Source organism: Acipenser ruthenus, unplaced genomic scaffold, assembly GCF_902713425.1.
Source record: "Acipenser ruthenus unplaced genomic scaffold, fAciRut3.2 maternal haplotype, whole genome shotgun sequence".
Classification (NCBI taxonomy): Eukaryota; Metazoa; Chordata; class Actinopteri; order Acipenseriformes; family Acipenseridae; genus Acipenser; species Acipenser ruthenus.
In genome coordinates, this window is record NW_026708376.1 from 1 (window position 1) to 63,586 (window position 63,586).

Here is a 63,586-nt window from a genome sequence, read left to right on the forward strand (position 1 = left end):
TAATGAGATTCCCATTGAGGAGCAGATTGGGCCAGATTTCTTTCTTTTTCACGATACAGATAGCTCTGGAAAATGTTTGATGTGAGTAGAGAGGCGGAGAGAGGCACAGATAGGTAGGTACCCCCCCCCCCCCCACACACACACACAGAATGAAAGTTAGTAACTGTTCTCCACACTTGGCTACAGACACACAGATGCACTTTCAACTTCAAAGGCTCCTTTTTTCAGGGTTTGGTTCTCCAAGGAAAGTCCTGGAGTTGTTTTATGTGATACTGTGCCAGAATGTGAAGGGGGGGGGGGGGGGGGGGTAATGAATGGGAACATGCTTCTCTACTGAGAATACAAGCTCACTGTCTGAGATACTTTCACCCTATCAAAGCATTATATAGCTATATTAATATAGTCTGCAGCTGTTCAAGAAATGACTTCTAAGTTATTGTATTGTTTATAACATTTAAAATATATATTCAACATTGGGAAAGGGTGAATTAAACTACAAAAATATGTAAATATGCCCATAAAGCACATTCAATATAAAAACAAACTACAATGTATTGCACAATAGCTCAGAACAGATGCCAAGCTCGTATCTCTGAGGACAAAGAGTTATAAGTCACTTCTTCATATATATATACACAGTACTGTGCAAAAGTTTTAGGCAGGTGTGAAAAAATGCTGTAAAGAATGCTTTCAAAAATAGACATGTTAATAGTTTATATTTATCAATTAACTAAATGCAAAGTGAGTGAACAGAAGAAAAATCTACATCAAATCAATATTTGGTGTGACCACCCTTTGCCTTCAAAATAGCATCAATTCTTCTAGGTACACTTGCACACAGTTTTTGAAGGAACTCGGCAGGTAGGTTGGCCCAAACATCTTGGAGAACTAACCACAGTTCTTCTGTGGATTTAGGCAGCCTCAGTTGCTTCTCTCTCTTCATGTAATCCCAGACAGACTCGATGATGTTGAGATCAGGGCTCTGTGGGGGCCATAACATCACTTCCAGGACTCCTTGTTCTTCTTTACGCTGAAGATAGTTCTTAATGACTTTCGCTGTATGTTTGGGGTCGTTGTCATGCTGCAGAATAAATTTGGGGCCAATCAGATGCCTCCCTGATGGTATTGCATGATGGATAAGTATCTGCCTGTACTTCTCAGCATTGAGGAGACCATTAATTCTGACCAAATCCCCAGCTCCATTTGCAGAAATGCAGCCCCAAACTTGCAAGGAACCTCCACCATGCTTCACTGTTGCCTGCAGACACTCATTTGTGTACTGCTCTCCAGCCCTTCGGCGAACAAACTGCCTTCTGCTACAGCCAAATATTTCAAATTTTGACTCATCAGTCCAGAGCACCTGCTGCCATTTTTCTGCACCCCAGTTCCTGTGTTTTCGTGCATAGTTGAGTCGCTTGGCCTTGTTTCCACGTCGGAGGTATGGCTTTTTGGCCGCAAGTCTTCCATGAAGGCCACTTCTGACCAGACTTCTCCGTACAGTAGATGGGTGTACCAGGGTCCCACTGTTTTCTGCCAATTCTGAGCTGATGGCACTGCTGGACATCTTCCGATTGCGAAGGGAAGTAAGCATGATGTGTCTTTCATCTGCTGCAGTAAATTTCCTTGGCCGACCACTGCGTCTACGGTCCTCAACGTTGCCCATTTCTTTGTGCTTTTTCAAAAGAACTTGGACAGCACATCTGGAAACCCCTGTCTGCCTTGAAATTTCTGCCTGGGAGAGACCTTGCTGATGCAGTATAACTACCTGTGTCTTGTTGCTGTGCTCAGTCTTGCCATGGTGTATGACTTTTGACAGTAAACTGTCTTCAGCAACCTCACCTTGTTAGCTGAGTTTGGCTGTTCCTCACCCAGTTTTATTCCTCCTACACAGCTGTTTCTGTTTCAGTTAATGATTGTGTTTCAACCTACATATAGAATTGATGATCATTAGCACCTGTTTGGTATAATTGTTTAATCATACACCTGACTATATGCCTACAAAATCCCTGACTTTGTGCAAGTGTACGTAGAAGAATTGATGCTGTTTTGAAGGCGAAGGGTGGTCACACCAAATATTGATTTGATGTAGATTTTTCTTCTGTTCACTCACTTTGCATTTAGTTAATTGATAAATATAATCTATTAACATGTCTATTTTTGAAAGCATTCTTACTTTACAGCATTTTTTCACACCTGCCTAAAACTTTCGCTCAGTACTGTATATATATATATATATATATATATATATATATATATATATATATACACGCCCAAATTAGTTAGCAGAATTTGTAATCTCTGGGAGATAGGTTGCATTAGGAATAGAGGAGAACAAACTGCTGCTTTGCCTATGCCTGTCTAATGTTTTTTATGTACGTAACTTGGGCACAACAAATGTATTGATAACTGTTGATCCATCTATAGTTCTAACGGTTTTCTCCTGTCTGTAATTGCAGACAAAATATTAAAAACTAGAAGAAACTAAAGACAACCAAGCAGGCAAACGTTTGGGATGATGCCTTCATCACTGTAATGTGAAATATTGAAAATAGTTAATTAATGAAGGGCCTTTAAATAGCAAACTATAGGACTACAAATGATTGTCGACACAGCGAATTAATCAACATCGAGGGAACACCATATCTGTATTCTGAAAGCTGCATCTCCCTGTGGCAAGTCAGTTACAGACGGACACTGATAGGAGGATGGCTCAGTTGGCAGGTGCTTCCTTCCTTCCCTATCCCAGACTGCACTAATAATTCCTGCTGATTCACGACAAACAGCAGCCTCCAAAGAGAAGTGATGATATGACTCTAGGCTGTGTGGTCCAGTGGTTAAAGAAAAGGGGCTTGTAACCATGAGGTCCCCAATTCAAATCCTGGCTCAGCCACTGACCCATTGTGTGACCCTGAGCAAGTCACTTAACCTCCTTGTGCTCCATCTTTCGGGTGAGACGTATTTGTAAGTGACTCTGTAGCCGATGCATAGTTCACACACCCTAGTCTCTGTAAGTCGCCTTGGATAAAGGTGTCTGCTAAATAAACTAATAAGAATAATACTGTGAGCCATTCTGTACTGGAGAACAGACTTGCAGTTTTAAGAACCAAGGTCTGTTTTATATTTGATTGTCAAACTGAACAGGATTGTGTGGCTCTGTGTGTCTGTCTGTCTGCAGCTTTAATATAATGTAGTAAACTAACACAGACACCAAGCAAGAATTGTAAAGTACACTATTTGTCTGTCGGTCCTTAAATTTGTAAACTTTTCAACAAGTTGATTTGCTGGCAATAAGGGGTTAAGTCCACTGTGGAGAATTGCTGACAAACACAGAGGCACAAAGCAGACGCTACCTCAACAAGCCTCCTGTAGAAAACGTGAGCTGTAATTAGAACTAGACGCTAGCAGATCATTTAGACTTTACCCGGGTGAGTGGGAAGAGGTTAGGGTTATTAACTACTTACAGAACCTGCCTTTACAAGTGAAAGTGTCTCTGTCTAAAATGTAGCTCACAGTTTCCCAATTAAAGATGTGCTAACCAAGGGTTCCATATTCTTACCTCATATTAGCACTAGCAACATTCATAGCCCCCCTTCTTTAAATGAGTGCTTAGCTTTTAAAATCAATTTTCTTACTTATTAGCATTTATCACTGGCCATCTATTAATCAATCGCTTATATGTTTAACTTCAATTTGGAATAAGTAGCTGTCTCAAAGACAATGCTATTGAACTAAACACTCCAGCTGCTCCCTGGTATGACATCACTTCCTGTGCTGTAGCTCAGTTCCACTCCAGTGGCTTTAGCTGCAACCAGACCGTGTGATCTACCATAGAGGAAGTGATTATTTTACCAGGAAGAAACTTTTATCTAGGGTTATAAAAAGCTAAGGAAATTGATTTCACAAAAGCCTTCGTAAGCCCTCCTTTAAATGGGGGACAAGTGATAATGTTGCAAGTGCTAATAACAGGTATGAAATGCTTGTTATACTGTTGAACATGTGCGCACGTGTGTGTTTTCAAAGAGGTTTGCACCTACTACAGAAGTGTTGTTGTGTAAATGGTTAATTGTAAATGCCAGAGGGAGGGTTGAGGAGGGGGGGAGAGAGAGGAGACAGTCTGGTCTAGTGTAGGAATGATTTTAGTCTAATAGAGGTTTGGAATGAGTTTTGAAAAAGCAGTTCTTGTTAGTTTTTTGTGGTAAACGAGTCGGCAGACAGAGCAATGAATGTGGTAGCTGTAATATGTGGCTCAGCTTCAAGTCTTACACACAGACACACAAGGACTTTGCATTGACTCCAATGAAGATCTTTTGACCGTGTAAGCATTACAAACAGAACAGACTGATGGACACACAGACATACACTATCAAAATATTAATTTCTAAAGCTAGAAAAGAGAAAGGAGCTGATTTCCTTGAACTATACACTGGATTACATCAACAATTTATTTTTAACCCCAGGAAATAGGTGGAAATCCAGCTGTGGTTTCTCAGGGTGTACAGCTATGGCAAAATGTTTTGCATCACCTAGAATTTTAGGATTCATACATCACTTAAAAAAAATATATATATATATATACAGGAAAATAATTTCATCGAGAGTTTCTGTGACGTCATAAATTACGAGAACGAAGGTCGAGTAATTTATAAACTGTCACAGAAACCCGAGATTTTATAATACCCTTGTGATGCTAATATTAAAGAGGTTCATCAGTACAGTTGGGTTGTTTTAAACGTCGTGTTTCAGTGCTGTACAGACGTTCTATGTCATTATCCGTTTCTCTGAGATATGAATGTACCAGATTTACTTTTTTTTTTACATATTCTCATTTTGTTGATCATTAATGAACATTTCTGTTCTGTGGGTGTTGTCGAGTGATTGAAATCGAGACATTTTGTGTTTGAATTGAAAGTGATGGTCTGGAGGAGTCGAATAGGCCAAAGTTCAAGTATATTTTCCTCTAGAGGAATTATCACTTTTTGACGTCACTACTGTGGTATTATGCCTTTTTTTTTTAGAATGGCTCAGGATGCATATATAGCCTTCATCCATGTATTATATATGAACATAATTTAGCTCTTTTATAAAAAGTCTACCGGAAGCCATAACAGTAGCACAGTATTTCATGTTAGATTTCGAAATGTCACATTTGTCATTGTATAGTGAAATATCACAAATAAAACGAAATACAAATATTAAATGAAAAATCATTATAAAGCAAATATAGAATGACATTTTTAAATTAGGAGGTTTATACAAAAAATACTTAAAAAATACTTGCAATCGTAGTTGTCAAGGCTCAGCCGTTACCATAGACGTGATCTGAAGTCGAGCCTTGCTACCCTACCCGAGCCCGACGGGACTCGGCAATAAGTGTCAGGTTTGGGTCGGGTGTAGTTTGTATAGTATAGTTCGGGCTTGGGTCGGGTCAGTGTGTTGTCAGAGAGTAATTATGTACCGGTAATTATGTACGTGTTCACTCAGGGTCGATCATATACTGCCGCATAAGGTATAAGAAAAATGCTACTGCATAAAAAAAAAACTAGTAGCAAATTAAGAGATTTGGGAAGCAAAATGCTACCAAATATACGTTAACTTCAAGCCTTGATGATATATACAATCTGTATAAAAATCACTACACAACATTTTCAGGAAGTTGGGTACTGTTTAAGCGAGGCATTTCAGAATGACGTGCATGCCTTTTTTTCTGTTCCATGAGATTCTAGCACGCTCTAAAGCAGCACAACACGTTTTTGTCCCAGATGGCTATCCATAGAGATCACTAGGAGTGTGTGTGCGTAATATGGTTTGTTTACTTTTTGCTGTCTAAAACTTTTAAATAGAGGCTCAAGAGCTGCTGGGGTGATCCTATGTTTTTTTTATATCTAAATCTCACATATCACACAGAGCTCTTTTTCATTTGCCATGTTTTTAAACTGTCGCGCAAATTCTGGTGAGGCGGTAAATAAGCGCAAGGTATTTTTGTCATTTTGTAGCGAATACAAACATCTGATTTTTGTATCCGATATTCACTCGGATATTTGTCCCAGCACTAGTCAGAGGCAAACGTGTAACCCGGTTTATATCACAAATTATGCCTGCATGGCAATCATGATTTAAAGCGGGTTCATCTGTATATAGGCTTATCAGCTGCTGGAAAGAGTACGCTGCTGGAAACATTGTTGTATTTAGCGATAATAAAAGTCCATGTGGTTTTGTACAATGCGAATCTTGCAAAATATTACTGAAATATGATAGCAAAAAAATGGGAGATTCATCTCTGCAGTGCCACACTGACAATGCTTGATGGTTCGATGATGTCGGTGGCCTGCATCTCTTTCACATCTGGTTGGCTACCTCTTGTTGGGCTATGGCGAGATGCCGTGGGGGTTGGCAAATGGGGTGGGTGTCCCCCCTGTCAATGGAGTGCTGCATTAAGTGGGTGCGCCCCTTCTCTCTCGGCTATGGTGCGAAGAGGTCAGGGAACTCGGAAAGCAGCTGTCGCAGCCGGTCACGTTTATCGCGGTCCAACCCTTCACAGTTCTGTTCCAGGACACTCTTTACAGCGGTCTGGCTTCCTGCCGGGGGCAGTGTTGTTGGGGTCAGCAGTGTGGGAGGTGTTGGTGGATGAGATGACGTGCAGATGCTGGTCAGGTGCTGTTTGGCAGACGAAGGACGAAGTGGTGACGGTAGCGGCTTTGGAAGATGGGGGTCACCATGTGGTGGCGTGTGTCGCCCGATGCAGCCGTGGTTCAACTCCAGGAGCAAGCCCGCACACTGTAGAAAGTCCAGGCCTAGAATGCAGAGGTCTTGAATGACGGCTATCCAGTCTTTATGGTGAATGACGGCAATCCAGTCTTCATAGCCTCCATGTTTGAGCCTCAACCAGCCTCGCGCTTCTGTGGGGGCTAGTTCACCAGTTACGGTCCGTAGAGGTGACAGTCTGTGAACTATATGAACTGATGTCAGCCTCCAACTCCCTCCTGAAGAAATTCCCTGCTTCACAGACTGCCTCGATCAAATAAAACTTTTTTGTGTTTTACCAACATGCTTTCACGTACCTGACAAAATGGTTTGATTTCTGTGATGAGAATCACTTGAAGCAATTGGCATGCCTAGCACTGAAGAAACAGTTCAACTTTTCTAAGCTCTGTGAAGCAGTGGAAGCTCTTTGGATGTCTACCAAACCGGACATGGATGCTCTGGATGACGAGTTTTGTGTTGTTCTGCCATGTCTGAAAGAAATCGCACCCTCAAAGATCCCGTGGGAAAGAAATGGTGCACTTTATTGAGGATCACGAAAACGCCAAACATGACTGTCCTGGTCTCATTTGTTTTGAGCATTCCTGTCACCAACGCCTTCGTCGCGAGACTGTTTTCAGTAATGACAGTTGCATGGAATGACCAGCGGAACCGCAGCAGTGTGGACCTCAGCAAGAATGAGATTCAGGGGACTCCCGAGTGGCGCATCCAGTAAAAGCACTCGCTAGAGTGCAGGATGCGCTCTATAACCTGGACGTCGCCGGTTCGAGTCCAGGCTATTGCACAGCCGACCGTGGACGGGAGCTCCCAGGGGGTGGCGCTCAATTGGCCGAGCGTCGTCCGGGGGGGAGGGAGGGTTAGGTTGGCCAGGGTGTCCTCGGCTCACCGCGCACCAGCGACCCCTGTAGTCTGGCCGGGCGCCTGCGGGCTTGCCTGTAAGCTGCCCAGTCCTCCGACGCTGTAGCTCTGAGGCGGCTGCATGGTGAGTCTTCAGAGTGTAAAGAAGCGGGCGGCTGACAGCACATGCTTCGGAGGACAGCGTGTGTTCATCTTCGCCCCTCCCGAGTCAGCGCAGGGGTGGTAGCGGTGAGCTGAGCCTAAAAATAATTGGGCATTTCAAATTGGGGAGAAAATAATAAAAAACTAATTGGCAACGACTAAATTTTTTTAAAAAAAAGAATGAGATTCAGGTCAAAGTGAACTATGAGCAAGACTCCCAGCAGTTTTACTCCTATGTACTGAAGGAGAAGGCTCTACTGGAAGCTGCTCGGTCTGAGAGGAAATACAAATATAAAGTTAGGAGATTGATGTAAGTAGCAAGCTAGCTAACTAACTCAAGTGTCTGTTCCTTTTGGCATTGTGTGAATATAGTTTTGTCACATAATAAAACACGTTTTGCAATGTTTTAGCTAATTGTAGTTACAATTTAAATCTCCAAAAAGCTGTTGTTCAGTTGTAATTGTTGATAAGGGTTTACCTAGCTAGCTAGCTAGCTAACTATAGCTTCAGTCTGCGAATTAATTAATTAAATGTTGAGAAATAGTGACATCTAGGAGAGGAAACCTATGAAAGTGTTTAAGCACCACTACCACTGTTTAGCTCACTGTTATTTACCTTGCTGCTAGCTAAATATTGATAGCTAAAAGCTACTGAATGCAGAATTGTGTAACATTAGCTAAACATGTTGTTGTTTTAACTGTTTACAGCTTGTCGAAACGTCAGGCTATTTTGCTAGGGGTTGAAAATGTAGTGTGCTCTTGGTTTCATTAAAGTAAGGGATTTTTTTTTTAAATTTCGTAGTGTCTCGCAATGTCCTGCAAACGGGGCAGCAGTGTAGAGTAGTGGTTAGGGCTCTGGACTCTTGACCGGAGGGTTGTGGGTTCAATCCCAGGTGGGTGACACTGCTGCTGTACCCTGAGCAAGGTACTTTACCTAGATTGCTCCAGTTAAAACCCAACTGTATAAATGGGTAATTGTATATAAAAAAATAATGTGATATCTTGAAACAATTGTAAGTCGCCCCGGGATAAGGGCGTCTGCTAAGAAATAAACAATAATAATAATAATAATAATAATAATAATAATAATAATAATAATAATAATAATAATAATAATAATAATAATAAACAAGATTATGCTGTCCTGAAATTGGACTCGTGTCAGAACTTCAAACACTCAATCCTAAACTTGATGATCCAGTTTATTTACAATCCCAATGATTTGTGTTTTAGGTCAAGTTAGTTTCATTTTGTACTTTTTCATTAGATGGCTCATGCTGACATATTTGATGTTAAATACATCAAAAAAATTCAACTGTACGAGGCACTGCACTTTTGAATATTAACTGTTTTTATTACTGACAACCCTTCCCCTTCTTAGTCTGTGGTATTGGATTTGTTCCACTTCTTAATAGCACTTTTGGGGAAATGGTATCCATCTGTCAAGGCACAAAGTTTTTGTGTCAATATAGCTTTTTTTGTTGGCTTGAAAAATAATTCCATACCTTAGGCAACCTGTTTTTTTTAAATACAAAAAAAAGGATAACTTTGAACTGAGGTTTGTCATAATTTTTTCCCATGTAAAAGCCAAGCTTCAAGTACATGGTACAGTAACAACCTGCAGACAGCTTGCACCAAATTATTATTCTCAATGAAGGGAATATTGTTACCCATCTATTGCCATAAAATCACTATAAAACCTGCTAGAACTACAGCAAATATATTTAAAGTTATATAAACTATACAGTTGTAATCTATTGTATATATACAGTGCCGTGAAAAAGTATTTGCCCCCTGTCTGATTTTCTGCATTTTTGCACATTTTTCACATTGTATTTGGTCAGATTTTTTGTGGGTTGTAGTAGTATATAGAGGGAGTCTGAGAGAAAAAATGACACCAAAGTTTGGTGCTTCTTTCATTTGTTTGGTGTGCAAGGTAATCAAACATGCAATCTTCAGGTGTGAAAAAGTTATTGCCCCCCCTAGTTAACTGAACCCAATTAAATGGATAATTAGGGTCAGCTGTTTGAGTACTTTGGTTAACAACCAGGCCTGATTTGGGCCAGCCCTGTCCAATATAAATCTGACTAACCTTACCATCAGAGTAAAGTTGTCAGCACACAGGTTCTAGAGCAGGGGTGGGCAATTCCAATCTTGGAGGGCCTGTGTCCCTCCTGGCTTTTGTTCCAACTGTGCTCTAAATTACTTAATTAGACTAATAATTGGTCCAATTAAGTAATTTAGGGCAAAGTTGGAACAAAAGCCAGGAGGGCCACAGGCCCTCCAGGACCGGAATTGCCCACCCCTGTTCTAGAGGCACATCATGCCAAGAACAAAAGAAATTCCTGAAGACCTCCGGAAAAAAGTTATTGATGCCTATCAGTCTGGAAAGGGTTACAAAGCCATTTCTAAGGCTCTGGGGCGCCACCGAACCACAGTCAGAGCCATATTGTCCAAATGGAGACAGTTTGGGACAGTAGTCAATCTTCCCAGGAGTGGCCGTCCTGCCAAAATCTCTTCAAGAGCATGGCGTAAAAACGTCCAGGAAGTCACAAAGAACCCTAGAACAACATCCAGGGATCTGCAGGCCTCTCTCGCCTCGGCTAAGGTCAGTGTTCATGACTCCACCATCAGAAAGACACTGGGCAAAAATGGGATTCATGGCAGAGTAGCAAAGCGGAAACCATTGCTCACTAAGAAGAACATGAATGCTCATTTCAAGTTTTCCAAAAGCACCTGGATGATCCTCAAGAGTTCTGGAACAATGTTCTATGGACAGATGAGTCAAAAGTGGAACTTTTTGGCTGACATCTGTCTGTCGAAAACCAAACACTGCATTCCACAGTAAGAACCTCATACCAACGGTCAAGTATGGTGGTGGTAGTGTCATGGTTTGGGGATGCTTTGCTGCATCAGGACCTGGATGCCTTGCCATCATTGAAGGAACCATGAATTCTGCTCTGTATCAGAGAATTCTACAGGAGAATGTCAGGACATCCGTCCGTGAGCTGAAGCTGAAGCACAGCTGGGTCATGCAGCAAGACAATGATCCGAAACACACAAGCAAGTCTACATCCGAATGGTTGAAGAACAAGAAATTTAAAGTTTTGGAATGGCCTAGTCAAAGTCCAGACCTAAACCCCATTGAGATGTTGTGGCAGGACCTGAAACGAGCAGTTCATGCTCGAAAACCCACAAATGTCACTGAGTTGAAGCAGTTCTGCATGGTGTAGTGTGAGAGACTAATCAATAACTACAGGAAGTGTTTGGTTGCATTTATTGCTGCTAAAGGTGGCGTAACCAGTTATTGAGTCTAAGGGGGTGATTACTTTTTCACACGGAGGCATTGGGTGTTGCATAACTTTCTTTAATAAATAAATGAAATACGTATCAAATTTTTGTGTTATTTGTTCACTCTTATCTAATATTAGGTTTTGTTTGAAGATCTGATAACATTCAGTGTCAAAAATATGCAAAAATGCAGAAAATCAGACGGGGCAAATACTTTTTCATGGCACTGTATATATATATATATATATATATATATATATATATATATATATAAACTTATTTTTTTATTTACATCATGTTATCACAGAAACTACAAAATGATATTGAAAAAAGTTATTTGACTTTATGAAACTAAATTTGTTAATTCTATAGGGTGATGCAAAACATTTGGCCACAGCTATCTATAAAGTTCTTATCCAGCACATAGTGCCTTATGCTGGTATTGCCTGCTGTGTTCTGGGTCATTTTTTCAAGAAATTTGAACGCATTGTTCAGACCCCTTGCTATCCCTGAATAGATGTCTGTCTGTTTCTCTGTCTACCTGTTTGACTGCCAAACGAACTGCCCACCAGCTTAAGTATGTAGTACCTAATAAAGTGGCCACATCCTTCCTGTGTATGTGTGTTTTTTATTTTGCAATGTTTGTACTAAAAAGTTTGTTTCTAACATTGTATATGTAATGTCTGCCTCTCGTTTGGACAGACTCCATTCCAAACACACCTTCCCACATTGAAAACCATTGTCTGTGACTCCTACAGTACATCTGCTTTCAAAGCAAGGGCCCTTCCTTTTATAAGTGAATTAGAAATACATACACTGAAATCCCTCATAATTTCCCACCCCCAAGCAGTGTTTGCTCCAGGACTTGCAGACTGGGGGTCAATGTGGCCCCCACTCTAAATTTTAGGGGGACATTTTCTTCAGAGAGGGAGTCAATATGTTTGATTCAGAACCAACCACCATTTCTTATTTTTGTTTGTTTTAAATATGCCAGCAGAGTTTACTGACCTTTTGTTTCTGAAGAACAAAAAATAAAACACTAAAGCTGTAGATACAACCAAGGTGTCTCTACAATACTCACTGTCACTTTTGGGGAAAGTATTGGGAAATGTGTCACAGTGACGCTGGTGTATCACTGAGTAGAGGACATTCATTGTACCAAATCACATTAGAACAGGGGTTTTCAATCTTTTTAAGCTACATACCCCTTTCCAAAAAAAGTAGTCCACCGCATACCCCCATCTTTTTAATAAAATTAAAACAGAAAAAAAGGTTTGTACAATAACATGATACAACAAAATGCACAAGCCTTGGCTTGGTTGTGTGATGGATAAAATTATAAAATGTACAGTATTATAATGGAAAAAATATATATTATATTTACTTTTGGATAACAAAAGTCCCTCAAACATGTTTCTAGTTGTTGGAAACATCAACATCATGTTATTGTAATTACTAATTAATTAAAATCAACGAAGCCTCCGTGCTAAACTCAGTCACTCAGAAATGACATAGGACTATTCCGTGAGAGCAAATGGCAATCATGTATTTTTATTGATAATAAAATTACAGAAAAGGCGGCAAAGAAAAGTTCACTATCCACGGCTCTCTACAGCTGACCTCATTACGAAAACATATTGGCATTTTTTAATGATTGGTGACTAATACGTTGAGTACTGATGCTAATTAAAAAACAATAATAAAGCGCTTACCTAGTATCCGTGTGATGGATGTCACTTTTTGTTACCACACAAATCAACGATGATGGCAGGGAAATTGGAGAGAGTTCCAGTCGCAAGACATTTTTGGCGTTTTTAATCTCTGACGGTATTTCATCTTGATCGCCCTTTGCTAGTATTGTCGTAGTATTGAGCCAACAATCCATATTTGTTCACTGGATTAAAAAGCTAAAAACTCACACCAGACGTAATGGCTTGTCAAACTAGACCGCATGCAGTATTTCGGTTTCTGATTGGCCATACATTATGTATTTTGAAATGAACCAATAGTACTTAAGTTACAATAAACTTTAATCGGGTCATTGAAAAAAAAAAAAAAAAAAATCGACTCGCAGGCATGAACGCACACAGGAAATAAAATGAGTTAAAGACTAGGCTTTTAGTTTGTTTATATATATATATATATATATATATATATATCCCAAAGACAGACTGCTCTAACTGCTCAACTGTTTATATGACATTTAAACAACAGGGTTTATTTATAACGTACATATATAATGTGTAAATTAGCCATGTGTGCACTGAACGCTCTGCTACAGCACAGCAGTCTGGTGTGATTAAACGTTGATTACATGATAAAAATTTGCAATAGATTGGGAAGTGGTACTAAGTAAAATGCGTTGTCTGCCATTTCAGAATTTTTCTCGCGTACCCCAGTTTAAAAACCGCTGCATTAGAAGAAACCAAATTACCAACAGATACAGTTTAATAGTCGTATTTAAATGCCATTGTCCCGACTGGTAAATTCTTACCTTCCAGCTGCCCCTTTATTTTGACAATTGCCATATCAAAAATTGCATTTTTTTTGACATTTTTCTTAGCCCCCAAGTAAATATTTTGGACAGTTTTCAAAGCAATTTTTGCTTCAATTTTACAACACACGTTGATGTTGATGATATGATAAACGCATATCTGCTTCCAGGTACTGTATTTAATTTTTTTCAAGGTTAAACGATGGCCCGTGTTACACAGAACACTAAAAATAAAATGTCAGATATACAATATGTATTTCGTTGGTTTTGTGGATTTGCTATATTTTAATACTGCAGCATCCACGGCTCGGGCAGTTTTTTTTTTTTCCCTGAACTTCAACTACTACGGGTTTCTTTAAAACTCAGCACAATACATTCCCACAATCCCCCAGTGAACTAATGATGCAGGACAAGAACTTCAGAATTTGGCCACATTAGGAAAAGACACAAAAACGCGTGTCTGTTTTCCTGGGCTGGCCACAGCCGGCCAGCACCAGCCTCGGCCCGCAGTAGAAACAAGGTATCTATCTCGCTGATCTTGGCATGTTAATCATTACCCTGCCCCAAGAAAGAATGTGCAGCCTGGAGGCTGAGATAAAGGTTGCTGGCAGGACCAGTGGAAAACAAAAAAACAACACAAAACAACATCCTCCGATTTGATGCGCTAACAGAGGGACAAACAGGAAGCCAGCTTCACCGTTCCCCTCTGGAGGCCTGGCTTCCCATTGCACTCCACTTCACCAGCCATTTCACTGCTTGACTGACTAGTTTCTTAAAATGCTTAACCTGTGCAGAGTTTATGATTGAAGTTATGTTGTGGTGAACTACCTAGATACAGAAACGCAAGATTCACACAAGAAACAGCCACTTCCAATATCTCCCCCACACACATTACACTCATGAAGGCATTAGAAGAAACGCTTGTCTGCTGTTTGACTTTCTTCGTTTCTTCTAGTTTTTAACCTGTGCAGAGTTTCAGATTGAAGTTGTGTTTTGAAGTTCTTGTTGAACTATTAATAATATCGCAAGATCCAGTTAACAAGAAACAGATGCTTCCAATATCTCTCCGACACACATTACACTGACACAGGCATTGGCTGAAACTCAGATTGAAGTTGAACTACCCCTCAACAAACAAACACAAGAAGAAACAGATGCTTGCTAGAGTTGTATGCTTCCTTGTTAAATTTACTTTGTTTTTCTCCACACTTCATGTCCAGACAGGAAGCAGAATGTCAATAAAGGTTTCCCCTTTCCCATGAGGCTATTTAATGACTGACACAAACGTGTAAGGAAGAGCTGACTAAACTTTCTCAACAGGATGACATCACAGATACAGACCACCCAAGTGACCCGCATGTCGCAAATTTACATTAAAACTCACAAACCCGTGACAGTCCTTGTACAGCCTGCAAAATAAATCGTATATGTAGACCACTGTTTGGGTCATGTAAAAATAGAAACATCATATGATTGTATGTACATTCATTGAAGGGTTCATTTTAAATTAACCAATCTTTTACCGAGTTGAAATATGGTTTTAATCATTTAGGTCAGATTATCATCATCCCAAATTTTCTTGTGGAAGGGTGGTTGTTTTGCCATGGTTATACAATGACATGTTATTTAATATGCTTTACCAGACCTCTCTGTGCTTTACAATGCTTCTCTATGCTTTACCAGACCTCTCTGTGCTTTACAATGCTTCCCTATGCTTTACCAGACCTCTCTGTGCTTTACAATGCTTCCCTATGCTTTACCAGACCTCTCTGTGCTTTACAATGCTTCCCTATGCTTTACCAGACCTCTCTGTGCTTTACAATGCTTCCCTATGCTTTACCATACCTCTCTGTGCTTTACAATGCTTCCCTATGCTTTACCACACCTCTCTGTGCTTTACACTGCTTCCTTATGCTTTACCGTGTCTCTCTGTGCTTTACAATGCTTTCCTATGCTTTAACACACCTCTCTGTGCTTTGCAATGCTTCCCCATGCTTTACCCTGCTTTCTCTGTGCTTTATTACACTTTGCTGTGCTTTTACTGTGGGACACTTTTATAAGCTACCTACAGTAGGTATATGTAATCTGAAACAAAAACACATTGGAAATGTGAAAAAACGCCAAGTTATCAAAAGTGACCAGCCCTTAAAGTAGAGAGATCAAAAACGCAAGCCAAGTTTCAAGAAACCATTGGGGCAACCTTGCCCAGCACAAAGCAAATAGGCACAACTGTAAAACTGATGGGGGCCAAGGTTGCCCCAATTGTTTCTACTAACTTGGCTTGTGTTTTTCATGCATTTGATCTGCTTTTATTGTGCCTGAAAAACAAGCCAAGTTAATAGAAACAATTATGGCAACCTTGGCACATTTCCAATGCGTTTTTGTTTCAGATAGACCATAAGTGTGTTCCCTAGCATATTTCCATGTTGACAAAACAAGTTAATTGTCATTAAAATCGGATGTCCTGTAATGTACATATGCGTGGATAAAAGTGCCTGGGGTCTTCAAAATGTTTTATTTATTTTGTTGCCTGCGATGCGTGCAACTAGCCCATTTTAAAATATCAATAAATAGTTTAAATAAATTATACAGATGTCAAAATAAGTGCGTCCCAGTATATTTCCATGTTGACAGAATACGTTAATTGTCATTAAACTCGGATGTCCTGTAATATACACATATGTGGATAAAAGTGCCTGGGGTCTGCAAAAAAATACGCTGGGAGAAAAAGTGTAATGGTGCTTTTGGCTGACTTACTTTTGCTGCGCCAATACCCTGAAAACACGTAAACTATCCGTGCTGTATAGAGAGTCACTGGCAGTTCTCGTGCTTCGCTGTAACTTGGCACAAGGAACTACCATCCCTCTCGAAAGAATGCCTCCATACTCTAGAAACTCCAAACAAGATACGAGATGGTAGAGACTACCATCTAGAGGGCCATTCTGCAGCAGGTTTAACAGGTAAAAAGAAGCAGCTCAGCTTTGAGGTTTAATTGATTCAATTAAACAGGAGGCTGTGTGGTCCAGTGGTTAAAGAAAGGGGCTTGTAACTAGGAGGTCCCCGGTTCAAATCCCACCTCAGCCACTGACTCATTGTGTGACCCTGAGCATGTCACTTAACCTCTTTGTGCTCCGTCTTTCGGGTGAAATGTAATTGTAAGTGACTTTGCAGCTGATGCACAGTTCATACACCCTAGTCTCTAAGTCGCCTTGGATAAAGGTGTCTGCTAAATAAACAAATAATAATAATTCAGTGCATGGCTGTTGTAAACACTGTTTTCCATTTTGCAATTCATAGGCAATAAGGCCTATGTCACTCTCAGAATAGATAATTATAGATCGATAAGTAGAGAGACAAACACAATTGTGCACCACTTCTATCTTTTCAATACAAATTGCTCCAACACATGAAATTCATAGTCAAGGTGCTTGTACGTCTAGAGTTTAACATATCTATAGAACCACTTTAAAAGGTAATGAAACTTAATTGGTAATCACACACACACACACACACACACACACACACACACACACACACACTAGCCATGCTAGGGTAGTAGTAGTAAATAGGAAAGCTCAAGGCTGCAACAGTGGAAAATCCCCTGGTAAAATGTGTTTACCTGATACTGTGCTTTATTTAACCTGCCTTCTTGGGTCACTAATCTTGCTAATTTGTAGACCCTCCCTAACCTGGAATGTGGAGCTTTCTCAAAAGACGAGAACATGAACCAACCTGAGATCTTTCTAAGATTTAGTAAGAATTGCACTGATGTTGTTCTACTTGGTTTTATAGTTTTGTCCTGCCAGCCTTGCCCTGTGTACAGCACAGCACAGCGAGGTTCTGCCCAGCACACAGCGGGCAATGCCAGCGCACTAGATTACAACTTTATATAGACACCATGTTGGGTAGCTGCTGTATTTTTTTTCTATAGTTGTTTTCACAGAAAGCAGAAAGTGGTAGTCTTGAATCTTTGTGACCACAGTGATGCGCTTTAGTTCCATCTGTTCTACTCACTCAACACACACTGTATACACGTGGGCACTTTTGGACAGAATGAAATTAGAAGCACATATTTTTTTGTTGTTTTCACTGTTCTGTGTCATTGTAGTTCCAGGAAGATGTGTTTTAAAAGTTGTAGTGAAATAGAGGGTGCATTGTATATGTGTGTGTGTGTGTGTACAGTATAGATAGAGATGTACAGATATAGTAACAGCATTGTTGTTTCGCATTGTATTCAATTATACATAAAAGTGGACATTATGGAACAGCCCTCTGGCGGCTAGACGTTATGTCAGTGTCTCTGTCGCAGCCGTGATCATCCTCCATGCACGCTCCAGTTTTCTTGATGCTCCGACAATATTGTGCAAATTATGAATTTATCACGTTTAGACACAATTGTTTGGGTAAGGTTTAAATATGTATATGGTTACGCTCCCTCTCTCTCTCTCTGCAGGGCTGGCTGCAGCAGTATGGCTACCTGCCTCCGGGTGACCTGCGCACCCACACTGTGCGCTCTGAGCAGACCATCTCCTCGGCCATCGCAGACATGCAGCGCTTCTACGGGCTCCGAGTCACCGGCACGATTGACCCCAAGACCATCCAGTGAGCCTTCCAACATACCTATGAAAACTTCATGAATTCAACTGCAAACATTTCGACTGAGATATTGAAAAAGACTGCGAGTCGAACCGTTTGTCATTGAAATCAAATTTCTTTCATTTCTAAAGAAAAGGCTACAACCAGCTGCAACCTTATATTTTGCCAGGACTAGAAAGAAACTGAAGGTATAGATGAAACACAAATAAAGGTGTTTTATTAGAAATACACAAACATTTAATATGTGACATTTATTACATTGCAAATAAGTAGTAAGCATAGACAAATACTGTATAACATATTCAGTTTTATATGCTGTTAATAATGAATGTACTGGGGGCTCCCGAGTGGCGCATCGAGTAAAGGCGCTCCACGTGGAGTCCAGGCTATTCCACAGCCAACCGTGGACGGGAGCTCCCAGGGGGCGGCATACAATTGGCAGAGCGTCGCCCGGGGAGAGGGAGGGTTAGGTCGGCCAGGGTGTCCTCGGCTCACCGCGCACCAGCGACCCCTGTAGATGGTAGGGCGCCTGCGGGCCTCCCTGTAAGTTGCCCGGAGCTGCGTGGTCCTCCGATGCTGTAGCTCTTAGGTGGCTACATAGCGGGCCTGCAGAGTGAAAAGAAGTGGATGGCTGACAGCATGCGCTTCGGAGGACAGTGTGTGTTCGTCTTCGCCCTCCCGAGTCAGCACAGGGGTGGTAGCGCTGAGCTGAGCTTAAAAAATAATTGGCTTTTCTAAATTGGGAGAAAATAATAAAAATAATTGGCAACGACTAAATTTATAAAAAAAATAATAATAAAAATAATGAATGCACTATATCAGGAGATGGAACTGACAATCTTGCTTTTTTTCAGAGCAATGCAGCGCCCGCGGTGCGGCGTTCCTGATAAATTCGGCTCAGAATTGAAAACCAACTTGCGGCGGAAACGCTACGCCATCCAGGGGCTGAAGTGGAACCACAATGAAATCACCTTCTGGTGAGTGCCTCCTTTCCCAGGGATTTAAACAACACTTTTTGAAATGGATAACTTTATACCTTTGCCTTTTTCAAAGAAGTGGTAGCCAAGGTTTTCAAGCGAATTTCCTCTTTTTTTTATAGCACAAGCAACACTATCACTGCCCCTTTAAAGATATTTAAGGGATACAACATGAATGTTATTCAGTGAATGTGGATGAGGCCTAATAACTGAGCTGTCTATGGATGTCCATGGGTGAAATAACCACTGCACTGTTTATATGAATGGAAACGTATGGAAAATAACATTTAACCCTCAATTAAACAGCTGCATTTTGAGTATTACTTTCCTTAGATCAAGCTCTGCATCTGCTTTAGGCAGCACAACGTAATTTGGAACAGTGCAGTTCACCCGGGCACATTGGATTTCAAAATCAGATCCGGTAAAAACTATTCACTCGGCAGCAGCATCAGATATGACAAAAGTTATTCAACGCTAGATACTCTCAACAGTTTTCATTCATAACTTCAAAACACTTAATCCGATTTACTAAAGTAAAACTAGAAGAAACTTAAGTCAAGTAGACAAATGTTTTGGCTGGTGCCTTCTAGAAGTTTATTTAATTTAAAAATGTTCTCTCAAGGGCTCCCGAGTGCCGCATCCGGTAAAGGCACTCTGTGTGGAGTGGAGGATGCGCCCTATAGCCTGGAGGTCGCTGGTTTGAGTCCAGGCTATTCCACAGCCGACCGTGGACGGGAGTTCCCAGGGAGCGGCCACAATTGGTCGAGCGCCGCCCGGGTGGGGAGGGCTTAGGTCAGCCAGGGTGTCCTCGGCTCACCTCGCACCAGCGACCCCTGTAGATGGTAGGGCGCCTGCGGGCCTCCCTGTAAGTTGCCCGGAGCTGCGTGGTCCTCCGATGCTGTAGCTCTTAGGTGGCTACATAGCGGGCCTGCAGAGTGAAAAGAAGTGGATGGCTGACGGCACACGTTTCGGAGGACGCGTGTGTCTGTCTTCGTCTCTCAGCGTGAGTCAGCGCGTGAGTCAGCGCGTGAATCAGCGTGGGAGTGGCAGCGGTGAGCCGGGTTGAAACAAAATAATTGGGCTTTCCAAATTGGGGACAAAAATGAGAAAAAATAATTGCTGATTACAAATTAAAAAAAAAAAAAAACATTCTCTCTCTCTCTCTCTCTCTCTCTCTCTCTCTCTCTCTCTCTCTCTCAGTATTCAGAACTATACTCCCAAGGTAGGGGAGTATGAGACGTTTGAAGCAATCCGCCGTGCGTTCAAAGTGTGGGAGCGTGTGATCCCGCTGCGCTTCAGAGAGATCCCCTATCACCTGATCAGGGACAAGCACGAGACGTTTGCTGACATCATGCTGATGTTCGCCGACGGTTTCCATGGGGACAGCACCCCCTTCGACGGTGAGGGGGGTTTCCTGGCACACGCTTACTTCCCTGGCCAGGGCATAGGGGGCGACACTCACTTTGACGCCTCCGAACCGTGGACTGTCGGGAACTCGGACCTTTCTGGTGAGTGTCACAACTGCTAATGCTGTAGTACAGTCTGTAAGGTAACCAATGCTTTAAAATCCAACTCTTGCCTCTTATTAGCACAAAACAAGAGGAGTTTTGAAGCCCAGACTAGGTGCAGCAGGGCTAGTGTGGGTTTCTAACCTTGCTTAAACTGCTGGTTCCAATGAATTATATTTAAATAAATCAGAAGTTAGTTCTGAAACCCAGGGAGTTTTAAGTCATGTGAGTGGATGAATAGACACTGTTAAAGCCACGCTGTGTTCTGGTCTCCTAGGTAACGACGTGTTCCTGGTAGCGGTTCATGAGCTAGGCCACGCCCTCGGCCTAGAACATTCCAATGACCCCTCTGCGATCATGGCGCCTTTCTACCAGTGGATGGATACGGAGAACTTCGAACTGCCTGATGATGACCGCAGAGGCATCCAACAGCTGTACAGTAAGTAGATCTGGACGGTTAAAAAATAAACATTTAGACAAAGCATATTCTAGTAATTTTGCTGTGATACATACGACATGGGATACAGCAAAGGTAAAATAATGTTAATGAAATTTACAGGACTTTTGTGTCATTTATTTATTTAATAAAGTTTTCCAAACTTTTTATGATGATTCCGATCATTTTGAATAGTTCTGAGTTGCTCCAATATTAAATTGAAATAATTTGTTTGTATCACAATGCACCTGGTAGTGATTCCCTGACATTTGAACTCTGCGGCCCCACTTACTTTTTGCTATTGCTATGGCCAGCAGAGTTGAAAGGTTTCTTGTGGTTTCTTTTGGAATCCGGAAGTACTCAAAAGGAACCGGGGACTGGGATTCTACAGCCTCACGTAATGCCAGGTGGATTCAGATAAAGAAAAGAATGCTAAAAGTTTCTTCCTTCTTTTCTTATTGTGTTGCTGACCTGCTTTTGTTTTATGTTTCTCTTCACAGGTAACTCAGCGTTCCCAGCACCCACCGTCCCCCCGAGGAAGCCTGACACCACCACCACCACCCGGCGCCCCCATGTCCCCAGGACCCCCGGCAAACCCAACGGACCCCCATACGGACCCAGCGTGTGCGAGGGTGGCTTCGATACCATCGCTGTGCTGCGCGGGGAAATGTTCGTCTTCAAGGTAAACCGCGAGCCAAGCGGGAGTAGGGGGGATAGTGCCTTTTATTTAACAGATAAATTCACATTTAAACTGCCTTCGCAATGTTGTACTTTTATTCCTATATACTGTATATGTTACTTATATATTGATACATAATACATAAAAAGATAGTGATGTATGTCTAACTGTGGTTATTGCAGTCTGTGTTCCAGAACGCCCTGCAGTGTGTATGAGAAACACACTACTTTACCTTTGCTGTATCTCTGTTGTCCATATTGCAGCAATTCATTTTTTTCAACATATTCCAGCTTGTTTTTATATTTTTTTTAACGATAGATAGATCAACTAGGGAATGATTTTTGTTTCTTCAGCATTCACCAGGAGAGATCATTTTTCTTCCAAACATTGCAGTGTGTCCAGTTCAAGCTCCTCCTGCATCATAAGAACATAAGAACATAAGAAAGTTTACAAACGAGAGGAGGCCATTCAGCTCATCTTGCTCGTTTGGTTGTTAGTAACTTATTGATCCCAGAATCTCATCAAGCATCTTCTTGAATGATCTCAGGGTGTCAGCTTCAACAACATTACTGAGGAGTTGGTTCCAGACCCTCACAATTCTCTGTGTAAAAAAGTGCCTCCTATTTTCTGTTCTCAATGCCCCTTTGTCTAATCTCCATTTGTGACCCCTGGTCCTTGCTTCTTTTTTCAGGTCGAAAAAGTCCCCTGGGTTGACATTGTCTATACCTTTTAGAATTTTGAATGTTTGAATCAGATCGCTGCATAGTCTTCTTTGTTCAAGACTGAATAGATTAAATTATTTTAGCCTGTCTGCATATTACATGCCTTTTAAACCTGGAATAATTCTGGTCGCTCTTCTTTGCACTCTTTCTAGAGCAGCAATATCCTTTTTGTAACGAGGTGATCAGAACTGAACACAATATTCTAGATAAGGTCTTACTAATGCATTGTAAAGTTTTAACATTACTTCCCTTGATTTAAATGCAACACTTTTCACTATATATCCGAGCATCTTGTTGGCCTTTTTTTTTATAGCTTCCCCACACTAGATGAAGACATTTCTGAGTCAACATAAACTCCTAGATTTTTTTCATAGATTCCTTCTTCAATTTCAGTATCTCCCATATGGTATTTGTAATTAGGGTTTCTGTTTTTTGGTTTTTATTATTTGTATTTTTCAGTGCTTATTTTTAGCTATTTTCAAGTTTTATGTAAATCGTTTTTTTGGGGGGCTTTCGTTTTTGATATACTGTATGAAATTAGTGTTTTTGGTTACTTTCCAAAATTATTGAGCATTTTTTTGCTGTCAAAATATGATTAGTTGTAACTCGACAGTACTTGCACACTTAAGTTGTAGCTTCTTTCCTTTGCTGTCTTCCACAACGAAATCCCTACGGTCATGGGCACATTCTTCAGGGGTTTTTGTGTGTAGCCATTTTTGTATATTTCACCACAATTCTGTTTTAAATCCTCCGTGTCTTAACTGTAATACAGTTTAAACCCTGCTAACAAGCCTCCATTCCTGATTGTAATCTCGTTTTAAATCTCATAAGCGGAGTCTCCAATAGAAATGTAGGAATGTGCTGTCACTCATAGTTGGGGCGGGTTTAAAGTATTCACAACGAATCAATGATAGATACAAGTCAGGAAGGCGGGACATTGCCCAGCAGCACTGGGAAATGTATTTATTATTATTTTTGTAGTAGGTTTTATTTTTTAATGGGAAAAGGGTAAAGTCAACGTGAATTGATTAACCATTTCCACAGTTTTTCTGGTGTTTTCCGGTGTTTATTGGCTATCCACCGATTTCATTTTTTTGTATTGGGGGTGTTTTATCAGGTTTTATCAGTTAAAACCGAAAATCAGAAGCCCTATTTATAATGTACATTTGTATTGCCTGCGTGCAGTACCTTAAACATTTCTCTATTAAATGTAATTTGCCATGTGTCTGCCCAATTCTGAATGCTGTCTAGATCATTTTGAATGACCTTTGCTGCTGCAACAGTGTTTGCTACTCCTCCTATTTTTGTGTCGTCTGCAAATTTAACAAGTTTGCTTACTATACCAGAATCTAAATCATTAATGTAGATTAGGAAGAGCAGAGGACCTAATACTGATCCCTGTGGTACACCACTGGTTACCTCGCTCCATTTTGAGGTTTCTTCTCTAATCAGTACTTTCTGTTCTCTACATGTTAACCACTCCCTAATCCATGTGCATGCATTTCCTTGAATCCCTACTGTGTTCAGTTTGAGAATTAATCTTTTATGCGGGACTTTGTCAAAAGCTTTCTGAAAATCTAAATAAACCATGTCATATGCTTTGCAATTATCCATTGTCGATGTTGCATCCTCAAAAAAATCAAGCAGGTTAGTTAGACACAATCTCCCTTTCCTAAAACCATGCTGGCTGTCTCCCAGGATATTGTTACCATATAGGTAATTTTCCATTTTGAATCTTATTATAGTTTCCATAAGTTTACATATAGTAGAAGTCAGGCTTATTGGTCTGTAGTTACCTGGTTCGGTTTTGTCTCCCTTTTTGTGGATCGGTATTACATTTGCTATTTTCCAGTCTGTCGGTACAACCCCTGTGTCAGGAGCCTGTTGCATGATCTTGGTTAGCTGTTTGTAAATAACTTCTTTCATTTCTTTGAGTACTATTGGGAGGATCTCATCCGGCCCAGGGGATTTGTTTATTTTAAGAGCTCCTAGTCCCTTTAACATTTCTGCCTCTGTTATGCTAAAGTTATTTAAAACTGGATCGGAACAGATCGACATGTGGGGCATGTTGTCCGTATCCTCCTTTATAAAAACTTGTGAAAAGTAATCATTTAATATATTTGCTATTTTTTTCTCTTCGTCTATGATTTTGCCATTTATATCTCTTAGACATTTTACTTCCTCCTTGAATGTTCTTCTGCTGTTGTAATATTGGAAAAACTTTTTGGAATTGGTTTTAGCCCCTTTAGCAATGTTCATTTCTAGCTCTGTCTTGGCCTTTCTAACTTCCTTTTTGACTTGTGTTTGCAGTTCTAAGTACTCTTTCTGTGTACTTTGTTCTTGGTCCCTTTTAATCACTCTGCAAAGTGCCTCGTTTCAATCAATGCTGAGGCTCATTGAAATGAGTGGCGTATTATGGGAACAGAAAAGCTGCATTGTTGCAGGAGGGAGCGTTTTGCATGTAGATTAAAAATGTCAAGAGAGTTGGCAATGTTTCAAAATATAACGACATGGACAACACGGGACACAGCAAAGAAAATGTGTGTTATGTTTGTGCTAAACACTGCAGTGAGGAGGGGAAGCCAGTAAATGAGGTTCTGAAGTTGAGAATGTCAGTGTGATAGAAACTTAGAAATATCAAGAGAAACTTCATTTCAGTGACAAATGTTTAGACTAGAAGTCTTTATGCATTGAAGACATTGAAAAAGAGTGGAAACGTTTGTCATTGCATTGCAGTTTCCCCATAGTATTTCTGCATTCAGCAATATTGAGTGTTTAATAGTTATTAATGTTTTACAAACATTGACACCACAGCTCGGTGACAGGGGTGTGGTGCTGAATTTAACTCTTTCTTTTAGAACAAATGGTTTTGGCGTGTTCGTAATAACCGCGTGATGGACGGCTACCCCCTGCCAATCGGTCACTTCTGGAGAGGCCTACCCGCCTCCATTGACAGTGCCTATGAGAGGAAGGATGGCAAGTTTGTCTTCTTCAAGGGTCAGTGTCAGAGATCAAAGACCAACAACAGAGAACTACGGGAAAGACTCCCAAAGCAATCATTAACACACTATGAAGATTCAAAACCAGAAATAACTGGGGCATTTCATTTAGAGGATTAGAAGTAGAATTAACTTGTTTCTTATTTGGTTTTGAATTGTAATTGCTTTTTTATGAGAAAAAAAATTGTGCTACTGTCGATTTGTAGTAAATAGCTTTCAGAATCAAACCCTTTTTTTAAAATCTGAATTTCATTGCAGCTATTCTTGTAGTTCCAAAATATGATAATAATGTAAACTGTATGTTTATGCCACAGATATTTAGAATACTGTAGCTCCCCAATCTCATCTGAAGGTCCTGCATGGTAATCTATTACTGTTTACAAGGCAGGCGAGCTGGGCGTGAAGTGCATTCTTCACACTTGGCTTTATTTATTTTTTAAATTCCTCTAATGAAATATGCTAATGGGAGTACAAATTGTAGCATTTTGTAAATAGTTTGTTTTAAATGATACTCAGTATGTTGAGCGATACAGTGTACTTGGTTTGCTGGATGTTGCAGTGAAAAAGATCTGGTGATGATGATGATGATGATGATGATGGGATTTTCTTTCTTCAGGTGACAAGCACTGGGTGTTCTCTGAGGCCAGTCTGGAGCAGGGCTATCCCAAGAACATCCGAGAGTTAGGAAAGGGGCTGCCCAAGGACAGGATTGATGCAGCGCTGTTCTGGCTGCCCAACGGAAAGACCTACTTCTTCAGGGCAGACAAGTGAGTGGAGATTACAGACACGCCACGTCCATGGAAAAGACTGATCGAGACGGGATTGCGACATCTACAAGCCAACACTATCTAATATCTGGTCCTTTGTAGGGATGTCAGTAAAGTTTAATGTTGAATTGTTCCTAAACATTTAACCCTTTGCGGTCCTATGTCGGACCTGGTCCGACATTGCAATTATTCCTATCCGGTCCATTGTCGGGCCCTGTCCGACATCATCAAAAAAATACAAAAAACGGGTTTCTAGTCGTTTTTTCTCCGGAAAAGCCGAGAAAACCATTCAATGGCCGAGTGGGAGAGTCAGGGGCCGAGACAAGCCGATAAAAAAAAATGAATAAATAAAAAAGGCGTATCTCAAGAATAGTCATACTTGCCCTTGGCATCACATAGGGGCGGTTATAAGGAAACAAGCTGGCTGTTACTGAATCAGTGCTCAAAGAATATCACGGACATTTGCAGAGCTTTTTTGAGATGCTAGTGATAAAATAATGACTTGGATCGCATTATTGAGGAGTTTGGTGATAAAACGAGTGATCATGAGATGATTGATCGGTATGTACGACTATTATTATTATTATTATTATTTATTTCTTAGCATATGTGAAAGCGATAGCGAACGAAAGGGTGGGGCGGGGCTGGAGATGCCTAGTGAGTGCTTTGTTGATATGCAGGGTCATTTAAACCTATTTGACTGTGGAAAAAAAATACTTTTAAACAGCGCGTCTAAAATTAGCTGCGTGTGTGAAAATAAATTGGACCTGATGCACCTGACGCGCACTTAATAAATGGACTGCAAAGGGTTGACCACTGTCAGAGCATGCATGTCTGTTAGTGGTTAGTGGTCAGTGGCAGTGTTTGTACAGCAGGATGTGTGCAGTGAAAGGTTATTTCTGTATGCACATAAATGCTGTGCACATACACTTTAATATTGAAGTTCATCATAAAAAAGTAACATCACCAATGGAGGGCTGGTCAGATAGCTTTTTTTAAATTGATTACCAAAAATTCCCAATATGTTAAAGTTTAAACATCTAAAGGGAAGCTAGTCATTTGTACTGAGACTGCACCTCCTCTGCACTTAGATTCTTCCGTTCACTTTCTGTTACTCCATATTTATTTGAAGGGAATCTCAGTTCCACTGTACAATAAGAGCAAGAAATACAATAATTTTTGTTCAAGTGTGACAAACCACAATTCAGTAATACAGCAGATAATAGTGATTGTTACATCAGGATATGATTAAATAGTGATAGTTACATCAGGATATGATTAAGTACAAAATACTACAGGTTAAACACTTGGCAGATTACAATATTCTGAAGTACAGGATTAAATGCAGTAAGATAGGGGGCAGATAAGAGCAAAATAAAGCACATTTAAATGAAGGGTGATAGTGTCCCAGGATACAACAGAGGAGTTCTACAGGTTCTGTTTGAAGAGGTGAGTCTTAAGGAGGCGCCGGAATGTGGTCAGGGACTGGGCAGTCCTGACATCTGTAGGAAGGTCGTTCCACCACTGCGGAGCAAGGGTGGAGAAGGAGCGGGCTCGGGAGGCAGGGGAGCGTAGCGGAGGTAGAGCCAGTCTTCTAGTGCAGGCGGAGCGGAGAGGTCGAGTGGGGGTGTAGGGAGAGATGAGGGTCTGGAGGTAGCTGGGTGCAGTCTGGTCAAGGCATCTGTAGGCTAGTACAACAGTTTTGAACTGGATGCGAGCGGTGATCGGGAGCCAGTGGAGCGAGCGGAGTAGTGGAGTAGCGTGGGCGAAGCGAGGCAGAGAGAACACCAGGCGGGCAGCAGAGTTCTGGATGAGCTGGAGCGGACAGGTGGCGGACGCAGGGAGGCCAGCCAGGAGGGAGTTGCAGTAGTCTAGGCGGGAGAGTACCAGGGCCTGGACCAGGAGCTGGGTAGCATAGTTGGTGAGGAAGGGTCGGATTCTTCGGATGTTGCTCAGGAAGAATCGGCAAGTGCGTGCCAGAGTTGTGCTGGGAATAAGAGAGGCAGGGGTCCAGGGTGACTCCAAGGTTCTTAGCGCAGGTGTTTGCTTTGCCATGAAGCAGATTCATCAGAATTATAAGGTTACAATGTTATGATTTCTAGAAAACAAAAGAGCAAAACCACACAGGATTGCAGTAGGGAAAATATATAAGAGCTAGCATCAAATGCCATTTTTTCACTTTACCTTCCTCTTTTTATGGTGTTTGCAATCATGTACAGCGGTTCTTTGTTCCAATATTGAGTTATCATCATTTTTCTCAAAATTTGCCTTTACCTGGCTTTGAGGATTCTAAATGCACTTAACTGATTTGCTCATTCTATTCAAATCATGTGCTCTGCCAGCCCGACCTATATATTAGAGAGAGAGAGGTTCAGTAGGGGCGAACAGCCAGGTTGGAAGGCCATTTTTTCATATTTGAATAAAATGAGGAAGCGCACACAAAGGTAGACAAATATAGCGAAAAATGATAATAACTAAACAGAAACCAGGACCAGTCAACAGCATTGCAAATAAAAAGTCAAAGGAAAATTTGAAGATATGTGAAGCGATTTGCTATAATATTAGAGCAATAATACCATTCCAAATTATTGCAAACATCATAAAAAGTTCAGAGGGTGTGTGACAGAAAGACAATGATTCTTGGTGGTAAATCTCCCTCCTGACCTGTGAGGGCGCTAAGTAACGGGAACAGAGTACCCTGGACTGGTTGGCCTGACACTTCATTTCTAGGGTTGAAAGGAAGTCGTCATTTATAAAGGGGGCGGAGCTTCAGTGCATTAACTCATCGACCCGGAAGGGAAATGATGTGGTAGCTGCGGATTGGAGGAGCGGCTGCAATCGTTTACCAAGGGGTCATGTGTGATGGTATAAGTAGGGGATGAAGCAACGTGATCTGTTCCTTCGTTTTGGTTGGAGAACAACCTGGAAGGAACCTGTGATTTGTGTGGAGAAAATCATGAGTGTTTTGTTTGTTTATTGTCATGTCGGAAAATTATACTGTTTGTGATTATGTAGACGGCTAATCACGATCCAGGAGCTGTCACTAAAGGCCAGTACAAACCTGGACAACACTGCACTTTGCTTGCACTAAAGTACTGTATTTTCATCACGAGCACTAGAGCACGCACTGTGGATGGGTGTTTGTGTTTGTGTTACGTGTGAGTGAATTAAAACGGGACTGTTATTATTTCTGGGCCAACCCGCGGATTACAGATAAGCAATACACGCCGCTGTGTTGCTTCTCAGTGACATTGTTATTATTTACTGTTGTTAGCCATCAAGCATTTAGATTACAAAATACAGCCATTAAGCAACATTGCACCTGGATCATAATTGTCTGTCTGTTTATTGATGAGCTCCACCTGCACACTGTTAACCACTTTGCCACAGGGTGTAAAGAAAAAACAATGGCATTTGTAGCTATATGTAAAAATACCTAAAAGGTGGTGAGGTGTCTTCATTGGACCCGTTTTGAAGTGGATAATGTTTTCTTTCAACCTATTGGATTACTTACAAGCTTGATGAATGTTCAGCATTACAGAGTTTTCTGTTTTTGTTTTTCTTGAGAGAAGCACCAGTTTGTGTTGCAATTTGGCTCTGTGAGTCAGGCATCCCAAAGTAACATTTATAATCCTGGAATGCAGAGCAGCAGGGCTGTCATTTGGAACCACCTCCCTCATGGTTTGTGTGTTTGCTAAACCCCTCTAATGTTAATTGCAGTTCATGCCGTCGCCTCGCTGTCTGTGTTTTCACAATAGTGGTTTTGCAAGGTAATGGTTGTAATTCAAGACACTGTTTTATTTCCCATCGACACTCGAGGCAGAGAAAATAGGAAAAAAACAAGCATTTCCTTCAGTAACACACTATCACCCCCCTCCCCCCACCCTCAATGACAGTACCATGAGGAAAGACAGAAAATCACCATTATCAACACCCACTGCTTGCACTGGTAGAGTAGAATAAGGATGATGAAATGGTCTGATTATCATCTAATAATCAGCACAATATTTATGATTCCTGGTATCTTGAATCCCGTTTCTCTAGTAGTTCTTTGTCTCCCTTTTTTAACTGTCTGCTTTTCGCTAGATCATTGATTTATTGCATAAAAATTGATCATGGCAATTCCGATTAAGCTTCATGTTTGTGAGATGTTTCTCCCAGTTAGTTTATTCTCTCTCAAACATTCTTTTTTAACACAGTCTACTTTGTTAAATGATGCCATTCCACTGTTTTCTTCCACAATAGAGGGAGCACTGAGTTAAAGGAATTTTCTGATGCTGAATTAAATTGATAAATCAATAAATATATTTTTTGATGCCCAGTTTAATAATATGGAATTTAACTCCACCCCCACCTCCCCCAGTTGCACTGATCCTTTTACCATTATATGAGAAACATGATTCCCTATCAAGTACAAAATGTAGGCATTACCGTATGGGTGTTTACCAAATAATTATATCAAAGCTGCACTGTGACGCGGTCATGCACGCCCCCGAGGGCATAAAAGGACTGCCCGCACAGATTGCAGCATCATTTACTTGCTATTGTGTATTACACTAATAAATGCGATAATTAATTGACGTTGTATTAGTTTTCTAATTACACAAATGTTTTGCACACAGCCTGTTTGTTACGTCCTTGTGCCCTGCGTGAAGCCGGCATCTCGTATCGCTTCTTCCCAGGGATCAAGCAACTTGAGTCGGCTGACTTGTGCTCTCCTCACAGGCTGCTTAGCTCCGGCTGGAGTTATAATTAAAGTTTTGTTTTTGTAAACAACAGTATTATTTTGTGAACTGTAAGTGTATTATTGTTTTCTGTGAGAATTTCTTTCTCTTGTGTGTTTTTCTTAGTTATTTTTCACAGAAACACAAACGCAGCTGCTGGGCTCAGCAGCTCTGCATTGACTGAGATATGCTTGCAGTCTTTCCCACAGTGTCTCGTTGCCATCTTGGTGACTGCTTGCAGCACCATTACGAAGGGTGTTGGGCTCTAACAAGCAGGCTTCCCTCAGTCTCATACTCGTACTGACTGTGTGGTTTTGCCAGAAGCTTATTGAATTTAAATCAAGGGAAGTAATGTTAAAACTCTACAATGCATTAGTAAGACCTCACCTAGAATATTGTGTTCAGTTCTGGTCACCTCGTTACAAAAAGGATATTGCTGCTCTAGAAAGAGTGCAAAGAACAGCAACCAGAATTATCCCGGGTTTAAAAGGCATGTCGTATGCAGACAGTTTAAAAGAATTGAATCTATTCAGTCTTGAACAAAGAAGACTACGCGGCGATCTGATTCAAACATTCAAAATCCTAAAAGGTATAGACAATGTCAACCCAGGGGACTTCTTTGACCTGAAAAAAGAAACAAGGACCAGGGGTCACAAATGGAGATTAGATAAAGGGGCATTCAGAACAGAAAATAGGAGACACTTTTTTACACAGAGAATTGTGAGGGTCTGGAACCAACTCCCCAGTAATGTTGTTGAAGCTGACACCCTGGGATCCTTCAAGAAGCTGCTTGATGAGATTCTGGGATCAATAAGTTACTAACAACCAAACGAGCAAGATGGGCTGAATGGCCTCCTCTCGTTTGTAAACTTTCTTATGTTCTTATGTTCTTATACAGGTGGACATCCTTGTATACTACTTCCTGCGGTAACGCAAACCGAGTAGTATCAGAGTACTCGGTTCAGGTCTTGACCCGCCCTGTTGCAGACTGAGGCAGCAGTTATACAGTACTGTACACTGTGTTGCTGCTTGCATTATGCCTGGGTTTTATCCCTGTGATTTATGTCAGTCTGCCAGTTGAAGATTAGCCCGGCAGGTGTTCTTCCTGCCTGGGGCCAGAGCACGCCAGAGTGACACTCGCTGATGACAGTTTCGGTGAGTTTTGTGCCAGTTTCTCTGAGTGCACGCTGGAGGAACGTGTGTCTCGCAGCTCTATGAAATGCTCTGTGTCCATTACACCAGGACAACGCGCCTCCCCATCACCCTCTGTTAAAGTGGTGGCTGCGCCCTCTCCACTTAGCTCTGTGCCAAGGGAGAGCAGATGATGAGCTCGGAGAAAGATCGGCGGACTCCGGCCAGCTGGAGAAGCTCTGGGCAGCTGTTTCCCATCAGGGAACGGTGCTTACAGAGCTGCTGCGTGAGCATGCGGCTCTGCCTGCCCCCTTGTCCCTTTGGGGAACCAAAGGGCTACAAGCACAGACTGGCAGCAGGATGATGTGCTGTCCATCGCCCCCTCTGAGGAGGTGAGTGAACAAGAGCTGACCTTCCCCTCTGAGGAGGTGGAGTCAGACAGCAAATCCCCTGCGATCAAGCTCCTCTGTCTGCAGAGTTTCTGCCACTGATTAAAAGGCCACTGCGGTGTTGCAAGTGCCCTGGCCTCAGTGTGGGCTACCTTTACGAGGTTTCTACAGACTTAATGTCGTGGATCCACAACTCTGGTTTTGGAACTAGAGTATTAAAGGTAACTTCAGGGTCAACCCTTACAACACAAACATAGAGGTGATTTCCCCCTCAATTTTTTAGCCCTAGCTACTGGTTACTGGGGTTCCGAAGGGTAACGCACAAAGCTGCTTCTTGGCTTAGCCATGTAGCATTCCGGTCATTCTGCAATCTTGCCCTTGTGACGGCTCTGGTACACTCACCCATATGGTAATAGTTACATTTCGTAATTGATAGGGAACATTAGGTTATTACCATAACCCTGGTTCCCTGAAATAGAAATGTAACCATCAATCTTCAAGGTCGCTGCATCCTTGATTGCAGCAGGCTTGAAGGAAAAGTGATGCTGTGATCTGTGTGGGCAGTCCTTTAATGCCCTCGGGGGCGGGCATGACTGCGTCACAGGCACTGCATGCAGCTTTGATATAATTATTCAGGTTCAGGGTCTTCAGCAGGTAAACACCCATACGGTAATAACATTTCTATTTCAGAGAACCGGGGTTATGATTAGCAATAATATTTTTTTCAGGTCAATAAATAATCTTTAATATCACGATAATCAACAATAGTTCAAACCCTACCGTGTACCCCCGGATTCCTTCTTGCCAAGGACATTTTTAGTTATTGGTAATCTGGGGGTATGAAGTATCTTTCTATGTCAAACCTACATTTTCCATGTTCATACGGGTCACTGATAGCTCAGATTTCTTTATTGACAGCCGTGGTGGGGATGAATGTCACTGATTCACTTGTTGACTTGTAGGAATCTCTATACTGTGTATCATGAAGTTTGTTAGTGAAATGTAAAATCATTCCTAGTGCAATGATACAAGTTCCCAGGGCTGTGAAAGATTTTTCAAAGGAACGTTTGAAATTAGCTGTAATGTGTGTGTGTGTGTGTGTGCGTTTTTCCAGATACTACCGCTTCAATGAGGAAATGAAGTCTGTGGATTCGGACTATCCCAAACCCATCAGTGTTTGGGAAGGAATTCCGGATTCTCCCAAAGGAACATTTATGGGAAGCAATGGAGGTAAGGAATTTGGCATGCTACCTGTTGTGCGATTCCATATATATATAGGTCTCAAATTAGCAGTTTGGAAAGAAACACATGAAAAACAATGATTATTGTAAAACAGTCTGCAGCAGAAACATGGTCATGTTTTTGCGTTTTAAAGTGTATACTTGTAGTAAACAAGCATGTCAATAAGTAATTGTGAAGCATGTGGTTTCTGATGGACAGGAGTGCAGCTGTGGTTGCAATCCATTCAAATATAAATTATAAAAAAAAATAAAAGTATAAATAAAAATTTAAGATGCAGTCTTAAATGTTTAAAAAGTGCATCTTAAATTCGAAGCAAAATGGTAATTCATGTTTTTGCAACGTCGACTAGTCAACCATTTTTTCCCCGTCTTTCGACACCTAGTTAAAGGAATCCCTCCCCCTAAAAAAAACTCTCTCTCTCAACAGTGTACACCTACTTCTACAAGGGAAACCGCTACTGGAAATTCAACAACCAGAAGCTGAAGGTGGAGCCAGGCTACCCCAAGTCAGTGCTGCGAGACTGGATGGGCTGCGATGGCGACGGGGAGTACGACGAGAGCCCTGACGGCGGGGAGACAGAGGTGATCATCATCGAGGTGGAGGAATCGGACCGTGGGGTGGACGCAGCGGCCATCGTCATCCCCGTCCTCCTCTTGATCTGCGTGCTCCTCACCCTGGGAGCCGTAATCTTCTTCAAGCGCTATGGGACACCCCGCCGCCTGCTCTACTGCCAGAGATCCTTGCTGGACAAGGTTTGAGACGAAAATCAACGCAGCTGGCTAGGTTAAAGGGCTGTAGCATGTCTGAATCTCTTTCTCCTGCTTTCTCAACCCCCAATAATTTACACATCCTTCCATATTTTGTAGTCTAAACATAAATCTGTAGGGGTGTTGTTTGAACGTTTAAACATTTTTCCAAGTGTGTTACTTTTAACCATTGTTGAATGTAGTCTCATCACATTAATGTTGTGTATCTTGAAAAGTAAAAGCACTTCTGACCATTGTCAAAGATAGGTGTCCATTGGAGAGCTGCAGTGTTTGTGGAGTAGGGTGTGCGCAGTGTAAGACTACTTATTCTAGGTCTTTTCCATACACACTTTAATGTTGTGCGCATGTAGCCCGTCATATTAAAGTTGTAGACCATCATAAAATAGCAACATCACTATAACGTAGAGATTCATATGATGGCTTTTTTGATTTGACATCCCCAATATGTTGAAACGTTCAAATGCGTTTAGGTTTAGGAGATTAATTGGAAATGAACACCCCTACATCAGTGTAGTGTATTACAGGCTCACAGTGGGCTGTATTTTTTTAATTGTCTGTGTAAGAAACAACAGGTGGTGTATCGCTTGAAAACCGGAATGCTTATTAAAGAAGGGAATTCTCATACCCTCTTGTCTCTTTTTCCCCCGCTTTTTTTAAATTCCCCTATTTTAGATTCATCAGTGAATACGATTTTTGAATCTTGAATCTGTACAATGTGTTGTTGTATTTTATTTTGTGTGTGTGGTTTTTTCCCCCAGAATTTAACATATAGAAAATGAAAAAAAAATGTTAATTTTTTTTTTTTTTTTTTTAAGGATTAATTTTATTTTATATTTGGTAAAAAAATATATACTTTTGCTTGTTTGTTCTGAGCATGCCTATTACTTTCTTTTTTCCGTCCTTTTGTTTTCACTTGATGATGCAGCTCAATAGATTGCTGCTTTTTTATTTTAGGATTAAACTTTTATTTTTTTTACTTTTGATTGGTTTCAACGGGAAGGGATTTGACCAACAATTCATTCATGTGGTGCTGTTTCTCCAGCCTCTCATTCCTGCTTTCCTCTAGAGGCCTGGCTTCCAGTTTGGGGGGTGGGCGTGCATGTAACAGACAGACAGCGGACTAATTCATTCACCTGCTTGTCATTCCTGCCTTTCGCCTTCCTCTGGATGTCTGGGTTCCATTTCAATACATTGCAAGAAATGAAAAAAGACTTCGAGTCAAAACGTTTGTCATTGAATTTGTTACGTTTCTTTTAGTATTTCTAAATTCAGCACTATTGAGTGTTTCATAGTTACAGATGTTTGGGGAGACTTGATCAAAGTTAGCCCAATAAAGTTAAGGGAAGTTTTTAAAGCTGATTCAGTTTGAGTGTCGACAGAGTTAATTACACAGAGTGGTGAGGGTACTGAATGGGTTACCAAGGGTCACCGAGCCATGTTGTTGATGTTGAATCATTGGGATCCTTTTATTCTGGGATGAAATCAGCTACTAAGAACCGGAAGAACATTATAGGCTGAATGGTCTACTCTTGCTTGTAAATTTAATTAACTTTCCCCTTAAAACGCTGAATCTATTTCTGCCTACATTTGTCTTCTGTTATTGCAGATTAAAATAAAAATGTATCTCCTTTTTAAAAAATAAAAAAAAATTTAAAAAATAATAAAAACACACTTTACAACAGACAAGACACTGGGGAGGGCTGTGGGATTTAACATTTATTATTTTATATTAATAAAAGCTTTTTTCTTTTTCTTTTTTTTCTTTCTTTTGAAGTTTGGTTGTTTTTTTATTTTATTTGAACTGTTAACTACACCTGCAGGACAGGGCTGGCTATTAGCATTTTTGTACTATTATAATTATGTTATTAAAAAATACAAAAAAAAAAACAAACCTTCTGTTTGTGTGTATATATATATATATATTACACACAAATATGTACAAATTTCAATCAACCAAATTGAGACCAAAGTGACAGGACGTGTGAAGAGATTTAAAAAAAAAATTCCAAATGAGCAGACAGATTTAACAGATTAAATGATTGGTCTAATTTTTAAATGCTTCAAGATGGAAAGGGTTTTAGTTAAGTAATGTTAAGTTAAATGGGGATAATTCAGTCATTCTTGCATTTCTATTTAGGGTTCCATTCTGGGGGGGGGGGGGGCTAGGTGGTGCAGACAGTCAGTGTGCTAATTAATTAATTCAATAGCCTCTCCAATCTGACTGCCCAAAGAAAGACAGACCTCAAAACAAACCCATTTAAATAGTCAGGTAAATACAAAATAGAAAGAAACCCAGAAAACCTCAATTTAGTTAAACTAGGAATTGTATCCTTTTGTGAACAAAGAAAAAAAAGCATCTGTGGTCGATAATTAAGTGGAGTGGTATCTCTAATGAAATGGTCTGGAGCTTGATGGGGTGAATCATAGATTTAGAATGCAGTATTTATATAGAATGCTACAAATATGAAGTCACTACCTCAAATGGCCTCAGATGTTTGGCCATTTTGTGAATGTTTGACTTTATATGGTGTGATCCGAGATTTTACCATTTCTCATGACAAAACAAAGAGAGCTTTGGTGGAGCAGCGTGAGGATCAATGAATGTTTCATTGAGGCTTGGCAAAATAAAAGCCATGGCCAGCAGTAACCTATTTAATAGATCGATTGCTGCATCTAGTCTTGAGTGTAAACAGTACAGTTTTTCACAGGCTAGATGAAATAGCTTCATAAAAGTAAGAGCCAGCGTCATCAGTGAACAGCTAATTTCCTGTTGTATTGCTGGCAATACACAGATGTTCACTAGAGGGTGCTGGCGTTACTAATATCAAGACACATGGGCTGATCTAGCCAACATTACATATGTCTATGGCAGGCAACCAGAACTGAAGAGATGAACTCAGATAAAAGCACCTTAACACAGACTTATAAAAAAAACACTAACAGGTAGCCCTGTGACACATCGGAACGTTATTGTAAGCCATAAGAATGCTGGCATTCATTACTGCAGACTATCTTCCATAACTATTCATAGTGCTGAATTTGGAAATGCTGAAGAAACTAAAATTCAATGACGAACGTTTCGGATAGAAATATTTTTCAGTGTTGAGGATTTCTAGTTTAAACGTTTTTTGTCACAGAATTTGTTTCTTTTAGCGTTTTTAGACTGCAAAATAGCAACATCTAACCATTCACATTCATCTACAGTCTCAAGAGATACGTTGATGTATGCTACTGGTCCTACTGTTTCTCCTCATAGACCCCAATGTTAAAGCCAGGCTGTTTCTCATCCCATAGACCCCAATATTAAAGCCAGGCTGTTTCTCATCCCATAGACCCCAATGTTAAAGCCAGGCTGTTTCTCAACCCATAGACCCCAATGTTAAAACCAGACTGTTTCTCATCCCATAGACCCCAATGTTAAAGCCAGGCTGTTTCTCATCTCATAGACCTCAATGTTAAAGCCAGACTGTTTCTCATCTCATAGACCCCAATGTTAAAGCCAGGCTGCCCTATAGACAAGTTTCAAGTTACAATGCTACACAAAATAAATTGTAATTATTTAAGACTTTAAAAATTATCACACATCAAGGTTCTGGCCTTGATATTAAGGTCTTCAAAAAACAAAAACTAATTGAAGTGTCCGTTAATACATTTAAAATGTTATTTGATTAAAAATACTAAACATTCCATAAATTTGTTTTTTACGTTAATAATTTGTTGTTGACCTGAATTAAATATTTATTTTAATTTTTTATGGGTTATTGCTTATTTTCTTCATTGTTTTTCTGGCTTATTTTGTGAATTTATAAATAAACGCAGTCTGTATAAGTGTCACTGGTCTGTCTGTCATTTTATTTGTATCTCAAATTCTCTTTTGATAATACACTACCAGTTTAACATCGAAACATGCTTCCCTGTGAAAATTTGCTACCAGGTGCAAACTTATATTTAAGTATAAAAACAAATATTTTCTATATTTTAGTTTTGTTTTGCTTATGATCTTGAAAAATACAATAAACTGCAATAAATCTTACATTGAGAATTCATTGATCTGATTCTTATTTTGGAATGAAAATGCATATTGATCATTGTGGGGTTTTGTGCATAAAAATCCATTTTAATAGAGTCCCATAGTAAAAGCATAGCAAATGTAATGAAGTATGATAAAGCATGTTAAAAAACATGGTATACTATGGTAAATGTATAGGGAAAACTGCAATTGACTATATTCAGACTAAATGCATTATAATCTAAAAATTATCTTGCCTATTTCTACCTTATTTAAGTGAATTGAGCCACAGTTGCGAGGGGGCTGAAATTAGGAAAGGGTGTTTTAGTGAAGGTATTTGAACAGAGAGCGATGGAGGCAAGGGGAAGGTCACATCCACTTCAAACAGCTGTGTCTGGCGCTTTTACAGGACAGAAATGTGCTGAGGTTTTTTTTTTGCTGTTGAATTTGAGCTGAAAACCCACATACATGTCTGGCAGTTTACTCCCCCTCTTCTCCTCCCTTTCTCATTTTTCCTTTCCTCTCTCCTTCTCTAGCTCACCCTTTCCTCCTCATATATCCTTCTCTCCCCCACTGGCTATTTCCATCTCCCTCACTATCTCTCTCCTCACTCTTCCTTTCTTTTTTTCTCTCTTTCCTCTCTCCCATCATTCATTTCTTCTCTTCTCTTTCATCCCCCCTCTTTTCCTCTCCCTCTTTCTCTCATCATATCCCCCTTAAATCCTTCCCTCTTTCCCTCCCTCCCCTCTCTATCTCTCTTTCCTCATTTTGTTTCTCTCTCTATTCATCCCCCTCTTCCCATATTGTTTGGTTGTTTAAAATTCTTTGCCTGTTTCCTGTTAAAAAAAAAAAAAAAAAAATCAGCAGAATTCCCTCCTTCCTCTCCCATCCTGCTGAGCAGACGTCCTGGTTTCTTAAAAAAACAATTAACCCTGTTAATACTGGTAAGACAGAGCAAGTTCAGATTAGCCCTAAAATATAACAGAATCCAAAGAGGTCAAAGGATTTCAAAGAAGCTTTGGTCAGCGCTCCTTTAAAGGGAGGGACCAGTGATAACGTTAATAAAGCTAATAAGAGGTAAGAGAATGCATTCTTGAGCTGTATTATTTTAGTGAAACCGGAAATAGGGGGGTTGCTGGTTGAAATCTATCAGGTAAAGACATTTCAAGCCCCTATTTCTAATGGCCCTGATGTAAGCAGCTTTCAAGGAAAGAGGAAACTCGCCTTGCCCTGCGTTTTCAGCCCGTGGAAAGTAAAGGTTATCGTGAGGAAATGGGATTGTGAGAAGAAAGACACAGAGTAAACGCCCTGTTAAAATGAAAGCAAGCTCATTAATCAACCTGACTTTGAACACTTCCACTTCCACAAGTATATTTTCAATAACATGCCAATGAAAATCTTGCAACCATTTTCTTTCCAAATCCTACAGTACAGATTCAACAAATGTCACACAGACATTAGTATTAATTAGTCATTTAGCAGACACTTTTGCCAAAGTGACTTACAGAGACTAGGGGGTGAACTGTATCACAACTGCTGCTGCTGCAGAGTCACTACAATAGGTAGGACCTTGTTTGTTTTATGTCTCATCCGAAGGACAGAGCACAAGGAGGTTAAGTGACTTGCTCAGGGTCACACACAGTGAGTCCGTGGCTGAGGTGGGATTGAACCTGGAACCTCCTGGTGTCAACCCCTTTCTTTAACCACTGGACCAAGCCCCATTGAATTCAGACTCTGGAGAATGACTTTTGATTATTAATGCAATAATGGTTCTGTATTATATTAATGCCATGGTAGAATGTTCTCGCACTGCACTAACTATACCCTTCCCAAATGATCTTCAATGGCAATGCAGACAGACAGTGGCACTGCAATGGCAATAATGGTTCTTTATTAAATGAAGGGGCAATGGTAGTACAAATATATAAATATAGGGCAGCTACAATAGGATACTGGTAGAATGGGACCAGTGTGCTTTTTTTTTTTTTTTTTTTGCTGAGTACAAAAACTGTTCTCCACCTAAGACGTATAGCACCCTTTACATACTCAGCCGATATTGTTAAAGAAAATATACAGCTGCATATTTACCGCCGTCGAAAGCGTTTACCATGCACAGCTGCTCGCGGGATGTGTTCCATCCGGGAGGGAAGCTGAATAAATAAAAGTATGCAATAAAGATAACAGCCACCTTTATCACCGCGATAAGTTTGTACTTTTTTAAAGCGAATATAATGACATCGTTAAATAATATACTGAGCATCAAACGAAACTTATCACTTATCAAAATTCACTAGATGTGATCAAAAAATGACTGTGTTTTAGAGCAGGTGCTGATTAACAATTGACATCACAAAGATGCTGCAAAATGATCTGTCGATTATGGGCAGGTGTTGTGACTGTCAGTGTGTCTGGTTATATCGTCTCGCCAGGTTTGAAATTGCTGGCTGTGAGCACCCAAGACGGCGAGCCACAGCACGCTGCCCTAGTCCAGCCTCCAACATGCCGATTGCACGAAGGCGCTGCTCTCTTGACAGACGTGGCATATATATTTTTTTTTTCTGTGATTTTCTTTATTGTTTTTATTCAAGCTTGCATTTTATGATTTTTATGATTGTTTTATTTCCTTGTGCTTTTTTATGTATAATCTTTTTTATTATTATTATTTCTGTACTATTAATTGTGAAGCGCTCTGAGATGATTGCTTTTAAGGGCGCTATACAAAATAAAGTTTATTATTATATTATTATTATAATTCAACAGCTGAAATCAAATTAGGGTACTGTGGTCCCATTCTACCAGCCTCACCCCATTGCAGCTGCCCTATACTTGTGCTACCATCGCCCCTCAGTGTAATACAGAACCATTATTGCCATTGCAGTGCCACTGTCTGTCTGCACTGCCATTGAAGATCATGTAGGGTATAGTCAGCACACTGTGGTCCCATTCTACCAGCCTCACCCCACTGCACATGCTATCATTGCCCCATAGTATAATCATTATTGAAAAACTATTATTGCATTGCCATTGTAGTGTCTGATTGAATGAAATCCAGAGTGAGGTTTGCTGGTAGTGCTGTGGTCTCCCAATGGTGCTGCTAGTTAGGGTTATTAAAGGAGTACCAGGATTAGTGTTTTTCAATGAGGATGTATGGAGGTTTTAAGCACATAGTATTAGGCCCAGAATTAACTATTTTACCAGATGCTTACAAGTCAAACAGTGGATTTCAAAAGCATCTGTCAGGCATATTCAACCAAATACATATCCAGAGAATTGCTTGTCCTATTGTGAAGACACTTGGTCAGAACATTCTTATTGAGAGTATTAGAATCTGGGGCTGTGTGGAGGCTGTCTGTCTGTACATCATACTTTCGTTTTTATGTATGTACGGTTGTCCGATTGTGAAGAAAATTATTCTGGACCCTCTTCAAAATCTTCTTTGCTTGCCCTCTCTCTCTCTCTCTCTCTCTCTCTCTCTCTCTCTCTCTCTCTCTCTCTCTCTCTCCTCTCTCTCTCTCTCTCCTCTCTCTCCTCTCTCTCTCTCTCTCTCTCTCTCTCTCTCTCTCTCTCTCTCTCTCTCTCTCTCTCTCTCTCCCCTCTGGAAATGTTTTAGCAACTTTCAAAACATAAAAACATGGGTCTTGTCAAGGGGGGCCCACAAACACATGACATCACGTCTTTCTGCGGAGAGCTTGATTAGAAACATCTGGAATCAGCACACAATCAGCCTCTTCGAAACACAGCTGGAGATCTGACTGTGTGTCTGAGAGTGTGTGTGTGTGTGTGTGTGTCTATTTGCCTGTCTTTTCTGTCCCCTCTCTCTCCCTCTATTTCAAATCAGAGCAGGTAATTCAGGTTTTGTCAAAGCAGTTACAATCAATCCAAGTTAACAAGAACCGCAAAGCCCTGCCTATTATTATACACATACACAGAAATCTCTCAGACAGTGGGCTACGTATTCAGCAGCAGGTTCTGCTGTTTCTTCCTCTCCAAACAATATAATCTTTTTCTTTTTGATGTGAAAGTCATTGGTCTTAATCTCTTTCTCAAATTTAAATGGTCACATTTAAAAAAGCCATACAAGCATTCCCAAAGTGAATGCAGCAAAGTACGGAAATATTTAACTTTTATATATTTAAATATATTAAAAAATAACAGTGCGAGCCAATGTAGTGAAAGACCTCCACTCTGCAGGAGGCTGCGATATACTCACTCACTCTCTCTCTCTCTCTCTCTCTCTCACCTCTCTCTCTCTCTCCTCTCTCTCTCTCTCTCTCTCTCTCTCTGAAGTTCAAAAGCCAGCTGGCCTTGTGATTTCAATTAGCTTCCACCCCCCCTTCTATCCTCCCACCCCCCCTCTCTCTCCATCCCTTTCCCTCTCCCCATCTCTAGTCTTATTCTTTAAAAACCACTGTCTCAGCGCTTTCTCTTTCTCTCTCCTCCCTCCCTCTCTCGCTACCACATTCTCTTTCCCTCGCTCCCTCCACCTCCCATCTTGTAGTTTTTCTCTCTCCCTCTCCTCCCCTGTGTGTCTGTGTTGTGTGTCTCTGTCTCCTCTCCTCCCGTGTGTGTCTGTGTTGTGTGTCTGTGTCTCTTCTCCTCCCCTGTGTGTCTGTGTTGTGTGTCTGTGTCTCCTCTCCTCCCCTGTGTGTCTGTGTTGTGTGCCTGTGTTGTGTCTGTGTCTCCTCCCCTGTGTGTCTGTGTTGTGTGTCTGTGTTGTGTGTCTGTCTCCTCCCCTGTGTGTCTGTGTTGTGTGTCTCCTCTCCTCCCCTGTGTGTGTCTGCCTGTCTTCCCTGCCCTCCCCCTTTCTGCAGCTCTCTTCCTTCCTCATTGGAGCTCACAGCAGTTAAATAGACCTTGTTAGTGAGTCTCCTAATGAGGGAGGAAGCTGGTTATTAAAAAAGAAGGGAACTCTAGCCTCTCTCTCTCTTCCCTTCTCAATCTTTATTTATACTTTTTAATGTTCTGTTCATCCTTGCCATGTCTTTTGAAGATCATAATTTCAAATTCAGGTATTTATCACAATAGCGTATGAACTAAAAGCAGTTTTGATACTCTCTTTGTACCCCACCTCCCTCTCTCCCTCTCTCTATCCACCTTCAGGCCAGATAGAGTCTATTATAACACATACACACACACACGCACACACACACATAACACACACACACATACACACACATAACACACACACACACACCCATGCACACACAGGCACATAACACACACACATGCACACACAGACACATAACACACACACACGCACACACAGACACATAACACACACACATGCACACACAGACACACACGCACACACAGACACATAACACACACACGCGCGCACACACAGACACATAACACATGCACACACACACACGCACACACACGCACACACAGACACACATACATGCACACACATACACACACACAGACACACACTCGCTGCTCTGTGCTACAGTGGCTGTGAAACTGAGACTGTGGGCTACAGGCAGGGAACAGGAAGAGGTCACTTTGATAAAGCAGCTAGCTTTTAAAAACCAGAACAAAGGAAGAAATAAAGTATGAGCGCTGAGACAAGGAAAAAAAGCACCTTCCTGCCTCTTGAACGAGTGCAAACCAAGGCTTCTTTAAAATCCACTTTCTTACCTCTTATTAGCACTAGAAACATGTATTCATTTTCTAACATTATCCATATGTCTGTATGTCATTTTTCCACTTATCTGGAAATCGCTTATTAAATTGAAATCAAACTTTGTATTAGTATTATTTAGGGTAATCTGTAGGGATATATGGAGTGTTTCGCTGTACATCCGCCTGCCTGTATGTCACCCTGTGCTCCCCTGACTGTACGACTACCCCTGCACACCATGCGGCCGTGCGTTTACCAGGGGAGACCTCAGGGACCCCAGCGCTCCACTGACTGTATGACCCACCCTGCACACCACGCGGCCGTGCCTTTACCAGGGGAGACCTCAGGGACCCCTGCGCTCCCCTGACTGTATGACCCACCCTGCACACCACACTGCCGTGCCTTTACCAGGGGAGACCTCAGGGACCCCTGCGCTCCCCTGACTGTATGACCCACCCTGCACACCACACGGCCGTGCCTTTACCAGGGGAGACACTCAAGGACCCCTGTGCTCCCCAGATTGTATGACTCCACCGGCATACCATGCGGCCGTGCTTTTTTATAATGAAACTGCATATGGGAGTCTTATATTGAAGCCCACAAGATTTAGGGAATTATTTGGCTAGACCACTTCAAAAAGTGCCCACGACTGTCAAACAAACCACTAATACTGGTTTGCACGTTGCTGAGCTTTGTTTGAGAAGCAAAAACTAAAATACATTTTTTCTTTACTGGTTTCTAAAAAGTAAGATTTGAAAATAGTTCCTTTACAAGTGTTTTTTTTGGCAAGTTAATACTGCAATAGCAGCGGCCAGGTTAGGTCAGTGCTGCTTCTTCTCTTAGATTGTGATCCGATACATTCAAATAAATTGAGCCTAAACATGCTGTCTGTCAGTCTGTCACATTTAGTGTGTGTATGTGTGTGTGATTGTGTCAGTCTGTCTGTCTGTGTGTGTGAGATTGTCTGTCTGTCTGTCTGTGTGTGTGTGTGTGATTGTGTTTGTCTGTCTGTCTGTGTGTGTGTGCGTCGTCTGTCGGTCTGTCTGTCTGTCTGTGCGTGTATGTGATTGTGTATGTATGTCTGTGTGTGTGTGTGTGATTGTGTTTGTCTGTCTGTCTGTCTGTCTGTAGGATGTGTGATTGTGGCTGCCTGTCTGTGTGTGAGTGTGTTTGTGTAGGCCTGTTAGTCTACCAGTCTGTCTGGATTCATTCAGAAACTTCCCCACTTGTCACATGCACTGTTGATGATAAATGATCTAATAATGGATTTATTCATTGAAGCAACTTCCTCAGAATGTGGTGTATTTATAAGCCTGGCGTGTGAGCCCCTGTATTCCGTTTTCACAGAATGTGTCATAATGTTGTTGTAATTGTCATAGAATAACGGATCATCCATTCATCACATAGCTAAGAAAGAAAGAAAGAAAGCTCAAGAACTGCAGACCATTACAGAGTCTATAGGAAAGACATCTCCACTTAACACTGCAGAGCTGTATAGAGGTCTATAGGAAAGACATCTCCACTCAACACTGCAGAGCTGTATAGAGGTCTATAGGAAAGAGAACTCCACTCAACACTGCAGAGCTGTATAGAGGTCTGTAGGAAAGACATCTCCACTCAACACTGCAGAGCTGTATAGAGGTCTATAGGAAAGAGAACTCCACTCAACACTGCAGAGCTGTATAGAGGTCTATAGGAAAGAGAACTCCACTCAACACTACAGGGCTGTATAGAGGTCTATAGGAAAGAGAACTCCACTCAACACTGCAGAGCTGTATAGAGGTCTATAGGAAAGAGAACTCCACTCAACACTACAGGGCTGTATAGAGGTCTACAAAATATATTACACTGATGAAGGCAACTTAGTTTCTGACAAACTATATGTCTAATATCTGTAGAACTACTCTATGGAATTCTTTAAACAGAATAGCAGACATTTGGCTAGCGCCTGGCATTTAAATATAAAGCCCTGTGGAAAGTATCTCTCAAGTTTCATTCCACTCTCTCTCGCTTTCCGACCAAGCAAGATTCCACAAACACAACAGGAATGTTTTCTGAAACGAGGCACATACCCCACAATGACTGTGGAATCACACACAGAGGTGCGTGTACTGCAGTTGGGTAGAGGCTGTTTTGTTGAGAAAATGCAACAAGAGATTTGTGTTGACAAGAGATTTGTGATACGTATCCTACTGTGCTCATTTCCACTGACTTGTTGACCTTAACTCAGGTCTCTTATTGAGAATGCCTTGGTGGACTATAAGACATGCTTGCTCTTTTTGCATGTGTTTAGTATTACCCTCATTAAGTGGATTGGTTAAATACGTGGCTGTTCTTCACCTGTTAACAATGAGGATAGTCTTCAATGGACCGAAGAGTTTGCACTGTTTGTCCAGCACTCTTGTTCTCTACATATTTTTTGCTGCCATACTTCACAGTGTTCAGTGTGTGGATCTAGTACACGCTCACATATACTTCACAGTGTTCAGTGTGTGGATCTAGTACACGCTCACAGCTCATATATATGACATGTGCAGTGTCGAATTATAAGCTCCCCGTAGTTGAAGACAGGTATAAATATTCTTTACTGCACACCAGAATGGCAAGCTGTATGGACTAGAACGACTACTAAGATGGGTCGAATTATCAAGGTAAAAATTGTATAATAGGTTGACCAGGCGCCACATTCAAACTAAATATTAATAAATCATATATTTGATAATACATACTGTACATATGTCTTACTTCACACATTTTTGCATATATCTTGAGAACCGCTTATCCAATCGGCATGAAATTTGGTATTTTCATATACTTAAAAACATGACAAATATTGAAAAATTCTAAATCTGTATGAGGAAGCTATGTATCCAATTGTCATGAAACTTGGTAATAACATTTTTCACAAGTTTTGAGAGTATCAGATACAGGGGGTATAGGGGGGTGTCTGTCTGTCGTTCATCCATCCATCTGTATGTCATGCTTATATTTTTGCCGATACAGACTGAGATAATGGGCTGACAGGAGGGGTCAGTTGGCAGGTGTTTCCTCCCTTCCCTATCCCAGACTGCACTAATAATTCCTGCTGATTCACAAGGAACAGCAACCTCCAAAAGAAGTGATGATATGACTCTATACTGGTACTGATATGACTCTATACTGTCTGTACTGGAAAACAGACCCGACTGTTGATTTACAAATAAATGAATGAGGATTAAGTCACAGGAAACAGGTGTTACAAAATGCCTTGTCCACTTCTTGCCACTGTCCAACCAAAGTGCATCAGAACCCAGTCATATCCTGCAGCAAACTCCCCTGCTTCGGTCTATCCGCAAGGCCCCAGCTTGAAAGGAAAACGCCTGGGTCTTAATTTGCAGTTTCACCCACCCTCCCCAACCCCCCTTCTGTGCTTACGTGTGCAGTGGAATGGAAACAAAGACTCCTACATCTGTTTCCAATCTTCAAAGACGAAGAAAAGCTAACTAGACGTGTTTAATACCCCCACAAAACAGTTTAGTGTTTCAAAGAGAAAAAAAAAAAAAAAAAACACAGGACACATCACATGAAAAAAAACCCCAAAAATACAAAAAATAATGAACCAGACAATGTGGGGAAGCTATAAAAAAGGCCAACAAAATGCTCAGATGCATAGTGAAAAGTGTTGAATTTAAATCAAAGGAAGTCATGTTAAAACTTTACAATGCATTAGTAAGACCTCATCTAGAATATTGTGTTCAGTTCTGGTCATCTCGCTACAAAAAGGATATTGCTGCTCTAGAAAGAGTGCAAAGAACAGCAACCAGAATTATCCCGGGTTTAAAAGGCATGTCGTATGCAGACAGGCTAAAAGAATTGAATCTATTCAGCCTTGAACAAAGAAGACTACGCGGTGATCTGATTCAAGCATTCAAAATCCTAAAAGGTATTGACAATGTCGATCCAGGGGACTTTTTCGACCTGAATAAAGAAACAAGGACCAGGGGTCACAAATGGAGATTAGATAAAGGGGCATTCAGAACAGAGAATTGTGGGAGTCTGGGACCAACTCCCCAGTAATGTTGAAGTGACATCCTGGGATCCTTTAAGAAGCTGCTTAATGAGATGGGCTGAATGGCCGCCTCTCGTTTGTAAACTTTCGTATGTTCTTAAAATGCATTTTTTTTTAAAATTTTCATAACAATTGGGACATTCAAATGTATCAAATAAAAAATGTACACCTTGTACCAGAAGAGACAGGGAAAGGAGATTCACTAAAAATATTTAGTTGTCTTAATTCAGTGGGATGCCAGCTTGTAATAATGAGACAGAGAAAGGGGGGTTGACTGGACACTTCTATTAGTTTAGTGAAGAGACCGACTGTAGTCTTGTAACATAAGAGACAGGGAAATGGGGTCGATTGGCCTGATTCACTTCAGTAGTTATAACATACAGTAATGTATTTTAAGATGGTGAAGTGCGCCTCTTACTGTTGAAATGTAACAGTGTAGAAATGAGGTGGTACAATATATTCAAGTTATCCATTAACTAAACCAACAAAATAGTCTCAAAGCAAATTTATTTGTAAATCATTTTTATTATATTAGTATTGAACTACTGAAATCTCATAGAATTGCTTTTTTCTTTTATATCAATTATTCAATTATTAATAAAAAAAAAAACAAAAAACACCCAAATGCTAGAATACATTCTTTAAAACTGACAGAGAAAGAAATAAGCTTGTTATTAATTATCAAACAATATGCTGGCTAGTTCAACAGGGTTTTACACTGTTGCACAGTGTGGTCGCTATAGATTGGACTTTACACAGGGCAATGCTGGTGGGACCACACTATATAACACCAATATAAAACCCTCTATAGAACTATAGTAATGAACTGTACTTGCTGTAGATATGTAGCTCTCTGATTTTCCTCATGATTTATTTTAAAGAATCAAAAAAAAAAAAATCACAAATATCATACTATCAAAAAATAAAATCTGTACAACTTAAATTTTTCAGTTAATTACGTAAAAACTGATTTCACCCTGGTCCATTCAATTGCGATCATCACTAGGTAATTCCTTGAAAATGGCTAGTCTGCTACTTTGGTCATTAGACATCAATATATCAGACCTCCGGCCAGGTGTTTTGTAGCATTGTGACCAAACTGATATCACTTGAAAAGTAATTTTCCTTTTGACCTCTGATCAGATAATGCGTCTCGCGGTCGCTCGTAGTCTGATAGTCAGTTTTCAGCAGATATCCACAATGCCTTCTGAACGTGTGGAATCGCTGATCTTGATATTATAGAAAAGACTAGGGAGAGCTATTCTTGGGCCATTGTAAATTGTAAATTGGACCATGTTTAACCCAAGATGGATCTGCTATTTTCAGATGACAGGGTTTAAAACTGCCACTCGCTTGTCTCAATCGTTCATTTAGTCACAACAACAAAAACCCTAATCTGCTTTAATTTCAATTCAAACGGCTTCTGTATTACTTTAAAGCGGAACGGCACGATGGCAAACTGTGAAAAGGTTTTTAAAATTGCTATTTTACATGTTCCATTCATCTAAACTTTGATTGAATACTTAAAAGAAGGGAATATCCATACAACGAGAAAATCTAGTAGAAATAAAAAATAAGAAAGAATTGATACCCAAGCTGCTGAACAAACTTTGTGCAAAAAAAAATAAATAAAAAGCCCAAACGAATGCAATAAGAAAATCTAATCTCTAAGTTTATACATTACACACCCAGCACTGAAACACTATTAGTTCTTATAGTAAACTCCTCAAAACTACTTGTTACAATACAGATTCTGGCCAGTCACAAAGTAAGGGGACATTATGTGAAATAGTAAGTGATGTGTATGGTAGTTTAAAGAAACACTAAAAGAAACTTCATCAATTCAATGACAAACGTTTCCACTAGATTAAAAAATCCCCTAATTGAAATGCTTCTTGTTGAATTTCTTGCTTTTGATTTAGTGTTTCTAGTGTTTGACAGTTAGGGATAACATATTAAAGCTCTGGGTTTGCACGACTTCCCTTTTGGGTAGTCTTGCACTTCCTAGGTCACTAAAAATATAAACTAAAAAACTAAACAGCAGGAGATAAACAGATCTGGAGTAACCAGAGTCCACTAAGAAACTGCTTCAGTAGTTTCTGCTCATTAAGCGATTCAGTTTTCTGTGTTTTGTAGCAGCACCAAAATTAAGCGCTTCTCTTAGTTCAAGTTGTGTTTAACAGGGTACTGTCCAGCTGCATTCAACAAGTCAGCATTGGACTTTCACAATCAGACTGTGGCTCTAATGGTAATTGTGACTGAATAAGAAATAATTTAAGGATCAGGCTGGAAGTTTAAACTATCGTGCCCACCATTAGATAAAAAAATACCTGATTTAGTAGTTATACGGCTGCTTTAATAAGACCACACAAGTTAGTCCATGATCAGTGCTAATTGGGATCTGTCAAACTAGAGGATGGTCTACAGTTTGCTTTTGCATTTTTAAATTCAGAGTTTCACACACAGTACTTGATCACAGAGCTGTTTATCCAACTATAAATGATGATAAAATATATCTGATCCTCGTAAAAAAAAAAAAAAGGACAAGTTTACAATTTTAATAAAGAAAAAGAGAATGCTGCCAGTCGCTGTGTTTTTAGTAAAGTTTAGTTTTTAAACTTTTAGTAACTAAGTCGCATCAAATGTCCTTTTAAATTTGCCCTCCTTCCTGTTTTTAAAGTGCTCGCTTCAAACATTCAGAGCGGTTCTGGGTTCTGTTGCTCCACGACTGAGTTTTCTCTAAACCTGCCTTTACCGGCTTTGTGCTGCTTTTGCTGCTTTGACTTGTCTGGAGAATCCTAAGTGCCAGGAAACTGAACAGCCTTCCTCATTCCATTCAAATCAAGTGACAGTGCGACCTTGCAACAGCCCATATAGAGACAGAGGGGGGAAGAGTTGAAAAGTAACATTGTTACAAATCTTAAAATAATCATGAGGGAGCTCTGTACTTATTAAAGTGACTGTAGCTAAAGAAAGTTTCACATGTCTCACCTGTCCTGCGCTTTTATTTGCTACACAGCTCTCAAATGTGCAGTTTTGAAATAATGGTACAACAAATGTTTCCTTTTTAATCTAGTACTACTTTAGGTTATAAAGTTCTCAGTTCCTATGCCTTGGTCTCGGAAAATCTGTTGAACTTGCACTTTCTAGGTCACCTCAGCAGTGTTCTTCAATTATAATCAGTAAACAGGGGAAGTCCAACACTAAACGCATGGCTTGTGCAAACATGAGATTTCTTTAACCTAGTGTAGTAGCAGATATATAATAAAATAAAAACGTTTGCTATATCACGTGCTTTCACAAACTGCACATTTAAGACCTATGTACAATGAATGGAAGAGCAGAACAGGTAGGGTTCTCTCAATTATTTTCCAAACCATGCTTTTAATTCAAGTGAGCAGTTCTGCATCATCATTGGGCAGCTCCAGCTCACTGACCCAGGACTGGGGGTCTGCAAGAGGGGAGAACAGGCTGTGGGAGAGCTGGGGGCTGTCGGAGAGAGGGACCAACAGCAAATCATCGTCGTCTGCATTCTCCCCCGCCACTGCTGGCTCCTCGCTCTGCACGCTGATCCCGCCCCCCAGGAATGACAGCCGGCCCCTGAGTGCCTGCATCACCGAGCTCCACCCCCCCGGACGCTGGTGTTCAGAGGTCGAGCTGACAGGAAGCAGAGAGGCGACATTTTCATGTGTCCGAGCCGGCTGGCTAGCGATGGACTCGAATCTGGTTTTGACAGGCAGGGGTGAGGCATTGTCTTCAGAATGGTTGTCATACTCCTCCTCCTCATCTCCCGGGGCAACCGCTGTGAGGGGATGGGCCTGGCTTGCCTGCTCATTGGCTGGGTCAGGGAGGGGAGGGGCTGGAGTGGTACTGTTGGGGGAGGAGTTAGAGTTGTTGTTGGTGCTGGTGCTGGTGCTGGTGCTGGTGCTGGGGGCGTGTCTTGGCAGCAGTCCCCACCGCCGCAGCCTCCTGATTGCTCGCCTCACATATCTGGGGCGTCGCCGTCTCCTCCCCTGGGGGCGGTCCTGTCGAAGTAGCTGCAGGATTCCTCGGAGGTTACTCATCACCGAGGTCTGCAAGAGAGAGGGAGAGGAATAATTAGTATTATAAACCTAATAGAACGTTGGACACTGCCTCAGCCAATCAAGATGCAGAATTTCAGGTCGTTATCTACCAGTGAACGGCCATCATGTAAACAAAAAGCTTAGTTTCTGTGTTCAAACAAGCAATATCAATCTGCTTGAATTAAAGTACACAGAAAGATATAACGCAGTATCAGTGGACTCTACAGCACCTCTGTAAATACTGTTACCATGTAATTCATGCGAGACCCATCTAAACAAATGCAGGTCTCCTCTTCACCTACCTGAATTGCATACATCTCCCCAGTATAAGTAAATATGCGATCCTCAGTTTCAAAGCACTGTTTTTTTGTATTCAGCCGATGAAGGACTTGTAGTCCGAAACGTCCTGATAATTGATTTGTAATCAATTATTCTACCTTTTTAAAGTACCTCAAATATCCTTTTCTTTTTTCTTATTGATCATTTTGGTACAGGGCAGTTTTCCTTTTTCTCAAACATATATATATATTATATATATATATATATATATACACATTATATATATATATATATATATATATATATATATATTGTAGATAGTAAAAGGGTACACAGTGTTTCTAAGAGTCAGAGAAAAATGGTAGTGAGGGGAGACACAGAGGGACCCACCTGAGCGTGTTACCTACACTACAATCAAGCTCACAGTAAAACCTGGAAGGAGGGAAGGGGCTTACATCGTTGGGGTTCTCTGTCGGGAAATCATCAACTGGTGGAATAGCTCCCTGGGCGATCAGCTGACCATAAGAGGGTGGGGCCTGTTGCTGGATAAGCTCCGCCTCCATGCGAGAGACAGGAGAGAAGAAACTGAAAAAAATAATAGAAAAAAGAAAATAAAACCACCACAGCATTCACCAGGCACAGCCACACATGAAAGGCATTGTTTGCTTTGTGGCAAACGTTTCTGATAGGTCTTTCTCAATCTCCTGAAGATTTCTAGTGGAAACATTTGTCATTGAACATATTAGCATGTCTAAATCCAGCATTACTGAGTGTTTAATAGTTCTGGATGACAAGTGATAGGAACCTGTACAGTGAGCAGAGTGTGTGTGTGTGTGTGTGTATGTCGCTGGACTGACCAGTACAGTGAGCAGAGTGAGTGTGTGTGTATGTCACTGCACTCACCTGTACAGTGAGCAGAGTGGGTGTGTGTGTGTGTCGCTGCACTCACCTGTACAGTGAGCAGAGTGTGTGTGTGTGTCGCTGCACTCACCTGTACAGTGAGCAGAGTGGGTGTGTGTGTGTGTCGCTGCACTCACCTGTACAGTGAGCAGAGTGGGTGTGTGTGTGTGTGTCGCTGCACTCACCTGTACAGTGAGCAGAGTGGGGGTGTGTGTGTGTCGCTGCACTCACCTGTACAGTGAGCAGAGTGGGGGTGTGTGTGTTGCTGCACTAACCTGGACTCGTGGCTGCGCAGGGAGTACAGTTTGCAGGTGCAGCCCATGGCGATGACCAATAATAGACCGCAGATGAGGCTGCCCACGGTTGCCGCGGTGATGACCTTGCGCGGCAGGGTGAACGGGCAGTTCATCTCGTCGGTGTTGTCCTTGCAGTCCGGTTGCCCGTCACACAGCCATGTCTCAAACACACACCTGAGGGACAGACAGGACAGGGTTACACTGGCTTTTATATAGCTGCATCAAACACGAGTCAAGACAGCTGTCCCCAAACTTGTCATAGTTTTTTGTATTTTTATATATATATATATATATATATATATATCTCACCCCTTTTCTCCTTTCTCCCACAGACACACACTCTCCCTCCCTCCCTCACACACACACCAACTCACCCCTTTTCTCCCCTCTCCCACAGATAGACCCTCACACTCACACCACCTCCCTCCCCCTCTCACCTGTCGGTGTCGCAGTGGAAGGTGCCGGGCTGGCAGCTCAGGCAGTTCCTCTCGTCAGTCTCGTCGCTGCAGTACTGCTGATAGTTACACCGGTCCGATGCCTTGAAGCAGCGCCCCGACTGCCCCCCACCCCCCTCTCCTGCTCCACAGGGAAAGGTCCCTTTCTGGCAGCCCCTGCAGCCCTCCTCATCCCTCCCGGTCTCCGCGCACTGCCACACTCCGTCACACCTCTCCTGGGGGGAGAAGCAGCGCTGCCCCTCTCCGCAGGGCGTCTCCCAGGGCAGGCAGTACCCCCACACCTGGTAGGTGGCGTTGAAGCCACGCCCAGAGGCCTGGGAGGAGGGCTGGCGATAGGAGAGGGAGAGCCGGCCCGTGCTGGACTCCACGGTTACAGGCTTACTGTTGGTGAGGTAGTATACCTGCAGCGAGGGAGGAAGCTTGTCAGCGAGTCTCGTTGTGTGGACTTCCTAGCTTTAGCAGCCGAAGCGGATATAGTGATTTGGCAGGCTGTTATTACAATACAATACAAATGTATTTTTATATAGCGCCCTTCACACCATGGCTACGGGAGGTGAAAGTAACAAAAATTCAAATAATAAATTCAACATTGAATATTAAATGCAAGTATTGAATCTTAAATACTACCATCGAATGTTAAAAACTAGCATCAAACATTAAATATGAGCTTTATACATTCAATGTGCACTTTGTCATTCAATGTGCACTTTGTCATTCGATGTGGTTTTTATCCATTCGATGCAATGCACTTACAAACTGTCAATCAATCCCATCTGCCCCGCCCATTCCCACCCCTTCCACATCGGGGAGATCGGTGTTCCTCCTTGTTACCTGTTCAGCCAATGAGAGGCTTCGATTTTCAAACTGAAATACGGTAGCTGTCTTGTGCCGTCTGTAGAAATTAAAAAGGGTCTTCTTGTTTTGTGTGTAAAAAGTTGCATATTAAATAATGTTATTAAGCCTTGCAGTTGTTTTTACAACGGTTTTTATTTTATTTTATTAGATTCACATGGCTGAAGCTGCTCGGCAAAAAATTATACTAGCGAGAAGAATGCTGGAAACTAATACCAGTGATGATACCGTGTTGTACATTTCAGAGTGGCTTCAAAGTATTTTGATTAATTCAGAGGCAATCGGAATTTATGCGAACAGCCCGCTGGTGGAAGTTTTATCTGAAGTCATTTCTGAGATACATCTGAGATACTGTAATACATTATGCATTTTTAATATCATTTACACGACTCGTGTTTATTCCAGACATAACAGCACAAGCCGCAGAGCAACAACATTCGTGAAAACTTTCGTGAGCATTTACTTTCAACTTTTGAAATCCAAAAACTATATAAAAAAAAAAAAGGCTACTTTGAAATCGGCACAATCGTTTATAAACAGGTAGGTCGCACAGTTAATACATTAAGCATGGATTATTTAAAGATTGTTTTAGCTGCGCATGTCAAAGATGTTTTTAATGAAAACAAACTAACTGATTATACACAGCATAAAGAAATCATGCTGTCGTGTCGAAATTTAATAAATGGTTGCAAAATACAGCCGACAACTGCTGCGCGTGCACATCACTTGTATTTTACCTCAGACACGACCAAAACAAAAATTAGATGTGCCTGTGGGATGATCTAATTTTACTCATGCGCAATGCGCCAGGGGATACAGGTTTCTGAGGGGGTGCTGATTTGGTTACAACACCTGTTAACTCACAAAGTAACTCAGAAATGACTTCAGATAAAACTTCCACCAATGGGCTGTTCGCATAAATTCCGCTTGCCCCTGAATTAATCAAAATACTTTGAAGCCACTCTAAAATGTACCACACGGTATCATCACTGGTATTAGTTTCCAGCATTCTTCTCGCTAGAATACTTTTTTGTCGAGCGTAGTTCTGTAGCTGGGTCGCTACGTCGGGCCTAGCAGCTTCAGCCATGTGAACCTAGTAAAATAAAATAAAATAAAATAAAAACCACTGTAAAAAAAACACAAGACTTAATAACATTATTTAATATGCAACTTTTTACACACAAAACAACAAGACCCTTTTTAATTTCTACAGACTGCACAAGACACCTACCATCTTGAGCCGTCTGTAGACTTTCAGTTTGAAAATCGAAGCCTCTCATTGGCTGAACAGGTAACAAGGAGGAACACCGATCTCCCCGATGTGGAAGGGGTGGGAATGGGCGGGGCAGATGGGATTGATTGACAGTTTGCAAGTGCATGCATCGAATAGATAAAAACCACATTGAATGACAAAGTGCACACTGAATGACAAAGTGCACACTGAATAGATAAAGCTCACATTTAAGGTTTGATGCTAGTTTTTAACATTCGACTGTTGCATTTAACATTTGATGGTAGTATTTAAGATTCAATACTTGCATTTAATATTCAATGTTGAACTTATTATTTGATGTTACACTAACATTTGATACATGAATTTAATATTTAATGCTGGTATTTATTATTTGATGCTAAAATTCAATATTCATTACTTGCTTAAATGTAACATTTAATGAATTGTCATTGATTACTCCCATACATGGCATCCCAGAGTGCTGCACAAAGTTAAAAACAAAATAAAATCTCATCTATAATACACTCCAGTTACAACCAATTATATAAAAGCACATTCAAAAGTATGTTTTCAGTTTAGAATCTAATGTTTCATCCTGCCTAATGGAAAGCGGAACAGAGTTCCACAACCGAGGTGCACAACAGCAACAGCTATCAGTGTGAGGAACAAGCGGAGCACCATGACGTAAATCAACAGTACTACTGAATAGTACAGAATGACAACGGAAGGGTTAATCACAATTTGATGAGCAGTTCTCCAGTGTGAGATACAGATGGATGGATGAACAGACAGACACCCCCCCTATATCCCCAGACTGATATTCTCAATAATTTGTGCCAAATAATGTTAATGTTTAATCTCAATCTGATAAGCAGTTCTCCAGATATATGCACAGTGTGCATTATTAAATACATGATTTATTATAATATTTTGTTTTTATTCAGTGCAACTATATTCTCTTTGCAAGGGATAATACAACAATGCAATGCAATGCCCTACACCAGGGCTGTCAAACTCAGGTCCTGGAGGGCCGCAGTGTCTTCTGGCTTTTGCTCCACCCAAGCTCTCAATTACTTATTATCTAATTATTTGATTCCTTGGAGAAATTTAACACTTCTCTCCGGCCTCAAAATGTTTTATAAGTCGGGTGCCTTGAGTCAAGTGCATTTTTTAAATCATCAACTGTAAAATACCTTGAAAAAATATGAAACATGTCCAATTGAACAAATAATTAAATAAATTAAGTTAATTGAGAGCTTAAGTTGGAATAAAAATCAGAAGTCCCTGTGGCCCTGGAGGATGGAGTATGTGTGCCACCCATGCTCTACACAATTAAACAAGGTCCTCACCGTCCTGATCAGCTGTCTCTTCTCCCCCTTTAGCCCATCATAGATCTGGATGGCATCCCCGTACCCCAGATCCACAGACACCAGCTTCAGGATGAGTTTTCGGGGGTCCCCTGGGTCCACTTCCCAATCGCACTGCCTGCCCCCCTTCCCCGATTCCAAGACAGGCCGGTACGAGGGCTGGACCCCGAACTGGGGTGAGGAAAAGGTCCCGTAAAAACCAGTGAGCTTCCCCCCACAGGGCCCCTCCTTGACAGGGGCACAGGAGTGCTCGTCAGTGCCCCCGGGGCAATCCAGGAACCCGTCGCAGAACTGGGAGGGGTGAAGGCAGAGAGGGGGGCGCCTCGTTTGGGGGTAGCCAGGGCAGGGCCGGGCTGGAGAGGGGCAGAGGAGGGTGGCGCCGCCATTCTGATGGCTTTGGAGGGAGGGGCAGTCGGTCTCGTCAGAGCTGTCTCCGCATTCGTCCTGCCCATTGCAGCGCCAGGAGAAGGGAATGCATTTGCGACTCCCGCAAAGAAACTCGTCCGAAGGGCAGGAGTCTGAGTCCACATAACCTGAGCGTCAAACAACAAGCACCTCAATAAGAAAACAACGTTATATACATGTATCTGTCTATCACTCCAATTCATACATTTGACAAGTGTGTGGCACCTACCATAAAGTGATGCAATAATTGAAAAGCAGGCTTCTGTTTTCTCATGTTACTTATATATCTAACTAACCTGCTTGATTTTTTTGAGGATGCAACATCGATAATGAATAATTGCAAAGCATACGACATGGTTTATTTAGATTTCCAGTCCCGCATAAAAGATTAATTCTCAAACTGAATGAACGCAGTAGGGATTCAAGGAAATGCATGCACATGGATTAGGCAGTGTTTAACATGTAGAAAACAGAAAGTACTGATTAGAGGAGAAACCTCAAAATGGAGCGAGGTAACCAGTGGTGTACCACAGGGATAAGTATTAGGTCCTCTGCTATTCCTAATCTACATTAATGATTTAGATTCTGGTATAGTAAGCAAACTTTTAAATTGGCAGACGACACGTAGGAGTGACAAACACTGTTACAGCAGCAATGGTCATTCAAAATGATCTAGACAGCATTCACAACTGGGCAGACACATGGCAAATTATATTTAATAGAGAAAAGTGTAAAGTACTGCACGCAGGTAGCCAAACGTTTACATACCCCAATGGAAATTTATATAATAAACAAATAATTATAGGAAAAATGTTTTATAGCAAAAGTTTTGCTTTTGTGGACAAGGAAAAAAAGTTACAAGAAATAGATGTCTAAAAAAAATGCTAATTCAAAAGTATTCATACCAAACAATGAATATGCAATTAATAGCTAGTTGAGGCACTTTTAGCAATAATAACCTTTTAAACTATTAGGATATTTGTCAATGAGCTTTTGGCATGATTCTTTAGTGATTTCTGACCATTCTTCAACGCAAAATTGTTCCACAGTTCATTCAAATTCCAAGGACTTCTCTTGTGCACAGCTTTCTTCAACTCAAAGTTTCATATCAAAGTTTCTCAATCGGATTTAGATCAGGACTTTGACTAGGCCATTCCAGGACCTTGATTTTATTCTTCTTTAACCATTCTGAAGTAGATTGTGATGTGTGCTTTGGATCGTTGTCATGTTGGAACATCCAGTTGCGTTTTAAAACAAGTTTTGTAGCGGAGGGTTTCAGACAATTGGTCAATATGTTTTGGTATGCTATGGAATCCATTTTACCATGTAATGGAACTAAATTTCTTGTGTCAAGAAGAAAAACAGCCCCATAGAAGGATAATACCACCTCCATGCTTGACAGTAGGTATGGTGTTCTTTTCTTTTTACGTCTCGCCAGACTTTCTTCAAAGGTAACAACTATCAGCGTGACCAAACGGCTCGATTTTTGTTTCATCACTCCACAAAACCTTTGACTAGAACTCATATCCATCATTCAAATTCTGTTTTGGAAACTTTAAGCGATTGTCCTTCTGACGTTTTCCTAAGAGTGGCTTTTTCCTTGGCCTGCGACCATTGAGACCTTCACCAGGCAATACTCGACCTATGATTGAAAAGGAAACCCCAGTCCCACTTGCAGCCAATTCATATCTTTGGCAGTCAATCTCGGATTGTTATTAACCTTCCTGACAATTCTTCTACATGTTCTTGGCGAAAGAACCTTCTTTCTTCCAGACCGAGGGAGCGTTGTGGCAGTACCATGAGTCTTGTACTTCTTGATAATAGAAACAATAGTTGAAACTGGGATACTCAAATGCTTGGAAATCTTCTTGTATCCTTCTCCAGCTTTATGACAATAAATAATTTTCTGCCTAAGGTCTTCAGCTAGCTCTTTACCTTTTCCCATATTGACTTATTGATAATGACAGCAATCATCCTATGCCTAACCCTTTTACTCTTTAAGAATGTTTACCTACAATCCAGCATTTTCTAGAATTAGGCTCTGCATTATCATATTGACATTTCTAGCACCTTGTAGACAATACTATCATAGCATCAAAGGGTATGAATACTTTTGAATTAGCATTTTCTGAGTTTTGCTAAAGAATTGCTGAAATAAAATAAGTGTAGACATCTATTTCTTGTAACTTTTTTTCTCATCCACAAACAAAACTTTTGCTACAAAAGATTTGTCCTAAAATTCTTTATTTTTGAAAAAGTTATAGAAATTATAAATTTCCACTGGGTATTAACCCTTTGCGGTCCATTTATTCAGCGCGTCTCAGGCACGTCAGGTCCAATTTATTCTCACACGCGCAGTTAATTTTAGATGCGATGTTTAAAAGTATTTTTTTCACAGTAAAACAGGTTTAAAAGGCACTGCATCTCCAGCCCCGCCCCACCCCTCGTTTGCTGTATTTTTCACATACCTCTTCATAGTCGTGCATACCGATAAATCATCTCCTGATCACTCGTTTTATCACCAAACTCCTATATAATGTGATCCAAGTCATTATTTTATTACTATAACATCTAAAAAAAGCTCTGCAAATGTCTGTGATATTCTTTGAGCGCTGGATGCAGAAGCAGCTGTCTTGTTTGTTTATGTCCATGTTATCTCTGTGATGCCGGGGCTATCAGTATTCATGAGATACACCCCTTTTGTTTTTGTTTTTTTTGTCGGCTTCTCTCGGCTCCTATCGACGCCAGCCATCGTAGAGCACCACACACACTCGCTCACTCACACAGAGGGCAATTCAGAGTGACCAATCAACCTGGACAGCATGTCTTTGGACTGTGGGAGGAAACCGGAGTACCCGGAGAAAACCCACGCGAACACGAGGAGAACATGCAAACTCCACACAGACAGTACCCTAGGCTGGATTCGAACATAGGACCCTGGCACTGTGAGGCAGCAGCGCTAACCACTACGCCACCGTGCCGCCCCCTTTTGACTACAACTATATATATATATATATATTAGGGCTGCTCCGATTAACAGATTAATAGGACCGACTAATCAATTAAATAGTTACAATCACAAAGTTAATGAAAGAGTCTACATTCAAATGTATGATCCATAATAATATATCCAATCTAGCACAACAATAAACATTAAACATAATTACACAGTTCATATCAACGTACAAAGATTAAACACCTTGCTATAAGTGGACATTTAAAATCAGAAAACACATTTCCAATAAACACAAGAACATAGTCATCAGATTGTAGGGTTATATTCACTGATATGTGGGAATAGATACTGTTGCTGCTATTGAAGGAAATGTGTTAATTGTTAATTGATAACTGTTTATATGGATCATATTTGATTGTTTCATTAACTTTGTGATTGTATGTTTGATGTTGCTGTTGCCGTTAAAATAATGTGTTATTTGTTAACTGATTGCTGTGTGTCTGACTGAAATGTGATCTGCTTAATGTTTCCTTCTGTTCACCTGAACTCTGTGTGGATATGGACTTGATTTTAACAGGAGTTGCTGTCTTTTTTCCCCTTCGCTGTGGTTGTCCACTCGAGGAGATTTTTGGTTGATATCCCTTATTCAGTTATTACTTTTTAGTTAATTTCTTAAAAACTGTACAGCATTTAAAAATCGAGTGAAAAGGCAGGGTGTGAGCATGAAGACAGATAATTTCGTACCACTTAATTTGCACCGATGAAACATAACCTGGTTAACCGTACTGATGGCTATCAGACGTTTAGATGATAGATATGGTTGCATTCTTGTAGAACGTAAGGATAAAACTAAATACATTCTGACAAGGAATTGCATTCGTCCATTACTTAGTCGAGCACAAGGTGGTTTCAATAAATACTTTCTGATTTAAATCTAGGCCTACTATGTGATAGTTTGGGTTATTCAGTCTATTTAAAACAGTAGGTAGGTGTTTATTTTATATTATATATAATTTGAATAATAATCCCCCCACCCCCACCAATGATCACAAATAACTGAAGTCTCACTGCATCTGTAAAATGCAGTGAGACCTTCATAAATCTTCATAAAACGTGGAGTTTTGAAAGAAACACATGCTACAGCAAACATGCATTTTCATTTTAAAAACAGACATCTGGTACTACACTAAGCTCTCAGTTTGCTTGTCTTGCCTTCCAGGAAGTCTGTTACTGCTTTGCTTCCTGGGTCACCTCAGCAGTGTCTTCTGGGTCATGTTACTGACTGAAAGCATGTCTGTCAACAGGGGAAGCAGCTGGTGGGTTACTGGCAGGAAAGAAGCCAGTGAAGAGGTGGAGACAATTTCACCCTCCAAGTGACCCAGGAATTTCAAGACAGTCTGAAAGCAGGGCTTGTGCAAACAGAGACGTCTTTAACCCAGTGTAGTACCAGTGTTTAATATATTTAAAAATAAAATACATGTTTGCTAAAAAACAGATGTTTTTTTCCCAAACTGCACATTTGAAAGATGCACAGCTATCTGCATGGCAGAGAAATGTACAGAACTATTTGGTTGGCTACAGTTCATTTCTAGATCCCAGAGCCTGTTCTAAACTGAGTTGGACCCACCTTGGATGTAGGAAAGATGGAAGCCGGTTTGGGGGTCAGCATTTGGGGATGGAATGATGTGGTACGTTATGGAAACGTTTCCCCCTAGCAGCTCCACTGCCTCGGGAAACTGGGTGCCACACAGCGGCAGCTTCGTCTCCAGCAGGGTTTCCACAGAAACCCACCCGAGTTTGCAGGGCAGGGAGAACTGAGAGAAGCTGAGGAGAGAAACAGGAGACACATCTTAAACAAGGCTGGTGTCAAATTCATTGCCTTGCCTCTTATTAGCACAGCCACCTACAAAGGACTTCTAACTGTATTTAAAATCCACTGTTATCTAGCAACATTATCACTGGCCCCCTTTTAAATGAGTGCTAACCACAGCTTCTTTAAAACCCATTTTCTTACCTCTTATTATATTAACATTTTCATTGCCCTCTTAAAGGAGTGCTATCCGAGGCTTATTTAAATCCATTTCTTTTACCTCTCACATTATCATTTTCCAGGTGACCAAGGAAGTGCAACAGATTACCTGCACAAAACTGCACAGAGCTACACAACCAACAGAAATGCATGACCGGTCAGATTTACCTTACAGTAACGATGTGTCCTATTGGAGCGCGGATCAGCCAGGTGCAGTTGAGTTGCCGTGGAAACCATGTGATGCGGGCAGGGCTCTGGACCTCTCCATGACGATCAGAGAGGATTCTGGGGGTTCCCCAGCAAGGACCTTGGAAATGACATCAGAGATCCCGGGTTCAAATCACTGGAAACAACCCGCGCACCACTGTGTAGCTTAACTTTGAATTATTATACTTTTAATAGTACAGTGCTTAAAAACTTTTCCCCCTCATAATCATTTTGCCTAACTTGCCATTTCTCATAAGCAATGTTAAAGCTGTAGTAATTAACTAAGGTTTTACAATTAATTTGTAACCCCCCTCCCCCAGTCTGTCTGTCTGTGTCACAATCTCCACAGTGGACACGATAAACACCTTGATTTTGATCACACA

General features: G+C 41.0%; 2 protein-coding genes across 2 annotated transcripts; one reads left to right on the forward strand and one right to left on the reverse strand.

Moving 5' to 3' along the window:
* Positions 1–17,974: 17,974 nt before the first annotated feature.
* Positions 17,975–38,313, forward strand: LOC131732033 (matrix metalloproteinase-14-like). The gene is made up of 9 exons (XM_059021042.1): positions 17,975–18,144; positions 18,993–19,115; positions 20,316–20,623; positions 20,901–21,062; positions 21,560–21,741; positions 25,319–25,457; positions 26,076–26,226; positions 33,585–33,700; positions 34,139–38,313. Exons 1-9 carry the CDS (start codon positions 18,089–18,091, stop codon positions 34,468–34,470), a joined length of 1,569 nt encoding a protein of 522 aa, XP_058877025.1. The 5' UTR covers positions 17,975–18,088; the 3' UTR covers positions 34,471–38,313.
* Positions 38,314–48,664: 10,351 nt separating this feature from the next.
* Positions 48,665–63,303, reverse strand: LOC117398177 (low-density lipoprotein receptor-related protein 10; the record flags this gene model as incomplete). Its single annotated transcript, XM_059021043.1, has 7 exons — positions 48,665–52,232; positions 52,958–53,087; positions 53,678–53,872; positions 54,136–54,554; positions 57,589–58,139; positions 62,595–62,791; positions 63,165–63,303. Coding segments are annotated over 7 exons (2,315 nt in total), but the record flags the coding sequence as incomplete, so codon positions are not given.
* Between the last annotated feature and the right edge of the window lie 283 nt (positions 63,304–63,586).

Bases quoted from the DNA above. Each gene is read 5' to 3' on its own strand.
- LOC131732033 (XM_059021042.1), top strand. From the start codon at position 18,089: ATGCAGCGCTTCTACGGGCTCCGAGTCACCGGCACGATTGACCCCAAG. The intron at 20,624-20,900 runs GTGAGTGTCACA...CTGGTCTCCTAG, and splicing joins CGGGAACTCGGACCTTTCTG to GTAACGACGTGTTCCTGGTA. The intron at 21,063-21,559 runs GTAAGTAGATCT...TTCTCTTCACAG, and splicing joins AGGCATCCAACAGCTGTACA to GTAACTCAGCGTTCCCAGCA.